This window comes from Megascapheus bottae, chromosome 2 (assembly GCF_031878675.1).
Source record: "Megascapheus bottae isolate mThoBot1 chromosome 2, mThoBot2.hap1, whole genome shotgun sequence".
Taxonomy (NCBI): Eukaryota; Metazoa; Chordata; class Mammalia; order Rodentia; family Geomyidae; genus Megascapheus; species Megascapheus bottae.
Genome location: NC_143510.1, coordinates 93,619,050 through 93,687,603, shown reverse-complemented (window position 1 = coordinate 93,687,603; position 68,554 = coordinate 93,619,050). Strand labels below are relative to the sequence as shown.

Here is a 68,554-nt window from a genome sequence, read left to right as displayed (position 1 = left end):
AGGCTCTTTAGCAAGTGGTATTAGAGCTGGGAGGCCTCACAGGGCCTCTGTGAGGTACAAAGAGCCGAGCACAGAGCTGAGGGACTCAATGTTTCAGAGGCAGAACATGAGATGCGCTTACTTCACAGAAGTCCAGACGGCCAGGGTCAGGAGAAGCTTTCCAGACACCTCAAAGGCACCCATCCACCAACGAGGAAACTGATGAGCTGGGCTTCATTAAGACTAAAATTGTCTGTTGGGGGACAGACATCATCCAGAGAGGGAGAAGCCAGACCACAGAATGAGAGACAAATGTTTGCACACAAGCTCAGATAGCAACTCGGCTGTGATTGAAAACATGCTGAAGTCCTTCACATGACACGAGAGGAAAGCAATAACCTGCTTAAAAACTGGACCAAACGCTATCCAGACACCTCAGCCGAGGCTCCACAAAGATGAAAAACACCAAACATGCCCAGCGACCCAGGCCCCACAGCAGCAGCAGCAGCCAGCACACACCCAGGAGACCCAGCCAAGCCCAGGCTGAGCTTCAGTGACAACGCGCAGGGTTTGCCGGCTTGTCACGGGGACACACACTGGTACACCCCTTTGGAAGAAAGTTCCTTACAAAACCAAACCCACATGTGTCATCGTAATCCAACAGTCCTTCTCCGTGCTGTTTACCTCATGGCCTGACATCTTAGGTCCACATTTAAAACAAAAGAAAAAATCCCGAACAGGACGCTTATAAGAACTCCATTCACAATTGTCAGCATCTGGCCTCAGAGAGGCCAATACTAAAGAATTACATCTAAGCTGGGCACGGTGGCTCACACCTGTAATCCCAGCTACTCAAGAGGCTGAGATCTGAGGATCAAGGTGTAAAGCCAACCCAGACAGGAAAATCTGAGAGACTCTTAGCTCCAGTAAATCACTCAGAAAACATTAGAAGTGACCCTGTGGCTCAAGTGGTACAGTGCTAGCCTTGAGTTCAGAGAAGCCCTGAGTTCAAGCCAGGATGGAAAAAAAAAAGATTAAATCCAAAACACTGGGAAACATGAGCCAGAGTGTAGTTTCCACAAGCTCATAATACCAATTCTCAAATCTCATACTAGAAAGAAATAGAAAATTGAACATTTCTATCACAAATAAATTTTGAATCTAGAACCAACTCTTTCCCACTACAAAAATCCCTGTCTTGCCAATTCAATCAAACAATTAAGGAAAATAATAACATCCATCTTCTGCCAGCTGTTCTGGAGACTAGGAGAAGAACAGAAAATTAATATAAAAGAGTATAAATTGGTCTCAGCTCACTTATGAGGGCAGAATACCCTGGGGCCAAAACAAGACCGACTCCACACACACATGTGCCCGTCAAAGCAGTGGGGGGGGCTGTGTGGCTCTAAGCGGGGTCACTCCCAGCCCGTCCAGCGACCCACGGCAGAAACAAAGCTGGTCAGTTCACAGGGAAAGCATCTTCACCAGAGAAATGAATGACCATTTCCACAGAGGCAGGAAAAATGAAATTCAATGCCATTCCAGTTAAAAATGCTCGGCCCTCCGGAAGCCTTTAAAAGACACAACAGATCCACACACGGGCGCGCACACACAGAAATTACATGTCTCAGGGCTGGAAACCTCGAAAGCTTTCCTCTGCTCCCAGAAGCCAGCCTGGCATGGCCAGCAGCCATGGTTTCTGCCATCGAGCACTGAGTACCGGAATCAACGGGACTGAATGAAAGGGAGGAAACTGGAGCATCACCTTCCTCTTAGGCCATGATTGACACGTGCAAAGGAGGCCTGTAATAAGCATGAGAAAACAAATGCATCTCAGCGCTGTGAAGCCCAAGGCATGCAGGTGAGCATCCTCGTCCATGCGGCCCCCCGGGGGGGGGCACATCTGCCCTCCCCACTGGCACCCCAAGGTCCCCACAGCAGGGAATGCTGGGGGGCAGGGAATGAGGCCACCCTCCAACACCTGGACCAGGAAGTGAGCTGAAGCTTCTACATGCATTTCATTGGCTGGCTGAGTCACGTGGCCACCTAACTACCAATGAAAGGAAGTGTCATCCCCCAGGGACCACGGGGGGGGGGGAGGGGGGGTCCTCTTTCCCCATGGCGCCTTCCTGCCTTCCTGCTGAGGTCAGGGCCTCTCTCGGGCCTTACGCCTGGGATGCTGCAATTATCAGGAGCCTGTTGCCTGCCTTCCACCAGACACTCCTCTTCCCTCCCCTTTTTCCTCCCTTCCCTCCCTCCTTTCTTCCTCCCTTCCCTCCCCCCTTCCCTCCCTCCTTTCCTTCTCTTTTTCCTCCCTCCCTTCTTTGCTTCCTTTTTTCCTTCCTTCCTTCCTTCCTTCCTTCCTTCCTTCCTTCCTTCCTTCCTTCCCTCCTTCCTTTCTCTTTCCTTCTCCCGTCCTTGAATGTTGCCGTGGTGTTAGGACAGCTCCAGAAGCTGCTTCCATTTGGAAGCAGGAAGCACGAAGGCTGGAGAGGGGCTGGGGATGGTTCTGGAAGCCGGCAGGTGGAGCGGGGCCCCAGATGGATCTCTTCTGGGAGAAGCCCCGCGCTGTCTTTGGCTCTGGATCCTGTCGTGTGTCCTCCCTTTGGCTGAGCCTTGAGGAACGCAGACCCAGCCCGTCCTCCCAGGCGCTGCCCTCACTGCTGGTGGCCCGTGGGAAATTGGGGGCCCCGGCCTGTTTGAAGTCATAAATGGTCTTATTTTAGTCCAAACGCTGGATCCTTTCGCAATAAGCTTCCTTCAGGATGTGCGACTTTTTCATTTCTTTCCCCCCACACAGTCCCAGCCAGTCCCTTGAGCAGCCAGCACACGCCGTGCTGTGTCCCCTTGTTCAAAGGCCCTCCCAGCCCCGTGTCGAGCTAGCGGTGGCAGCCAGCCACATCCGGACGCCTCTGTCCCTTTGTGTCTACTCACAGTCTAGCCACTGCCTTCCCAAGTTCCAGAGCCTCCTGCGATGACTCAGCAGCCAGGACACGTGTGACTGCCTGCGTCTGTGTTTACGCTTGCGGACTCAGCCGCCGTGTGTGTGTGTGTGTGTGTGTGTGTGTGTGTGTGTGTGTGTGTGTGTGTGTGTGCGTGTGTGTGTGTGTGTGTGTCACCGTGGATGCATGTAAATATGGACACACATGCATATCTACGCATCTACATTTACTTTAAAATTCGTGACCCTATGGATCTGTCACACCAATCTCACACCTCGAGACCTGCACAACACTTCAAGGTTTGCACACTGATCCTGCCAGAACACTTGAACGACTTTGCCAAGTCTTCCCTAGCTGCCCTGTGGCTGAGCCCTGGGGGCCACGTAGGCACGGCGCCAGCCCCACGCCCGTGGCTGTTCACGTGCAGTGGACAGCTAAGATGAAAAGGAAAGGAAGTCAGGGTGAGAACTGGAGCTCAATCGCCCTCTGAGTGGAACAGGAGTTTTTACCTCGGGGGAGACCATTATTTTTTTATGTGCTGATTTTCTCACGCTCCTCACAATATCATGGCGCCAGACGAGACATGTGCTTGGAAGTCACCTTTGTGTCATTGCCATTTTCTCCCTGACGAGCGGACGTCTAGACGAGGAAGGAGACAATGAACGCAACCCCAGCGCTCCACGTCGTGCTCCACGTCGTGCTCCACGTCGGCCGGCATCCGTGTCTACGAGAGCCCCTGGGAATCACCACGCGTGGGTGCTGAGCTTGGCCTCGGGAGCTGCGGAGTGGGTGCACACTCGGGACTGCCTCTCATAGTCTGTGAACCCCCAGTGTGCCAGTGCTAGTGAGCCAAGCTAAGGGATTCTGAGGGCTTATTATCTTTATTTTTAATACACCGCACTTCATTAGAAGCTCATACGATTACTTTCTACGGGCTGTGCTTCACAGACTTCCCGGAGAATCCACAATAGACTCTGCAAGCACGAGTTCCAGCCGCACTGCACCCCGGAGACGCCAGGCCCTCATCGAACAGCGCTGCTGCAAACGTGCGTGCAGTTATCTTACAAAGCCAACAGTGGACCTCTAGGAGACTCCAAAGGATTTTTCACGTGGGGCTGTCAAGTAAGAAAAGCAGAATATAAATCCCAGCTTGTCAGGAGGCAGAGCTACGAGGATCATAGTCTAATGCCAGCAAAAACATAAGAGTTTATCTGGAAAATGAAGCAAAATGGGCTAGGGGCATGGTTCAAGGGGTAGAGCATTTGCCTAGTACATTTGATGCCTGGAGTTCAAACTTGAGTACCACATAGGAAAAAACAATGTATGGGCCAAAGAGCATACTATTGATGGCGTTTGTGCAACACTATGACCCCAGTACCAAAATACAGGAGTCTGTACCCTTAGCACACGATGGGGTGGGAATCTGCAGGAACAAACTGACTTGATTTGGGGGCCAAGGGTGGGATGTGTGGGAGGAGTAAAAGAGAACCAAGCAAAATAAGAAAACAGAACCAAAACGACAGCCAAGAAAACCAATTGTGCATATGGTGACACATTTGAGCATTTATGTGCTGTCTACCCAAGATGCTGTTCATGTCATTAAATACTGCTTCAAACCGAGTCTGTGGTTGGACGGGTGCTTAGGGTATGAACCCCCCAAATCTCTGCATTGGTCTGAGTCCATCCCAGAATTCATTCCCCACAGAGGAATCCGGAAACGGCATGCTGGGATCAAGGGATTTCTGCCTTTGTGCATGGTTGCAGGCAATTAGAAAAAGGGAACTGGAGGCCTGGCTTAGTGGTACAGAGTCAAGCAAGCAAGCAAGCGAACCAAGCATGAAGCCCCGAGTTCAAGCCCTTGCACTGGCAGTAATAATTTAAACAATTAGCATTCAAATCCTAACTGGGCACTAGTAGCTCAAGCCTGTAATCCTAGCTACTCAGAAAGTTGAGGATCACAGCCCAGACAAAAGAGCCCACAAGATTCCATCTCAAAATTAGCCAGGAAAACGCTGGACTGGAGGTGAGGTTCAAGCAGTAGAGCACCATCTATGAGCACTCCCCACACACATCCATCCAATTACCCATCTGTCATCTATCCATCCATCTTTCTACCTGTCCATCAATCATTCACCCATCTGTCCTTCCTCCACACATCCACCCACATGCCAGAACATTTGGCAAACATTTCTGAGGCTCTCTGTCAGGTGAGATCCAGAGAGCCTGGGAAGGAGCAGGCAGGGAGGAGATCTGGGCCACCACGCCAGAGCTGTGTGGGGTAGGTAGGGCAGCCAAGCAGCAGCCACTGAGCCCGGGGCTCTGGGTGGGGTCCTCAGGTTCGTGGTCTCTTCAGGGTCTGGTGGGGGGCATTCGGACGCCTGGGGGGGGGGGGCGGGCAGGGGATCTGCAGGGGAGGAAGCCAGGTGTGTGGCGGTTCAGATCTGTGAATTCAGAAGGCTGGCTGGGCACACAGAATGCAGATGTTCACAGCAGACGTGGAAGGAAGCGAGCCAGCCCCACCCCAGCCGAGCAGGCACCGCGAGCCCATCGCAGGGAAGGAGGGCCCCGCGGCCACCGCCCCAAACGTGGCTTTGCCAGGGTCATCCCAGCTGCTGGCACTGCCCTTGCCTCTTCCCCAGCCCCACTCCCACTCAGCCCTGGAGCACACTCACACCGGCCCACACTCCAGCTGCACGTGCGCTTTCAAAAGCACGCTCATCACCTCAGAGAAGACCCAGGCGCTGGCAGATATTCAGCCGATGCACTGGGGGGGGGGGTGAGAGAAGCGGCAGGGACAGGAGGGACAAGTGTCCAGGCCTTGCCTGGGACAATGCCACAAGGCGGGCCCTCCCTTCTGCAGCAGCCTGCTGGGTCTGTTCCTACACAGGGACGCAGGGATGCCGCTTCCCTAGGCCTGTGGCAAGATGGGGGGCGGGGGTGGCAGCAGGGGAGCAGGGCAAGCCCTTCCATGGGCCAGGCTTCTTTTGGAAATCCCACCACTGCCCAGTGCCAGTCCCCCGTGGCACACTGGAAGACAGTCTTCCAGCCCACAGCGTCATCGCAGCCGTGGGGCACAGGGGTGGGGGGGGGGGAGACAGCCCAGCCTCGGTGGGACCCTGGGAAGGAGAAGGGGGGATCCGAGGGGCGTCAGGAAGGGAAGACTGGGCCTGACTGCCCCGGGCTGGGGGAAGCAATAGCGAGGAGCTTGGTTCTTCAGCCCTGGCTCTCAAGGAAGGTGGTGGACTGAAGTGTTGGACTTTCATGCCCAGGCTGGCTTTGAACTGTGGTCCTCAGATCTCGGCCTCCTGAGTAGCTAGGATTGCCGTGGTGAGCCCAGCGCCCCGCGACCGGTCAGCACTCTAGCAGTCGTCCCGTGGCTATGTAAAGAAGTGAACGCTCCCCTCCAGCTGCGAAGCTGACATCCTGTGGCAGCCTCTGCTGCAGGAAACGCATGAAAGGAGTCATTTAAAATCAACGTGCTTTTTTTAATGTAACATGCTGATTAAGATGGAGCACTTGGAAGAAGCGAAGCGTGCATTCGGGAAAGGCGTGTGTGCCGATGTGGGAAAGGCAAATGGCTGACCTGTGAGGAGAACCGGGTTCTTATGGTAGACCCGCCGACCAGCCGCCACCGGTCGAGGCTGGGGCTCTGTCCTGGGCAGCCCGGCGAGGTGGAGGGAGGACTGGAGGGAGGCTCCACCCGCTTACTACCCTCGTGACGTCAAGTCCCCGTGCTCCCTCGTGTGGGACGACAGCCTCCAGGATCACTCCGTGTGGAAAGCAGCATGGCTGGCCCCTGACCCAGCATTGTCAGGTTCATCTCTAAGACAGCAACATGAGAGAGCTAGAAAGAGAGAGAGGGAGAGGGAGAAAGATGAAGATGATGGTGGTGCTGGTGGTGGTGATGATGATGATGGTGATGATGATGATGATGGTGATGATGATGATGATGATGATGATGGTGATGGTGATGATGATGATGATGGTGATGATGATGATGGTGATGGTGATGATGATGATGATGATGATGATGGTGATGATGATGATGATGGTGATGATGATGATGATGATGATGATGGTGATGATGATGATGATGATGATGGTGATGATGATGGTGATGATGATGGTGATGATGATGATGATGATGATGATGATGATGATGGTGATGATGATGATGATGATGATGGTGATGGTGATGATGATGGTGATGATGATGATGGTGATGGTGATGATGATGATGATGGTGATGGTGGTGATGATGGTGATGATGATGATGATGATGATGGTGATGGTGATGATGATGATGATGGTGATGATGGTGATGGTGGTGATGATGATGATGGTGATGATGATGATGATGGTGATGATGATGATGGTGATGATGATGATGATGATGATGATGATGATGGTGATGGTGGTGATGATGATGATGGTGATGGTGATGGTGAGGATGAGGATGATGATGATGATGATGATGATGGTGATGATGATGGTGATGGTGATGATGATGATGATGATGGTGAGGATGATGATGGTGGTGGTGATGAAGATGATGGTGGTGGTGGTGATGGTGATGATGATGGTGACGATGGTGATGATGAGATGGTGACGATGGTGATGGTGAGGTGGAGATGGTGAGGATGGTGAGGTGGAGATGGGGGGAAGGGTGGAGATGAGAGTGCTAATGGTGGCATCACAACATCATAGGGAGTGTGTAATGTCCGACAACGCTCCGAGCACTCTGGATGGCTTCTTCTTGAGGCTCCATGACCTCATGAAGACACTGAGATCCCAGAGTGAGTGGCCAGCCCAGGGTCACGGGACCAGGAGAGAACACAGGAGGCCAGAACCGCCCTCGGCCAGGGCGCCACTGCCAGCTGTGCGTGATCTGAACCCCAGCTCCGAGCCCTGCCTGGGCACACACCCGCCTGTGCACAGGGCTGCCTCTGTTCTCAGGGGAGACCCCATCGGGCCGGGCTGTGTCTGAAGGTGTAAGCACGTGGGGTTCATCCCCAGGCCCATCAGCACGGCACACTCGTGGGTGAATGAGACTCTGGAAATGCAAGCTGCCAATCATGGAGGAGACATGTCTGCAACTTTCTCATCGTCTGCTTTTAGCAGGCCGGGATCTGCCCCCCCAACACACACGCCCCCTTTATAGAAGCCTGGGATGCTCCACTAGGGTGAGGACCCAGGCTTGGGGTGAGAGGGGGCCTGGCGCCCCGCCTGCCCTGCCAGCCTCCCGAGAAGGCGGAGGAGGCGGGCACTGTGATCCCCGCCAGAGGGAAGGGGAAGAATCCGCTCTGCTCCAGACAAGCTGTCCGCTTACCAGCTGACTTGGGTGGAAGCGAGAGAGCGATTGCTGGCACCATCTGCTCCCAGGCAGGCGGCTGCTGTGGGCCCCGGGCTTCCCGCCGCCCAGGCGGCCAGGCCCAGTTTCCCATCTGAGACAGCTGCCCCGAATATTTTGGGACGCAGCTCAACTCCAAGGTACCAGGGCCTTCGAGGCATTTCCCGTCCGCCACTCAGAAGGCGTTTGCACACCCAGCCGTGGCTGCCAGCTCCTTCCCAGGCCCTGGACCAGGTCCAGTGCGGCCCACTGCAGCCGGCTTCCAGCCCCACACCACCTCAGCCAGAGGCGCGATTGTGGGGATGGAGGTGGAGGGCTGTGCTGAGCTCTGGGAATGGCCCCTCCTTCCCTCTCCCCAGCCTCACCGGCCGGGACCCCCACACAACCCTCCCACACTCTTTGTGAATGAGGTGGCACAGGGCACAGGGCATCAGGAAGCCAGAAGCCATACGACCAGGCTTCCAGGACGAGAGCTCTCAGGTGGCTAGGGCAGCTACAGACTCAAAAGGAACCAGGCAGGAGGGGACAGCAAGGAGGGAGGGGGCAGGGGAGGCGGAAAGGGGTGAGGAGCAGGGGGAGGCAGGGAAGGCCATGAGCACTGAGTTAGATGGCGACATTCAGGAATGAGCATGCCAATAGAAGCGAGCCGCGGGCCTGGTCAGAGGTCAGGGCGGGCCGGGCACGGTGGCTCACACCTGTTATCCTCGCTACCCAGGAAGCTGGGACCTGAGGGTTATAGCTTGAAGCCAGCCCACGAAGGAAGTCCTTGAGACTCTTACCTCCCGTGACCCAGCAGAAAACCACGAGTAGAGCTGTGGTAGAGCGCTGACCTTGAGCAAAAGAGCTCAGAAACGGCACCCAGACCCTGACTGCAAGCCCCGGGATCAAATAAAAGCATCAGAACGGTGGCCTGCAGCTGGGGACGGCAGCATCGGATGGGGACAGAGTTGGTTTTGCAAGATGAGACGAGCCCTGGGGACTCACGTGCCCTGTTGCACAAGGGGGACTTGCTAAACCCTGCTAGTGGCCTCATGTCACGTTTTGTGCTGTGTACACGCGTGTGTGCTCGTGCACGTCTGCGCTGTGGATACTCGTTCTTTATCACATTCAACTAACGCCGTAGCTCGGGGCCAGCCGCTCACCTCGGTCACCCTAGCTACCCAAAAGGCCGAGAGCTGAGGATGGCAGTTCAAAGTCAGCCTGGGCATGGTTCTCAGCCTTGGCTCTCCGATCGTGGTTCCTGTGTGCCTGGAAGAAGAGGAGGAAAATGGAACTAGCCCGCAGAGGCCCGTTGCTCACTGCCTGCCAGCCGTCCCCAGGGGGCAGGGAGGAGACTTCTTCAGTGCAGCAGGAGAGGAACGATGCCTAGCCAGGCTGCAGCCTGTGGTCCCAGCAGCTGGGGTGACAGGAGAAGAGTCCTCGGGAACCCGTGCCTGCACAACGGGTCCACGGAAGGCCCAGGCGAGCTTGAGCACTTCCTATCCCAGCCCTTGCCCGACACCTTGAATGCTGGGCACTGCAGCCCATCCCCCTCGCCAAACACAGCCCAGAACCACAACAGACGAACCCCTGTTCTTTACAGACTGGCCGGTGTCGGGAATATTGTTACAGCAACAGAAAGAAAACCAAGGGGGAGGTCTCCAGGCAGGAAGCCTTGACACCAAGTGGAGGAACCACAGGGCATTAGATGGTATTTATTGGTAAACAGAAAACTCTGCTTCATTTTAAAAAGTCTCCTTTACTCATTGGCCACCTAAGGCAGAAACAACACATGATGAAATATGCAATATATCCACATAACAGGGCTGCTGTTAGCGTTTTAAAACAAAAATGGCTCACTGACTCAAGACTGGTAGCATGAGGAGGTAGGAAGTGACAGGGCACGAGCGTGGTACTGGACAGCAGGGCACCACTTCCCGGGCGGTCTGGTGAGAGCGGGCTCAGAGGGGTGTGTGGGAAGGGGGTGACACAATGTTCTGTGTTCTGATCCTTCCGTGTGCTTGCACAACTGTCTGCGATTGTCCAAACTCATCACACTGGGCACTTACACTCAGAAGTTTTACTGCTTGCCAGTTATTTCCCAGCAAAGCCACAAAGCAAGCAAGAGAGTCAGTAAGCAAAAGAAGAAAGAAGGAAGGAAGGAAGGAAGGAAGGAAGGAAGGAAGGGAGGGAGGGAGGGAGGGAGGGAGGGAGGGAGGGAGGGAGGGAGGGAGAAGAAAAGAAGAAAGCCATCTCAGTGCGCAGTCAGATAAGACGAGGTGAGTTGGTGGGCCAGCCTGCAGGGGAGAGATGGGTAGGGTTTGCTGGAGGGAGGAAGCGAAAACAACACCCACCCATGCACCTGTCCCTGCAGGAAGTGGGACTCCGATTCCTTGCCTGATGGGAACAGAGAAAGAGATGACAGAAGCTTGGGCCTGAATGTCCCAGTATGCCTGTGGTGTGAGGAGGGGCCCGTGTCCCAGCGTGCCCCTGGTGTGAGGGGGGCCCGTGTCCCAGCGTGCCCCTGGTGTGAGGAGGACATCTGCATGGAGAGGACACCTGTGCAGAGGATGGAGCAGGTACAGCAGGGCCACACCTGGACTGAGAGAGGCCTGCGCCCCAGAGGCAGCAGGGAAGGGAGCGGAGGTGGGGCCGTCCACGCACACGGCGGAGGCCAGGTGGGGAGAAGGCTCCTTGAAGCACACCGATGCCCAGGGCTGGCCTGGTGTGGCATCCTTCACCCTCCCATGCCAACCCCAGCAGCCAGCCTGGCAGAGGTGGCCTGGCTCACAGCCCCTGGCCCAAGCCCCTCCCTGACCACCAGAGGCTTGGAGATGGGTGGAGAGGGCAGCTTGGAGCCCAGGGCCCCGTCCCCCTCCCAGTCACACCCCTTTCCACCTCTCCACACCCCTGTGCTTTCTCCAGGATGGCTTTCCCTTGATGGCCGCTCAGGGCAGTCCAGGAAGCCAGGCTTGGAAGGACCGAGCTTCCCTTTCTTATGAGTTCCTTTTTCTCTGCCAAAGACTCTGAGTCTCACCACGGCAGAGCGATGTGATCCCTCCCTGGGGACAGACTGGAGACAGACCTGAGCACACGCGTCAACCACAGATTTCTTTGGCGTGACTTGGGGTCGGCCAGGGCCATGGTTCCTTGGTTCCTTCACAGGAAACAGTAGGTGGGGGATGAGGGGTGGAGTCGTGCTGAGTGCTAATGGTGGCCCTGGGCCCATCACCCTGAGAAGGAGGTGGGGGGGCTGCGGGCAGCAGGAATGCAGAGGCCATGGCCTGAGAACCAGGGGGTGGGGTGGACTGCAGGGAGTGGGGAGTGGGCATTGTGTCCACCTGCAGACCACAGATGGAGGCTGCGGGGGACCAGGGCAGCCCGGGGGCTGAGTCTGGCCTCGTCACATGCAGCGTCTCTCCCAAGACCCCAACGGGCTCCAGAATCCCCCCAGAGGCAGGCTTGTTCAAATACGCCGAGCACGGCCAAGGGGGCTCAAAACAGACGCAGGCATCGTGGGTTCTGAGGCGTTCATTGAGCAGGACAGAGGGAGCGCATGAGAGAGTCCAGACACAACAGAACAGGCTGGGCTGGGGAGGAGCGGGGCACTGGGCCCAGAGAGCAGTCCTGAGACCTGGCATGAGTTAATTTGGGGTTCCACGGGGCGCCCCCGCCGCATCTGTTTTCAGCTTGTGCTTGGAGAACAGGCTGTGGAGAACCCGCAGAACGCTCTTGGTGTCCTTGTTCACGATGTCTGCAGGTCGGGAACAGCACAGCGCCGTCAGCCGGGAGGACCCAGGGCTCGGTCCGCCCGGATGCGGTGCCTGGGCCTCTCCTACGCCTCTCAGTGGTCTGGCTTCTCTGGACCCCTGTCCCCAGGACCCCACGCCTCCCCGCTGTGGATGTGGAGGCCGCAGCGCCCCCCGGAGGAGGCTTGAGGACCTGCAGGAAGGCTCTGGCGCCTCCGCCCTGCTCCTGCCCGGGGCCTGCCCACCCAGACACCAGCCCCCACCTTCAGGGCTGACGGGGGAGTGAAGCAGGCCTTCGTCCCTCAGCAGCTCCAACGCCAGGGTGACATTGTGTAACTGCAAGAACAAGGTTTCTCCGCGGTGAGCAAAGGAGGCGGCCCAGCCCCCCGGCCCAGCCCCCAGGCCGCCTGTTGCCCTCACACCCACCCACCTCCGCCCGTGCTTGGCTTCTTTGAATGGCAGCGGTCATCAAGGGCTACCAGCCTCTCCTTACAGCACCTGTGGAGGCCCCTACCAGAGGCCCTCGGCCCTGCCCTGAGCACACAGAACACAGGACGGAGGAGGGCCTCCGCTGCCAACGGCCCGCTCCAAGGAGGCGCACGGGGGTCAAGGAAGGCTTCCTGGTGGAGGCTGTCAGGTGCAGGGAGTTCACCCAGGAAAGAAGCAAGGGAAGCTGAGACTGAAAATGGCCTAGGGGCTCAGGCAGTGCTGCAATGCCAGGCACTGGTCACTCACTCCTGTAATCCTGGCTACAATCTAAGGATCGCAGTTCACATCCAGCCTGGGCGGGGAAGTCTGTGAGACTTGATTCTCCAATTTTACCACCAAAAAGCCAGGAGTAGAGCTGTGGCTCAAGCACCAGAGTGCTCGACTGAGTGACAGCTCAGGGACAGCACGCAGGACCTCTCCATTCAAAGCAAGAAGGTACCAGAATCAGACTCATGTCATGTGTGCCCCGGCCAAGCAGGCTGGAGGATGGAGGAGCCATCCCTGCCTGGAGGCTGGCATGGACTGAGCCTCAGACCTGGCTCTTCCCAGAGCAGGGATTGCTAGGGCCCGTGCCAGCCCACACCAAGGATTCTGGGAACCCTGTGCCTGGATCTGCTCCAGTCACCCCAGCTGCGCTGCGGTGACAGCCAGTTCCCACGGCAACCCAGGGCGCAGTGCTTGCCTACCACGTGAGCAAAGCAAGCAGAGCAGAGCCTGTGCAGTGGGGTGCAGGCCGCCTCTGGTCACTTCTGGGGCTGAGTGGAAGGAGTATCCGGTGGGATGGCCGAGACCCTCCCACTCCAAGCACGTAAGCTCACACAGGCCACAGATCCTGGCCGGGGCCAGCACATGTGGTTCCCCGGGGCAGCCATGCAGGTCCAGCATGGCAGGCACAGAACCACAGAGTCACATGCTAACATGAGTGTGGGGAGGAGCTGCCAGGAGGCCATGAGCAGAGCTTGAAGGACAGCATGGAGGGGACAGAGCCTTGCAGAGGCAGGACAGTCCCAACACGGTAAAGAGAGAGCAGAGAGTGGGCCCCAGGCTGGTGGGCCTGGTGAGGACCAGAGCTGGTCAGCAGATGGCTTGCAGTACCACCACCGCCCGGGGGGGCGCCCTTCTCAACTATCCGGATCAAGCAGAAGTCCTGAGAGCCATCAGCCTTGTCCCAGCCCCCCTTGTCCCCTCCCTGGAAAGTTCTAGGAGGCAAGGACTTGCGCTATGGTCACGGTCTCAGCATAGACATTATTTGCATTTGGAAAGAAATAAATGTCAACATGAGAAGGAATGATAGTGACTCGGCCCCAAGATGCCCAGGGAAGCCGGGGCCAGACGGGAATGGCTGGATTGAGCAAAATATCATGGAAGCCCTTGGCTGCAGGGATTTTCTGAGCCTGAGGAGTATTGGTGCCAAACCAGAATATTCCAGAGTGTTTCCCTTAGTCATTTGACTACAGAAGGTCTCAGAGCCCCTGGGGACCAACATTTTGAAAACAACTTGTTAAAAAAAAAATTTCTCACTGAGCTAGGGGGCCAGTAAGAGACCAACTCCTCCTCTGGGAATTGCTAGTGGTGACACTAAAAATGCTCCTGCTGGCTTCACTGCCACATGCTTCCCCAGCAAAGCTCATGGGGACCAAAGATCACCTCCCAGAAGAGCCCTCCCCACGCCAGAGCTGTCTTCCACCCTCTCCACTCAGCCTCTTTCTCAGGGTACAGCCTGGGATGCTGAAGAGGAGCCATGACCTCCCACCGCTGAGGGAGGGAGGGAGGGAGGGAGGGCCGGGACCCCTCGCGCCCTCCCGGGAGAAGTAATTGAATGTGGGAGGAAGCTGGCAGCTCTGGCTCGGGCACACTTTGATTTCTGCAGAGCAGATGACTCTGTCCCCCCCCACCAGCCCGTCCTTAACTCCTGTTCTGGAAATGAATGACAATCTCCCGTGACCAGTGTGGGCAAGCCTGGGCTGCACATGAAAAATCCAATTTCCAGAGGCCACTGTGGCAGGATCTCCCTGGTGCAGGCGCGCCTCTCCTCCCCTGAGGGCCTTCCAGTTCTCCAGAGGGTTCGTGCCATGAGACTGCGCGGCCCCCACCCTCGTCACCCCGCTCACCTTTGGGGGCCAGTTCTGAAATTCAGTGAGTGTGCTCAGCAAGCTGGCTGAGCACAGGGAGGCTCTGAGTCGGCCTACCTGTGCCTGGCATGGCATGGGCCTGAGGTGTGCAGCATGCAGTCATGATACCCAACACCCAGGGAACAAGGATGGGCTGGGGCTTCCAGAGCCTGGGTTTTGAAAGCCCTTCCTGAGGGGCTCCTCAGCCTGAGCTTGCCTTGATCTGCAGCCCCCCGTTCTCAGCCTCCCAAGTAGCTAGGATTACAGGTGGGAGCCGAGGGGTCCAGCTTCGTCTCCCCTCTTAATCCCTCTCAGCTCCTGGTTCACCCTCTTTCCAAGGGACACACGGATGGTCAGACAGAAGCATGAATGGACAAATGGGAAGGAGTGGGTGGAAGTAAGTAATTGGGTGGAAGCCTGGCTGGATGCATGGATACGTGGACAGAAGCATGGATAGCTATGTGGATGATGCATGAATAGCTGCATGGATGGATGGATTGTGGATGGGTTGGGTGAATGGATGGAGTGATGCATGGATGAATGGGTGGATGCGTGGGTGTGTGGATGCATGGAAGGATAGACGCATGAGTGGGTGGGTGGATGCCTGTGTGCATGCATGGATGCTTTGGTGGGTGGATGGATGGATGGATGGATGGGTGGATGGGTGGATGGGTGGATGGATGGATGAGTGGATGGGTGGATGGATGGATGGGTGGGTGGATGGGTGGGTGGGTGGATGGATGGATGGATGGGTGGATGGGTGGATGGATGGGTGGGTAGATGGGTGGGTGGATGGGTGGGTGGATGGATGGATGGATGGATGGATGGATGGATGGATGGGTAGGTGGATGGATGGATGGATGGATGAATGGATGAATGGATGGATGGATGGATGGATTTATGGATGGATGGTTGGATGGGTGGGTGGATGGGTGGGTAGATGGGTGGGTGGATGGGTGGATGGATGGGTGGATAGGTGGATGGATGGATGGGTGGGAGGATGGTTGGGTAGGTGGTTGGGTGGGTGGATGAAAGGGTGGTTAGGGTGGATAGATGGGCAGTTGGGTAGATAGTTGATTAGGTGGGCGGATGGAACTGTCACTCCACAGGCTACTTCACAGTAGATGAACCAACACTGGTGCACTGGTGCCCAGATCTGTCCACTCTAAGGCCCACCATGCAGGAAAGCCCCTGGAAAACTCACCATTTCTTCATGAGAACTGGGAGTGAGGTAGAATTCCTTCAGGTGGAGGAAAAAGCCTTCCAGTTGTCCAATTAGCAGGAGCAAGAAGACACCATCTGCAAACTACAGAGAAAGGCACTGGAGGCTCAGGGGTGGCAGGGACCAAAGTCGACGGTTCTAGCAGCCTTTTACAGACTGTGTGGCCCTCAGGACATTGCACGGCCTCTCTCAGCCGCGGGTTCCGTTATAGAAATGGGGATGCCTCCCGGCCTTATAGGCTTGTAAACAGGAACACAGCAATTACGGTGGCCCAGTGTACAGTACGTGCTCAATAAAAAGAGTTTGTTGGCAGCTTCTCTGTACACTCGCCTCCCATCATTTTAAATGACATATTGCTCCAGAACTCTAGGAGCGCCGGTGAAAACAACTAAGTGTGAGATTATCCTGTCAGGAGAAGCAGAGACGGCAGCCGCTCCTCTTGCAGCCAGACATTAGTATTTCTGTCTGTTCTCTGGGTGTTCAGAGATAAGCTGTCATCTCCGCCACCAGCTCATCAGACATTAATGCACCTAGTGGATCTCTTCAAAGATTAGATCTCCCAGGAAGAACACGGCCCCGAGTCCTTCATGGGTTTCCTCGTGAGAAGCCCGTTCCAGCGTTGTTGGTGGGGAGCTGAAATCTCTCCCGCTGGCGTCCCGGATGCCAGTGCACTTACATTTTCATCAGTATACCAAATACCGTCCTGGCACTGCCACCCTCCTCCACATGAATATATTTTTTTAACCAAGGGAGAAGTAAAGATGAGACCGGAATAAAAAGCTAGGAAATCATCCTGTTTATACACAGGATCTACAATAAAACCAGATGCGTGGTGCCTTGCAGCCCCACAGCGTCGCACACTGGGTGCTCATGTCCAACCCCTCAGCTCGGTGGGCACGGGAGATCCAACCCCAGCAATCAAGAACAGGACCTGAGAGGTCAAAGAAGTCCACCCCGGGCCACACGGCTGAGGTGGGGACCCGCAGGCCTGGAGGCAGGCAGGCCTGGAGACGTGTGTCCAGCTGGCTGTAAGGCCGGTGTTTCACACCACGCACACCTCCCGTGGCTCGCTGAGGAAGTGGCTTCCCAGGACCTCCACCCACGGTGTGTGGTCGTGATAAGTGAACTCACTCCTCGGGCCTTACTGTCCTCATCTGTGAAGTGGGGCCTGCTGGGACCCGTCCTGGCCTAACATGGGGAAGGCGTGTGTGCCAGGCTTGGTACCTGGTGGGGGCTTGGTGTTTGGGATCCGGGCTGGGTGTGGGGCCCTACCTGGGTGTCCAGATCCTGCACAGACAGACCCAGGCGCTCCAGCTTCTGGTTGACGACGCTCAGCATGGTCTGCGTGCAGTCGAGTGAGGAAGTCAGGTGCAGGAGGCTCAGGTGTGGGACTCCCTGCCCCCGGGTCCCGGAGCACAGCCAGCTCAGAGCCAGGCCCGGCCTCCCCTCCCGCCCCTCCTCCCTGCCCTTCACCCCCACCCCAGCAGGGCAGGCTGGGCAGGGAGAACCTTCGGCTTTGACCCCTCTTACCTCTTTCACAGCGCTCACTTTCTCTGGAGCTGCCTTAAATAATTCATCAAAGATGTCCTCTGCAGGCCAAGCCGACAAACAACGTTACCACGCTATTATCTTCCCACCAAAAGGAAACATTATTTTGCACCAGTTTCTCAGGTCAAGCAGCCCAATGGGAGCAGAGATTCTAGTTCAGGATTCCTGAACAAAACAGGCCGTGTGTGGGTTGCTTGCTGTCCCTGGCTGTGGGCCTGAGGAATGGTGTCCTGCTCTGAGCTCAGGTCCCTCATCTCCACTGCCTGGTGGACGGCCCCCAGACTCGGCATCCTCAGTCTGCACACAGGCCGGCCTCCTCCAGCCCCAGATCACTGAGTACCCACACTAGCGGGCACCTCCTGCCTCCACCCACAGCCCAGGCTCGCAGTAAGCTGCTCCTGTCGGTGCCTCAGGCCCCTGTGCACACCGGGAGAGCCTGCCAGCGGCACCACCCCGATTAAGTGCTCCATAAAGCAAGCGCCAGACTTCCCACTCGGGGCCGGGGCAAATGTGTCCTCAAGGAAGCCAAACACAGGGACAGATGCATCCTTCACAGCAGCCGCTCTGTCCCTCCTCAAGCTGCTTGCTGCCCCCTCATCTCCACACTCACAGACCACAGCGCTAGGTCCCTTTCTGTGGGTGAAATGCCCCCTCTAGCACTCTGTGCCTACAAGTGAAGCAGGGAAAATGCAGCGAGGAAAATCAGTCCTGGGATAGACAGATGGATGAGTGAGTAGATAATGAATCAGTGGATGGATAAGTCAATGGATGAATAGAGAAATGGAGGATGGATGAATGGAGAAGTGCAGAGATGCATGGCTAGATGGATAATGGATGGATGAGGGGATGATGGCTAGGGAGATGGATAAATGGATGAATGGACGGATGAGTGGATGGATGGATGGATGGATGGATGAATGGATGGATGGGTGGGTGGGTGGGTGAATGGATGGATGGATGGATGGGTGGGTGGGTGGGTGGATGGATGGATGGATGGATGGATGGATGGATGGATGGATGGGTGGGTGGATGGATAGATGGATAGGTTGATGGGTGGATGGGTAGGAGATATAAACAGCAGAGGACAGGGAAATGAGGGGGGAAGCAGCAACCAGCCCTCCCTCCCACGGGCCCTCCTCCCCCACAGGCCCACTAGCGCATGCCTGCATCAGGCAGGGCAAGCTCTTCTTCGGTCAAGACGTTACTCACTTGCAGGCTGGTCCTTGTCTGAGCTGAAGGGAAAGTTGTGGAGAAAGAAAAGAGGCAAAGAAGTGATTTTAAGTGTCTGTAGCCCTGACCCCTCCTCATGTCAGGGTGGCGCTTGTCAAAGTCTCAGGGCTGTGGGTATCCTCCCCTCATCCCTCCCCGCCCAGCAGCGTGCAGACAGCACAGGCATAGGTCTTTATGGAAACAGTGACAGCAGTTCATATCATAATCCTAGTTCCACAGGACACTAAGATCAGAGCATGGGGGTTCAAAGCCAGCCTAGGAGGGTAAGTCTGTGACACTCTAATCTTCAATTAACCAGCAAAAGCTGGAAGTAGAGGTGTCTAATAAAAGTGCACAAAGTATGTTTTCATGCACACACATTCCTGTGAGGTTGCCACCCCCAGAATGGGACTTTCCAGCACCCTGCAACCCCAACCAAAAGAGCACCACTGCCTGGCCTCTCTCACCCTGACCTGCCTCGCCTGACCTGAGAGCTCATCCCATGGACCTGTACGGGAAGGCTCCTCTGTGTCGAGTCCTTCCTGTTCTTATTGGTTTACAGTGGTTTTTTCAACCATGTTCATCTTCCATAGAAGTTGGGATGGACGGGTGGGTGGGCAGACAGATGGATGGACGGGTGGATGAAGATAGAAGTGAGGGTCTTAGGGGGGGGAGGGTAATGGGTACCAAGACATGTGGAAGGGTATCAATGTATGTGAATTAATGCACCTTCTATCTGGCAAATACATGTAACCCTTTTATTAATTACAATAAAAAATATTAAAAAAAAAAAAAAAGAAGTGAGGGTCTCTGGGAGCAAGGGTCAGCCAAGGCCCTGTGGCCACATGGCTGGAAAGGGAGCCGGGCCACAAAGGAGAGCAGAAGAGCAGCTGTGACAGTGACCTGGGCTACACTGTGGGGATGGACAGACGCTGTGTGCTGCCCACCCAGCTCCGGCCTCGGGGCCTTGGCCAGGAGTGGACGTAGTCCTTGAAGGCTGTGAGCCCACCCTTCTCAGCTGCCCCCACTTCCTGCCCTAAGCAACTGTGGGAGCAGGGGCAATGCTGGGCAAGTCTGCCACAGCGCAGTCCTGAGCTGCTGCAAGAACTCAAAAGACCTCACCTGACCATCGCCAGTGTGGTACCCCCTGATCGAAGCCAGCTGTGCTCTGAGCCCGTGAGGGGTGGCCTGTCCCCCCCACCCCGCAGCCCCTAACCCTGGTTCCCGCTCACCCTCCAGTGAGCTGCTCCACTGACTTCTCCGACTTTAGGCCAGCCCTAGTGCTCTAAGAACAGAAAGAAGATGGAGTGGGCCAGGGAAGCCCTGGGACCCTTTCCCACCAGGGTGAAGGCAGCCCCTGGGGACCCCTGTGTCCTCCGCCCTGCCTGGTGTCCTCCTCAGGGTGGCCTCTGAGGTCTGGTGTAGTCACAACAGAGGCTGGTGGGTGCGAGGTGGCCACAGACAGCCACAGGTGGTCCATGAGATGTGAGTGCCCCCAGCCAGGTCTTCCTATGGCCTCTAGCCCCACCTCTGCCCAGCAGGTGCCACCAACCCCCCCCAGATCCCCACCAGGTCTCAGCCAGCCCAGGGACCCAAGTCATGGTGGAACACGCTATTTCCCACGGCACCCTCAGTGCGGGATGCAAGCCAGGGCCCCCGTCTCCACTCACGTGCAGCCCCCCGGGCCCAGCGTTACCTCCATGGTGAGAACCTCCACCTGGACGTGGCTGGGGAGACGCAGGTCGGGCTGGAAGCGCTGGGCCAGGGCCACCAGGAGGTGCAGCGTGGCCAGCAGATCCTTGTTGAAGATGGCTGGGGGGGGGAGGGTGCAGTGAGGCATAGGGCCCCGGGGCCCCGCAGCCCTGCAGCCTGGCTTTCCACAGCCCTCTGCAGACCCTGCAGGCGCTTGTCCAGTTTCTGGCCAGTGGGGCCTGAGGAAGGACATCTCCCTCAGCCCGGGCTATGTGTGTGCATGTGTACGTGTGTGCGTGTGTCTATGTGCATGCATGTGCACGTATGTGCATGCTGGTCCTGGGGCCTGAACTCCTGGCCTGGGTGCTGTTCCTTGGCTTTTTCACTCAACTGGCGCTCTACCACCTGAGCCACAGCTCCCCTTCTGGCTCTTTGGTGGTTCACTGGGGATGAGCCTCCAGGACATTCTGCCTGGGCTGGCTTTGAACCACTGTCCTCAGATCTCAGCTCCTGAGTAGTGAGGAGAATGGGGTGAGTTGGGCAGAGCCCACTCCATTTTCATTCTGACAATTTTCACACTTCAGGTGGCCAGGGAAGCGAGCACAAAGCACAAAGGCCCCTGGTGGAAGAGCAGACAGCCTGGCCCCCCTCCCTCTTGGTCCCTTGATGAGGAAGGTGCAGGGACTGGGGTAAGGAAATCCGTACCCAGCGGTGGCTGGGCTGGCTGGGAGGTCGGCAGTGAGCAAGGGGCGCCTGGGTCTGTTACCCTTGGGCTGTGCCAGCCACACTGATGCCCTCGGGGTCCGGACGGTGGCCCCGTGCGCTGCCCGGACCAGGCCGAAGCTGCACCCCACATACCCTCCACGGCCCACTTGGCCTCGGGCTCCTCCACCTGCAGGCTCTGGTTCACGGCCTCCAGCACGACGCCCAGCTTACGCCTCTGGCTGGCAGCGGTCAGCGCGATCTCCTCCACCTCCAACTTGAGCCCGGACAGCTTCTCTGCAGGCCGGCGGGGCGGTGAGCACTCTGGGGCCACAGCAGGGCACCACACTGGCTGGAGGGCTGAGCTGGCCCCCGCTGGGGCACGGGACTGGGGGTGCGCGCTCTGGGTTCCAGCTTTGGGCATTCCTCCCCCCACAGGTGCAAGTGCCACCAGCCTCCAGGGAGACCTCTGTCCACTCGTGAGCTGGAGCCAGTGGCTGAGCCAGCCCCTTCCTGGGCCACCTCTCCCAGGCCACTTTGGGCTGGCACCACAGCCTCTCCCGTTTGTCTCCTGTCCTCTCAGCCCAGGAAGAGTGGCCTGGATTGAACCCCCACACCCTGCCCTGGCTGCCATCTCGTGCCTGAGTCGCTGGGCACGCTGCCCCGTGCTCACGAGCTCGTCTCCCATCTGATCGAGGACAGGGAGAGCAGAGGGCTTCAGGGAGCTGACCGCCTGCCTGCGACCTCAAGCCTGCACATGCCTGCTGGGCTTCTCAGAAGCCTGTCTACCAAGAGTCGAGCTGCCCGGCCCCAGGCTGGCACCCAGCATGCCCAGTCAGACCCTTCCGAGGACATCAGTGCTCGGGCATCAGAGCTCCACCTGGAACCTTAGCTACCCGGCGGCTGAGACCTGAGAGCTGCCGTTCAAAGCCAGCCTGGGCAGGAATGTCCGTGAGACTTCCAGCTCCCAAAAAGCCACAGGTGGAGGTGCAGTTCAAGTGACAGAGTGCCACCCCTTGGTGACACAGCTGCCGGAGAGAGTGGGGCGTGAGAAGGAGTGCCCCCAGGCCTCGGGCAGGGCTGGAGCTGCAGTCAGCCCCTCCTGCCCGGGGCCTGGGGGGGTCTCCACATCCCCCTCCCGCTTGCTAGCCCTGAAAGGGACTGAGTCCCGTCCCTGGGGTGGCGGTGGGGGGGCCTGGGGGAGCCCCGGCGAGGCCGGGCAGGGCCAAGAACCCCGCGCGGAGAGCAGGACTCACGGAACAAGTGGTGCAGGACCAGCCCGTCGAACATGTCCTCCTCCAGGCTGCGGACCACGATGTGCTCGGGGAGCAGTGCCGCGTTGACCCACTCCATCAGCACCTGCGGCCACCAGGGAACGACGGACCCACCAGCTGGGGGCCACCAGGCCCTGCTGCCCCCTCAGCCTGGAGTGACGCCGCCACCCAACTCCTACCCACCCTTCACTGCCCGGTCAAATGCCACCTCCTGCAGGAAGCCCTCCCTGACCTCCAGGCTCCCACAGAGCCCCTGGGTCTGGGCACCACACCTGGCAAGGTGGGCCCGGTGGTGTGTGGCGTAAGGGTTTGGGGCTCAGCAATCAGCATAGCTGTCATAAACACCCCAAACGGGGAAAGCAGCATGGGGCAGGGCGGTGAGTGCCCCAAAGAGAGGGCTGATGCAGCAAGGAACCATAGAGTCTTGGGTCTGGAAGATGGTGCAGGCCAGGAGGCCTCCATGGAGGAGGAGGCAGGCTTCAGATTGGAGATAGAAGACATAGAGCAGCAGAGGCCCAAACCCACCATGCCAGGAACAGAGATAAGGGTGCCCAGGCCATGCTGGCCTGCTGGGACAGCTGTCCGCTGCCTCAGGCAGCCAAGCAGGCAAGCAGCACAGGCTTAGCACCTGATGGCCTGGCTCCAACCAGCTCTGGGGGCCCATGCCGGTCAGGCCGCCTCTCCAGCATGGCAGCACGTTGCTTGCCACCACCAGGAGGCTTGTGGAGTTGGCACAAGAAGGCAGCAATCAACACCCCACCCGCGTTCATTCCCACAGCCACTCGTCATGTCTCCCGCAGTCTCAGGGCCACCGCCTGCCAGGCTGAGGCCAAGGAGGGGATGGAGGCCAGCTGTCCTGACTCTGCACAAGGGAGGCTCACCCCCCTTGAGAGAAGCGGGGAGCACGGGGCCCCGTGCTGAAGGCTGGCGTACCTTCTGCAGCTCTTCAAATCTTCGGTCCTTCCGGGAATTAGGTGGCAGGTATTTCTTCTTTTCTCCTGGTGGCAGAGGTGGACATGACATAGGAACTGGACAGCCATCTCCCTGCAGGTCACCCAGGGACCGGGTCACAAGGACAGATAGATGGATAGTGGATGGATGGATGGATGGATGGAAAGTCATGAAGGGATTGAGAATGGGTGTGAGGATAAAAAGATAATGGATGGATGACGGGAAGATGGATGGATGGGTAGATGGATGGATGCTAAATAGATGGAAAGATAATGATGATGGATGGATGCATAGATGGACGATGGTGAATGAATGATGGATGCAGGAATGGAAAGATGGACAGAGGCTGTGCATGGATGGGTGGATGGACAGGTGGGTGGGCAGAGGGTGGATGAACGCATGGAGGCTCTCCAGTTTCCCAGGGCAGATTTCTTGTCACTCTTAATCGTCTCAGTTCTAGTCTGGCTTTTCAGAATTTGGGAAATGAACTATAAACATGTTTTCCCGATGAGCAAGGCCCCACCCTAAGCAGCCTCCTCCTCCTCCTTCCCGGCCATGTAAGGCGGAACGGTGCAACGGTGCAGCTGGTGCAGCTGGCCGGCGCTGCCCCGGACCCTGCTGGCTGCTTCTGGCTCACTTCTGGTGGGAGCTGGCAGTGTCAGGCACCGGGCTGTGCCCTTGCTCGGAGCCAGCGACCCGGGCCCCGCCCCCCACCCCGCCCCCCAGCGGGCCGGGCCGTACCCTGCGGGAGCTCCTCCTCACATGGCCCGGCCGCTTCCTTAGGGAGCTGGAGCAGGTTGTAGAGAGGCTCCGGCTCCATCTTCTCTGTCGGTCCTGGAGGGTACAGGGACAGGCGTCATCTGGGAAGCTGGGGCTCACTGTTCCCATGATCCGCCAGGCTAGGAGGCGCTGGGGCTGGGCCAGGACCCCCAGAAGACAAACCCAGGGCTAAGGCCCTGAGGAGGAGGAACTGGGGCTAGCCTGGCGGAGCTGGGGTGCACAAGAGCCCTGGGCTGAGGCGTGGCCCCAACACAGACTGGGCAGAGCAGTGGCCCAGCCCTCACCCCAGCTCTAGGACAGAGTTGAAAGCTCCAGGCCCCCCAGGACAGCTTGGCCAGGGGAAGGGCACTCCACGTGTGGAGGAGATCCTCTGGGAACAGACGCTGGCATCTTTGGGGACCAGCAGGTCAGAGAGGCTGGTGTGCCCCGCGCCTGGAGGCAGAGGCAGCCGGCGGCGAGCGTCCTCTTGTCCTGTGCCAGGTTCCGTGTATGCCCCCACTCTCGTCCCACCCCTGCACCTTCTCAACTCGTACATCCAGGTGTGGGGAGCAAACCCTCACAGGCAAGCACGCCCCGGGGGAGCTGGAAACCCCATCCTGCAGGAAGCCAGGAGCGGGGAGGACACCGAGACAGGCACTGGCCCTGGGCCCTGCTTCCCGGCTGGCAGAAGAGAGGAGCCCAGGAAGGGCTCACGGAGGCTGTGTGACGCTCGGCAGACCTCCGTCCTCGCTGGCCCTGGCACTCCTGTACAGGGCGTGCTGGACGCGGGGCCACACGCAGCCCTGCGGGCGCAGACCAGCGCTGCCGCCCCCTTCCCTGCCCAGCCTGCTCTAGAGAAGAGCGCTGGGGGCGGGAGGAGACATGACCACCCTGGGGGACATGGGACAGGACGGTCCCCTGGCTGCACAGAGGGGCAGGGAGGGGACTTCCGGGTCAGGGGGCGCCTGGCGATGTGGGGACACCTGGGGATCCCCTCTAACTGCTCCCCCTATCAGGGGACCCCACGTGGGACCCCACACCACACCTGTGGACAGGAAGAAGGTTCCAGCAGCTCAGGACCAGCGTGCTCGCGGGCTCCCCTGCAGCTCCCTCCACGCCAGGAAGGCAGGGCCCAGGCGGCAGGCAGGGTCCCCAGCTTCCCCTAGAGGCCGGTTCCGGTCCCCCAGCCTGGGCAGCGGGGCCCTCACTTCCTCTTGAGGCACCCACTTCCTCTAGAGGCCCCTCCTCTTCTCTGCTCTGGGTGAGCAGCGGTGTCCCTGGCTCCTGAAGGGAAGAGGCTGTGGGAGGCCTGGTCCTGGCGGGGAAGGGCCCTGACCACACCCAGGACTTTTCCCTACATTTCTCCCCCCCCCCCGTCCCTTCCCCACAGGAGGCCAGGCCCTCCCTGCCCTCCCCTGCTATTTAGCCTAGAAATGGGGGGGCAGTATTCTGCACCGGCCATCTGCAGGTCATTTTCCACTTTGGCCACCACATGGCCCTCTGCTTCCATGCGGTGGCTCTGCCCGCCCCCACGGGGACGCCCAGGCCTTGACACTCCACCTGCCGCCAGAGGAGTCCTCCACGTCCCCAGGGAAGGTGGGTGGTTCGTCATCACTGTGTAACAAACCAGTCCAGACGCGAGGGGCCTGAGTCAACGGTTCTCAACAGATGGCTTGGGTGGGCTGGGCAAGGCATCTAGGACAGATGGGCAATTTTGGCTGGCCCGCTGGCATCTGGTTATCTACAGTGGCTTGCTCCCAAGCCAGGGAACTGGCGGGCTCCTGAGCCAGGCTGGCTGTGGACGGCACGGCCCCTGGTCCCTGGCAGGCTGGCCCTGGCTCTGCCACAGCAGTCCTGGCACACACAGCACTCTCCAAATCACTACTGGCGTCCCCCTTCCTATTGTCCCCTTGGCCAGCACAAGCCAGGATCCAAGAGCACCCAGGCCAGGTGGACAGGCTGGGCCGGGCGCTGGCGGGAAGTACACAGAAAGGTCAAGTACACAGGTCACACCGGGGCCATCAGGCTGCGGACCGTGGAGCCCGGAGTCCCGGGATTCAAATGGAGGGGCTCAGTAAACACCACAGAGATGGAGGCCAGACTCACAGAGGCCTGCGTGGAGACACAGCAGTCACGGCGCAGACCCAGCCGGGCCTCCGACCCACCTGGCCTCTGACCCGGGCTCCGGCCCACCAGAGTATGACAGAACAGGCATCACATATGTTCCCAAGAGGACCAGCTGGGTGAGGACAGCTGGTCTCTAGGAAGCTGGGGAGAAGACTCAGCCCCTGGAGTCCTGAGCTGGGAGGCTGGGTGAGCTAACTGCAGCCCCCACACGGGGAGACAGCTGGATCCAGACAAGTGTTTTGTCTAAAGCCGGCTTCTTTCTTCCCAGCCAGCCTAGAATATTAATTTGCCTTTGTAAATAGCATTTGTTGAGTCACCGCCCAGGCCGACCGTCCCTGGCCAGCCAGTTTTAGAATCATTTTGTAGAGGGAAATGTTGTGCTGGATGCGGCCCACGACCTTTGCCCAGGCGGGAGAACAAATGCAAGACCACCCCTGCTGCTGGGCTCAGAGCAGCCTGCGTCTTCCATGAGGGGGGGCCCACTCCCCAAAGCAGGTTCTCATCCAGTCCGGCCCACTACCACCACCCGCTCCGGATGGGCGTGCTCACGCAGGCTGGTGTGTGCCTGCAGCCTGGTGCAAACACCACCACCAAACACATGAAGCCCGGTGGCCATAAAAGACAGAGGCCACAGCGTAACCCTGGCTACTCAGGAGGCTGAGAGCTGAGGACTGCAGTTCAAAGCCGGCCCAGAAAGGAAAGTCTGTGAGACTCTTAACTCCAATTACCAGCAAAAACTGGAAGTGGAGCTGTAACTCAAGTGCTTAGTAAAGCACTAGGCTTGAGTAAAAGCACTGATTTCAAGCATCAGATCAGATAGACATGGGGACACACACATGTGCGCACACGCACACACACGAACATGGTGGGGGTGAAGACACTGGAGTCACATTGACACTTCTGGACTTGAGCAGAAGCTGTTTAATCTGTAAAGCCCTTTTGCTGAGAAGACCCCACCTCCTAGGAGAGGCCAGCCTGGAAAATTCCGGAGAACAGGAACAGCCGAGTCCCAGGAAGTGGCCACTCCAGGCCAGCTGCAGCTGTGTGGCACAGGTGGCTGTCCCGTGGCACCGCACTGTGGCTGCGGGGCGGCTGGCCCCAGCTGGCAGTCCACTCAGTGTCTTCTGGAAGGACCAAATGAAGCCAGGCCTCGGGTGAGAGGAGCTGGTCAGAACAGCGCATTGTCAAAGGCCTCGCCGTGTGCCATCCACCACAGAGAGGCTGAGGACGGACCCTCCCGGGGCAGGCAGGGGCGAGGCATCTCCTTCACGGCTCTGGTGTGGCTCACAGGCGGCTTGGGGAGGGCCAGCAGCCGTGGATGGATCTGGATCCCGCGCTCTGCTGCGGTCACTCCATGTCCTTGTACTTGGTGAACAGGTTGTAAAGAACCCTCAGAGTGGACTTGAGGTCCAGGTTCACCACATCTGCAGAGGACACAAAACCAGACAGCTGAAGCAAGGGCCTCCTGCCAGCCCCTGGGGTCAGCCTCTCCTGCCAGCCCCTGGGGTCAGCCTCTCCTGCCAGGCTCTGGGGTCAGCCTCTCCTGCCAGCCCCTGGGGTCAGCCTCTCCTGCCAGCCTCTCCTGCCAGCCCCTGGGGTCAGCCTCTCCTGCCAGCCCCTGGGGTCAGCCTCTCCTGCCCCCAGAGACGCCCACGCTCGGCCTCCATGTTCAGGACTGGGTGGCAGGACACACGGCGTCTTCCATACCAACTGTCTCCTTCGGCCTCTCCAGACCAGTGATCATCAAAACACCCACAGGGCTGGGACCCGCCTGCACACTCATCCCTCCCACACGCACCAGGGGTGTGCATGCTCATCCCCCCCACACTCACACCAGGGGCATGCACACTCGTCACCCCCACACACTGGCTCCCCTGGAGCCCGGCCTGACCTTCGGGCCGAGCCTTGGGTCTCTTGAGCCCTCCGTCCAGCATCAGCTCAAAGGCGAAGGCCACGTTGTGGACCTGAAAGTGGGGGGGGGTGAGGTCCAGGGCACCCCAGGCCCGCCCGCCCCGCCCTCCCTCCTGACCAGGCCCAGACGGGTGCAGGGCACAGGCGGGATCTCCGCAGTGACCTGCCCTGGTCCCTGTCCCTGGCGACTGCAGGGCAGAAGGTGAGGCACCACGCCCTGCAAGGCCCCGGCCCCCAAGCGCCAGCCGTGCCAGAACTGACAAGATGTGATGGGTCCCCCAGCAGACAGCGAAGCCACACTCGGGGAGGGCATGTCCTTGTGAACACACAGAAAGGCCGCCACTCCCCCCCCGCCCCCCGCCCGGGCAAGTCTCTGCAGGACACAGCAAGCTCTGGGAGCCAACGGCATCCCGCCAGCACAGGACATCAGGGGACAGAGTGATGGCTGTGAATCCCAGCCTGCAGGCCTTGTCCACATCCTGGCTGGAGAGTGGCCACAAAACATCCTGACCAGCCTGTCTGTCTCACCTGTAGAAAATATGGGTCCACGGGGCACAGTGGCTCGGCCTGTAATCGTAGCTACTAAGGAGGCTGAGATCTGAGGATCAAGGTTCAAAGCCAGCCTGGGCACAAAAGGACCCGAGACTCTTATCTCTAATTAACCTCTAGAAAACAGGAAGTGGGGCTTGGCTCAAGGGTAGGGTGGTAGCCTTGAGCTGGAGAGCTCAAGGACAGCGCCCAGACTGAGTTCAAGTCACATAACCCACAAAAAAAAAAGAAAAAGAAAAAGAAAATATGGGTCCATAGAAAAGCCCTCAAAAGAACTGGGAAAGGCAAAATGTGGTGTTCAGATTGCTTATGACCTTCCTTCCTTCCCTCCTTCCCTCCTTCCTTCTTTCCTTCCTTCCTTCCTTCCTTCCTTCCTTCCTTCCTTCCATCCTTCCTTCCTTCCCCCCCCCCCCCAACCACTGGTACTGAGGCTCATACTTGGGGTCCGGGCACTGTCTCTCAGCTTTTTCACTCAAGGCTGGTGCTCGACCACTTGAGCCAAAGCTCCATGTCTGGCGTTTCCCTGGTTAACTGGAGAGAATCTCACGGACTGTCTTGCCTGGACAAGGCGCTCAGAGCTCAGCCTCCTGAGTCCCGGGGATCGCAGGAGCGCAGCGCCAGGCCGCTGCTGGGTGATGGGTAGTTTGTGCTTTCTGAAGGCCACACGCCGGTGCATGCAGCAGACCTGGGCGCCCTGTCACATGCCCCAGGCAGAGCCTGGGGACAGAGAACCACACGCACCTTCTGGTCAAAGCTGTCTGGCGTCAGGTGGAAGAGGTGGAGCGGGACGAAGTAACCTTCCAGCAGCCCCATGAGCAGGACCAGGTAGACGCCATCGGCAAACTGCAGAGCACATGGCAGCACGGTGACACGGCGCCGCCCCGACCGGACTCCTCTGGAGCGCGTGTGCCCACGGCGCCCACACCCCTCCTGGGCTGCTACATTTTCTTTGTTTTTTGCCAGTCCTGGGCTTGAGCTCAGGGCCTGAGCGCTGTCCTTGGACTTTCTCAAGGCTAGAGCTCCACCCCTTGAGCCTCAGCACCACTTCCGGCTTTTTTCTATGTGTGTGGTACTGAGGAATCGAACCCGGGTCTTCGTGCACGTGAGGCAAGCATCTACCACTAGGTCAAATGCCCAGCCATGCTAACCTTTTCTTTGAAACTTATTCAGCTGTGTGGAAACACACACGGCCCACTCCATGTGTGTGCACAGCCTGTCCCCGCCTGGTGACCCCCTGGACTCAACGCCTTGATTTAATTTTGTGCCACTACTGGGACTTGAGCCACTTTGTGCCACTGCTGGGGGCCACGAGCTCTCCTCGGCCTTTTCACTCAAGGCTGGCACTCTGGGATTACCCCCTGCTTTTTGCTGGTGCATTAAACCTAAGAGCCTCTTGGATCTGGTTGCCTGGGCTAGCTTTGGGCCTGGATCCTCGGATCTCCTGCACAGGGCAGAGCGCAGACGTGAGCCATCGGTGCCTGGCTGGGAATCTGAGTTTGTAAATGGTGCAGTGCAGAGTTCAGCTCCTTGGGTACAAGGCCAGAGAATGGCCCCATCCCTGGAGGAGATGACTAGCCAGCAGCAGTCCAGAAGATTCTCCAAGATACCTGGAGAGGGAGGAGGGGCTGGGACACCCAGGAGGCGCCTGGCCTCCCAGGCCAGCAGCTTGAACTGGGTGAATAAGAACTTGAAGAAGGAAAGGTGCTTCCCAGAGGCACTGTGTGCAGGAGAGAAGGCACACACAGCCCAGTACCTAGGAGAAGCGGCCTGCGTGCACACCCGCAATCCTCACGCAGGGAGGCCGAGAAGGGGAGGGTCACAGGGTGAGGCGACCTGGGTGGAAAAGGCCCAGAGCACGGAGACTCATCCTACCCGCTGTGGCGTGCCTGTCACCCCACAACCCAAGTGGGCAGGTCACAGCTCAGACCCCAGCCGGAAGTGAGATTCCGTCTTAGGAATAAGCAGGAAGCAGGGTGGATGCAGATGGCTCCCGCTGCAATCCTAGCTACTCAGAGACTGAGACCTGAAGATCTCAGTTCAGAGCCAGCCTGGGCAGGAAAGTCCACGAGACTCTCATCTCCACTTGACTTCCAAAAACGGCAGGAAGTAGCATTGCGGCTCAAGTGGTAGACCACTAGCCTCGAGCACCAAAGCGCAGAGACATCACCGGGCCCCAGAGTTCAATCCCCTGGGCCGGCAAAAAAGACAAAACAAAACAGTGAGTGGCCTGGTGGTGGGTGGCCTGGCGGTCGGTGGCCTGGCGGTGGGTGGCTCAGGGGTATAGCACCAGCCTAGCAAGAGTGAGGTTCTGAGTTTAAATCCTAACACTGCACAATAAAACCAGGCTCTGGGACCCCTAAATGTCACGTGATGGCGGTGGCTTCATGATCAGTCTTTGCTTGCCCTACATAATATTACAGGGCAAAGGAGATAAAAGTGAGCAGACTGGAGTTTGGAGTCCTAACCGAGGCGCTGTGGCTGTGCCCGCTGGTGTGTGGGCACACACGGGCCGTGGTGGTGCTGCTGGAGAGGGGTGAGCCCCCCACACAGCCAGGAGCACACGAATGGCCAGGCAGGCCTGGGCCTCCACCCTGAGGACAGGCGGGGGCACAGAGGAGCCGCTGCACCCTGCATCAGCGAGGGAAGACCACCCTGAGGGGCTGGCTCCAGGCAGAACCTGCAGCCTTACACAGAGGGAGGAGGGGCTGCTGACAGAACAAGCACAAATCGAGGCAGGCCAAGCCAAATTAAAAAGGGTCATCAGGAGGCCAAGACCTGGCAGACCCTTTTTCAAAGCCAGATGAGGCAGAAAAGTCTGGGAGACGCATCTCCAATTAACCAGTAAAGTCTGGGAGACTGCATCTCCAATTAACCAGTAAAGTGCCAAACTGGAAGCATGGCTCAAGCAGTACAGTGCCAAGTGGTAAAAGAGAAAGCTGAGCAAGCATGAGGCTCTGAGTTAAAAGTCCAGAAATTATGGGACAACAGGGAGTGGGGGGGGGTACAACATAGTCAGGGAAAGACATTTACAAATCAGCTATGCAGCACAGCCCACCATCATTTAAGGAACTAAATAAATGCACATTGAACATCCTGGAAGAGACCCACCCAACCGAATTAGCATCTGGAGCACTGTGCAAGGGACCTTGGGTGAGCAAAGCAGAAAGCTCACTGTTACTTAGTCGGCCCTGGCCAGCGACCAGCAAATAGCAATACCACAAACAATAGCAAAGGCCAAGAATAATAGCTGTGCTTGCAAATGTTGCTCAAATAATGACATATCTTGGGGCCGGGAGTTTGGCCTAGTGGTAGAGTGCCTGCCTAGCATGCATGAAGACCCGGGTTCGATTCCTTGGTACCACATACATAGAAAAAAGCCGGAAGTGGTGCTGAGGCTCAAGTGGTAGAGCTCTAGCCTTGAGAAAGTCCAAGGACAGTGCTCAGGCCCTGAGCTCAAGCCCAGGACTGGCAAAAAAATAATAATAATAATAATGACACACCTTAAAAACAAAAACAAAAAGACATGCTGTTCACCAGGCACGATGGCTCACGCCTATAATCCCAGCTACTCGGGAGGCTGAGATCTGAGGATTACGGTGCAAGACCAAGCTGGGCAGAAAAGTGACAAGTGGAGCTGTGGTTCAGGTGGCAGAGGACCAGACTTGAGTGTGAGGCCCTGAGGTCAAGCTCCAGTACTCAAGCATGCACGAGTGCACACGTACACATGCATACACGCGTGTACACACGCACGCACACACACACACGTACACATACATAAGTACAGTGCCCCAGGTCTCCTGCCACACAGATCAGAGGAGACGTGCCCTGGGCTCTGGGCGAGGACTTCAGAGGGTTTTTATTTGTTTTGCTTATCTGCATTTTCAGACATTTCTACAATGAACCTGAATTACTTTTTTAATTAGAAAAGCAAATGAGAGAAGTTAAGGGGAAGGGGTGAAAGAAAGCAGCCAGGGCTGTGAGATGATCAGCCGGGCATTTCGAGAGCTGGCACACGTCCCCGTGGTGTACCAACGCAGTCACCCAGAGAATCCTGGGGAAATTATAGTTTGTCTTTAATGCTGCTCACCGAGTCCTTGAAAACATTTTCACATGCTACTGCAGGGTGCATTTTATACACTGATGGAGAAGAAATGTTTTGTGCTCATTCACTGGAAGACGTTTACTCAACGATTGCTAAGTGCTAGCCAGAAGGAAGAAACAGAGGGGACAGAACCTTTTAGACTGTGCAACCTTCACAAGCAAAGGCCCTGTGGTGGGCAGAGCAGAGGCTGAGAGGATATGCTTGGGTGGACTTGTGTATCCCAGACAGATGCTGGCACCAATGTCACTGGCTCACGCCTGTCATCCTAGCTACCCGGGAGACTGAGACCTGAGGATCATGGTTCAAACCAGGTGAGGCAGGAAAGTCCAAGGCACTCTTCTACCCAGTTAACCACCAGAAGTGAAGCTGTGGCTCAAGTGGCAGAGCGCTAGCAAAAAACGTTAAGGAACAGCGCCCTGAGCGCGAGGACCCAGGCCCACACGTGCACGCAGAAAAGACGGGGGTCCAGTCCCCACGAGACCCATAGCCAGGGGTGTGATGAGGTGGGCCCTGCTCCAGCCTGATCCTCGCCCTCGGGAAGGGAGCGCGGGACCCGGAAACACACACGCAGGGAACCAGAGCCCGAGACGGAGGCCCCGAGTGGGGCACCGCCCCGGGCTGGCAGGACCGCCACGCCAACATCCTCATCCGGGACTTGGGGCTCCGGGATGGGGCACCCATCCCTGGGGTCACTTGGAGGAGGACCCAAGGGACTGGATGGAGGGGCCGCCAGGCCCTGGGCGAGCTGCACGCCTACCTGCGTCTCCAGCTCGGCCACCTCCAGGTTCAGCTTGTTCAGGTGCTTGTTCACGAAGGTGATGAGAGACTGGCAGGGAAGGAGGAGGAGCCGTCAGCGGAGCCACCCCTGGCCGGCCAAGCGTCCTGCCCCCCTCCCCGCCCCAGCCCTGAGGTCTCTGGTGGCCCCCCACCTCCTGGCGCCCCGGTGGGGGTGAGGCCAGGGGTCAAAGCCCTGCCTGGCACATCACCCAGGAACCCCTCCTATTAAATTCTAAAGTGCTCTTGGGCAGGGCGCCAGCGGCTCCCACGGTGCTCCAGCTACTTGAGAGGCGGAGCTGTGGGGACCGCGGTCCCCGATCACTTTGGGGGAGGTAGGAAAGCCTATCACTCCATCACCAGTGGAACCAGGGCTCAAGAGGTAGAGTGTGACCTTGAGCAAAAGAAGCCCAGGCACAGTGCCCAGCACTGGCACACACGCACAAAGTGCATTTGGGACTGGAGGTGTTGCTTGAGCGGTAGAGAGCCAGTGAAGAGTGAGCCACCCCGCAAGCCAGGCGAGCACCGGGCCCGAGCTGCGCCCGGTCCTGACAAGCAGCCAGTCAATGGACAAAGGCCCCTCGCTGGGCACGGAGGGCTCACGCTGTAATCCCAGCCACTCGGGAGGCCAAGACCTGGAAGATCAGATGGAGGCCAGTGTAGGAGGGAAAGTCCAAAAACCGTCATCTCCAGAAAACCAGCAAAAAGCCGGACGGGAGGCATGAGCAAGAAAGCCAGGTGAAAGAGAGACATCCTGAGGTCAGACCCCAGAAAAGAGAGAAAGGAGGGTAGGGGGGAGGGAGGGAAGGGGGAAAGGAGGAAGGGGGGAGAAGGAGAGGAAGAAGGGAGGAAAGAGGTTTTCAAGCAGTCCCCAGACGTAAAATGGAGTTGCAGACAGTGCTCACAGCATGGCGGGAGGCAGGAGTGGCCACAGTCCAGGGGACCAGTCCCCCCAGACCTTGTCCTCGACTGCCCGGAGCCTCCCAGCCGGGCACCCCTGCAGCCTGGGAGGGGCCACTGGAGCTGCCCCAATGGCGCCCAGGCCACACAGGAAGCAGGCCCCACGGCACTGCAAGCTTCAGGCTGTGGTGGGAGGGGAGGGTGAGGCGGGAGGCCGGGAGGACCCCGGCTCCTCTTGAGGCCCCATGCAGGGAGGGGATCTGCCACCACACCGCTGGTGGCCTGGCATCCAACCACAGCCCTTCCCACACCAATTTACCCTCGCAGGCGAGGCGGGGCGGGGGCCCTGCCACAGCCAGGGGGTAAAGAGGGCCGGGCCTGCAGGGTCACCCAAGGGTGTGGCTGGGCTGCAGGCACGGCTCCGAGGCCCAGGCACACGAGAAGGCTCCCTTTCGGGAGGGCGGAGGCCGGGTGCCAGGGCATTCCGGGGCTGCCCAGACCAGAGCTTCCCATGGCACTTCCACAGACACAGCATGTGTCCTGCCTCGCTCCAGTGGAAAACCTTATCTCCCCAGCAACACACAAGGTTTGGGCACAGCCTCTGACCAGCCCTGGCAGAACACTGCACACTGCACTGAGAAACCGCACAAGAGCCACCCCACCCCGGCAGCCCCGAGGGGGGACAGCGAGGTGGCCTGGGCCCTTCAGAGAAGCGAGCGCTCCTGGCAGGTGCCCAGGGCTGGTGGCTTGGGCCCTGGCCCCAGCTCCTCTGGCTGGCTGGGCTTCCTCCTTGCAGAGAGCCTGGGCAGGCGGCCTGGCCCCCTCCTGCCTGGAGACGGCGCCCAGACTCCGCAGAGAACAGCACGGTGCCGAGGCGGGTGGCAAGCGGCGGGCTGACAGGCGTACACACATTTGTGCTGGGAGCAATGAACTGCCGTGAACTGCCACACAGGTGCAGACAGGAAATCACTTAGCAGAAGTGGGGCGGCGGGCGGGGGCCCCGTTAACAGGCGCGTGTGTTATGCACTGGAGTTATATTTTGGGCTGTAATTGCATTTCAATCCACATTGCAAACAGTTCACAGATTCCAAACACATCCACACCTTCCTCCTGCAGGCACCGAGCCACAGAAAAGCCACAAGACTCGCGTGGGGTGTCTTACCTTCTTCACCAGGTTCAGTTTGTCCGGAGCATGGTCAAAGAGTGTGTCAAAGGCATCCCGCTCTGCAGGCCGGGCAGAAGGATGAGATGGGGGAGGGGAGGGGAAAGGGAGGGGAAGAGCAGGGGGAGGAGGGGAGGGAGAAAAGGATAGAGAAAGAGGAGAACGGGGGAGGGGAGGTAGGTTAGGGGCTGCTGCTTGCTCCCATCCCCAAATGCAGGGATGCGCCCCGATTCCTGCCACAGCTAAAGGGCGAGGCCGGCACCAAGACCAGACACCAGCAGGGGACACAGCTCCTTGTGGAACGGCAGTGAAAGGTTGGACCGAGTGTAAGAAGGGAATGCACACATGCACACACACGTGAGTGTATGCACACACACACACACACACACACACACACACACACACACACACACACACACACACACACACACACACACACACACACACACACACACACACACACCCCCCCCCCCCCAGTCCTGGCTGGCACTCTACCTCTTGAGCCACAGCTCCGCCTCAGGTTCTTTTGGTTAACTGGAGATAAGAGTTTTAGACTTTCCTGCCCAGGCTGACTTTGAACCGCAGTCTTGAGCTCTGCAGCAGCTGGCAGCACAGGCATGAGCCACCAGCGCTGGACTAGAAGGTAACTTTTAACCTGGCTCCAAGCTCGTCCCCTGAGCCCCACCCACACCCCTGCCTGCGGTGGCTGCTCAGGGAGCTGAGATGTGAGCCGGCCTGGGCATGCTCAGAGGAGCCATCCTCACTCCTGTGGACCCTCAGGGCTGGAAAGGACACTCCATTTCTTCTTTGCTACCTGCTGGGCCATTCACCCAAAGGAAGGAGGCGGCTGCCCTGGGAGTGGAGCTGCTGGGTGATCTGATGTCCACCCTCGGGGCTCCTGGACCTGGGCTGACAGGGACCTCAGCCACCAGAGCCAGTGTGGGAGACCCCGCAGGCGGGGTGTGGATGGGCGCGGCCTGGCTGTCCACCTGCATAAAACGGAGCCAGGAAGGCAGGAGGGGACACAGAGGAGCGGTGCTGCCAGGCTCCCTTCTCCCCAGACACCCAGGCCAGATGCAGCTCGCCCTCCCCCAGCCCAGGAGCGAGAAAAGGCGCCTGTGTCTGCACAGATGTGCACAGTGCACACGTATGTGGCCCGGTGCGTGCACGTGTGTGCTCGTGCGCGTGGAGTGTCCACACAGGGCCCCAGGGGACCCAAGGCTGGCGCCCCTCCCCCAGCAGCAGATGTAAATTATTTTCAAGCCCATTTAAATCAGATTATCCTCCCTAAGACCAGCTGTTCAGGGGCGAAAAAAACAGCTAAGTCCTGACAAGCAATCGCAAACTTTCAAAGCAGCTTAAGCAAAGCCCAGAAGCGGGGAGCATGACGTCAGCCGTAAATTTAGCTGGCGGAGCGGCCTGCCAGGAGGCCCCACTCCCCTGCTCCCCGAGGGATGCAGGCAGCCAGGAGGGCAGCCAGGAGGGCAGGGGCTCCGAACGGGTGGTGGAGACCTGGCCGGAGCCTGGGTCAGCACCCAGGAAAAGCCAGACAGGGGACAGGAGGGGCAAGCTGGAGGTGCAGAGCTCTGCGTGTAGCAGTGAGCTGGGGTCCCCGCCACCGGGAGTGGGGCAGGCCCAGTGTGGTGAGCTGGGTTCCCAGATAAGGTGGACGCTTTTCATGGGGCCCAAGCAAAACTCTTCATTTTAATTCACTGGAAGTCTGCCCCAGGGTTCCAGGTCCCTGGCTTTTCTTGTGGAGTGGGAAGCTGGGCTGGGGGTGGGTGGGGACCGGCCTCCGCTCCCTAGACCCCAGCACTAAGTGAAGGGCCCCGGCTGTCACAGCAGCATGACAGCTGGGCCACATCTCCACCTAGGCTGTCAACTGGTTCCCAGAGGCACAAAGCTGGGGGTCTCGGCCTTGGCCTCGGAGCCCCTCCTGCTGGCATGAGAACAGGGAGGGCATCACCTGCAGAGGGACTGGATGTGCAGAGTCCTCAAAAGCCCAGCGCTGCTCGAGGGAGGGCTAAGCAGTTAGGGAAGCAGGCGGGGGCTGTCCTGCAGCAGGGGACAGCTGCTAGGGGCTGTGACATCAGGCCAGAGTTTTATTTTTATTTTTTATTTTTTTTTGCCAGTCCTGGGCTTGAGCTCAGGGCCTGAGCACTGTCCTTGGTCCTTGAGCTTTCCAAGGCTAGAGCTCTACCACTTGAGCCTCAGCACCACTTCCAGCTTTTTTTTTCTATATATGTGGTACCAAGGAATTGAACCCAGGTCTTCGTGCATGCTAGGCAAGCGCTCTACCACTAGGCCACACTCCCGGCCCTTCATTTTAATTTTTGTGCCAGTGCTATGGCTTGAACTCAGGGTCTGGGCACCGTTTCTCAGCTTTTCCTCTTAGATGGCACTCTACCATGTGAATCACAGCTCTATTTCCAGCATTTTGCTGGTTAATTGGGGATAAAGAGTCTCATGGACTTTCTTGCCTGGGCTGGCTTTGAACTTGGTTCCTCAGATCTCAGCTTTCTAAGTAGCTGGGATTAAGGTTGTGAGCCAGGATTTGGAGCAGTCCGCCGCCGTGGGGAGGTGGGAAGGGAGAGGCCAGCCTGTGACCAGCGCCCCTTGTCCTGACAGCTCAGGGCTCCAGGGAGAGGGAAGAGTCGCTTCCACTCCAGAGCAGCCAGTAAGCCGTTGCCATGGAGACCAGGCTACAACCTGGGCTCCCAAGAGGGAGAGAAAAGCCTGCCCCCTCCTGAGCCAGGACGGGATACACCTGCCACAGCCCCCAGGGACCGGGACCCAGAGCCGCAGCAGAGAGTGCGGAGTGGCACAGGAGAAAACAGGCTCCCAGCAGCGCCTGCAGCTCCCACTTCTCCCAGGAGGGTCTGCCTGGAATTCCACGGGCTCTGACAGACTGCCTTCAGAATCACTCCAGCTTGAGGACACTTCAGAGCTGGGGTACGGGATGGGGGGGAGCATGCCACAAATCTCGCCACCCCAGTCTGCCAGGCACACGCACGGAGGCTGGTGTGTGCAGTCACGGTGATGAGAACACACCCCAGCGCGGACAGAGGCCGCAGCTCTGGGTGGATGGCCACAGAGGCAGCGTGGCCAGGTGGGGTAGGAGAGCCGCGGGTGTCAGTGCAGGGTGGCGGGGGGGGGGGTAGATGTCAAGTGACAGCCTAGGCGGGGGGAGAGGGGCATGAGTCACAGAAGGATCTGGAAGGAAGGCATGCATCTCGGCAGGGGGCGTGCCAGGGAGAGGATCCCATGTGCGTTCAGAACAGCTGGGGAGCCCCAGGCTGGGCTTGCGTGCTTGGGGGGGAGGGGGGATCAGGGAGGCAGAGAGGATGAAGGCTATCCAGGGGCCACGACAGGCCAGTGGGAGCAGCAGATGTGGCTAGGGGCACTCCAGGACACTAACAATGGGATCTGCCCCCCACACGGAAGGAGCAGGCCAGAGACCAGGGAGGAGGCTGTGCCCCAAGGAGGAGGAAGGGCTGCCCATCGGGACCGGGAGGCGTAGGGCAGGCGAGCGCTGTGAGCAGGTGACCAGCCCTTGCCAGCAGCGCTGGGCTGCCCTGGGTGGCGGGAGCCCTGCTGTGCCGGTCAGGTCGCTAGGAGATGGCGCCTGCGTCAGAGAGCGGGGCGGGGGCGGAACTAATTGCCTGTCACCAGCTAATAGCCTGCTTTATCTCCTGGCGGGCGGGCGGGCGGGTGGGCGAGGGGGCAGGGTGCACAGCCCGAGAGGTAACGGGAACAAGGAGAGCCACTCGTGGCCTCAAATGTCCTCGTGTTCCAAACACCTGGCAGCCACCTCTGCTTCCACCGCACCCCTGGCCGGCGCTGGCTCACCCTCCCAGCCCTGCCACCCCTGCTCACCTGCTCACCGCACCCCTGGCCGTGGCCCCGGGGCCACCCCACACACCCGTGCCGGCGCTGGCTGTCACCCAGCCCTGTGACGCCAGGCTCCCGTGAGCTGTCCCTTCTCACAGTGAGTTAGAGAAGTCTGGGGGCTCATACACAGGTCAGCAGCCAGGCCAGCCGTCTGACCCGTCCTGTGGAGCTCATGATACTGACTGGCCCGCCCCCCTCCCTCTGGACGCCCCACAGTGACAGAGAGGCCTCACCCCCACCCTGCTCCAAGAAGGGACCAGAGGACACCTCTACCCGCCCCCCCAACTCCCCACAGGAGCACATGGACTGCCTGGGACAGTACTGGCGTCCAAGACCCTCAGACTCCCTCGCCCCAGGCTACTTACCAAATCTGCCCATCATCATCCTGCAGAGAGAGAGAGAATCGTCAAGCAGTGACTGCTCTCGGTGCAAGTCCGTTGGTTCCATCTTATTTAATAGGTGTTTACTTGAGCACCTACTATGTATGTGCCATGGAGACAAACACCCCACGGGGCTCTGAGGACAAGAGTGGCTTCAAAGGTCACTGTCTCTCTCAGGGCTGGACATATAGCAGGATACCTCTGGGGCCTTAGGGAAGCAGAAAGGAAGCCGTGGGCTCCTGCTTGGCCCACTAGAGAGCTTCCTGGAGGAGGTGACAGCACAGCTGCCACATGGCCACTGAAGGGGCAGGACTAGATGGGAGGTGGCCACGGTGATGATGACATTATTAAACCAGCCCAATCTCTGTGATGAGGGGGAAAGGGGTCTGAGGACGGCGCCACACACACACTCCCTGGGGGTCTGGGACAAGCCTGGTGGTGACAGGAAAGGTACTGTGTGCCCTGCCCCAGAGGAGCCCTAAGACAACCCAAGAGCAAAGAGCCCCCGCTGAGCCCAGCCACAGAGGCCACAGCGCCCACAGCTGGTGTCCTGATGGCTCCCAGAAGCCACCATGGCATCCTCGAGGCCTTGATAATTTCAAGAGGGTTGAAGTTTTTTAGATGTCTTAAAAAATAAATGTGTCCCGGCTTGTCCTACCAGATCAGGGACGCTGGCTTCGGAATGTGTGCCAAAGAAAAGTTCTAGTTAGAAAGTTCTAGAAAGTTTGAGGTAACCGGCCAAGAGGAGGGATGACGGCACCAGATCCCAGGATGGACCCCCTCTCCTGCCCATCTGCCCCCCACAGCCCCGTGTTTGCTGTGTTCTAATATGGAAAGTGGAGTAGAGGGAGAAGGCGGGGGGGGGGGGTGCAGCCCCTGTGAGAGCACCTCTAAGATGTGGCTCCCAAGGGCCAGGCAGCCCGACCACCTGCCAAGCCCCTACTGGAGCCTGGGGAGGCGGCACTTACTCTGTGGTGGTCGTCAGCTCCTCTGAGACGTGGCTGGAATGCAGGAGGCCTTCCTGCTTCTGAAAAACCCCAAAACACACAGATCAGCACCCAGATACCCTGGCAGGGCAGCCGTGAGGACACAGGGGCTGAGGTGGGCCGGGAGCCATGCCCAGAGGGCCCGCTCTAGATGGGGGTGGGAGAAGGAAGGGGGTGCTGGCTCCTGCCCTGAGCCAAGACTGGTGACCCACACACGGGGAGACCTGCTCAGGGTCCTGGCACCAGTCCCCAACCCATTCCCCTCCCCCACCGCCTGGAAGCAGCTTCCACAGGGGACCAAGAGGCCACACTCCCCAGGGAATGCTGGAACAGCGTCACCAAAACTCTAGGGAGACACAGGAGACAATGCATGGCCACTGGAGTGGACAGGGGTACCCCGAAACCCAGACCCTCAGAAGGTGGGCCAGCCACAGCCAGGCCACTGTAGCCCTGACTCCAGTCAAGCCAGCATCTTGTCACAAGAGATGTGGAAACAGACAGGGGTCATGGGCCTAGGACAGTGCGTGTCCCATGGAAGCTCAGCTAATGCCACCGCCACTGCTGGCCTCCACAGAACTCCCTGGGGACAGGAGCTCGCTTCCTGGAGAGAGCACCCACAAGACAGCCCAGGATGGGACAGGCGCTGAGAACACTCAGGGCTGACTCCTGTTCGTGAGCGCTGGCCTGCCCAGGCCCTCAACCTGATCTAGGACCTCGAATCACTGATCAAATGCACTTCTGCGCCCACAGCAGCTGGGCCCTGGTGAAGGCCCAGGGCTAGAGGTTCATTCCACAGGGCAATCACTGTTGTGCTGTGAAATCGTGACCCACCCACAGCCCAGCTGGGACAAGTCCTGGCCTTCAACCATAATCCACCATGCCTGCTTCCCTAGCTGGGGCCAGGTACTCAGTACCCGCCTGGGAGGGGGTGGGTGTGCAGGGCTCTGGGGAGGCCTCCCCTAGGGTATGGGCTAGCCAGCCCTTGGGCCTCTCTCCTGGCTGCCTTCTCCTATGGGTAAGGCCTAAAGAATCCAGTAACCTTGGTCAAGAGAGGCGGAGAGAGCGGGGAAGAGCTTGTGGGGCAGGCAGAATTTCCACAAAACCCCATAGATTATCTTGGCCCAAACTTCAAGCCTGAAAGGAAATCCCCCATCCCCTGGGCCTGTACAGGGCTCGGGGGGGGGGGGGGCAGCGCGACATAGGGGGTTTGGGATCCAGAGTTCCCACGTGCTCCTTCCCAGCTGGCCGCCTGAGAGCCCCTGCCCAGCAGCCTGGAGGAACACGTCCCCGTGAGGATGGGAGAAATGGCTGGCAACACAGCAGCCTGGTACAGGGAAGGGCCTTTCCCATCCGGTCACAGAGGAGTCAGCCTGGGTCTTCCCAAACCACGGCAGCCACAGCCTGGAGAAGTTTAAACCCCACAGGAAAGGCTGCCGCCAGATGCTTCCAGTAAAACAAATGTCCAGGTTCCCGGTGGAAGCCAGCCATCAGGCAGCACAGCTGCCCCTTCAGACCTGGGTGGGGAGGCAGAGCCTTCACTGCACCCCCAGGTGATGGCTGGTACCCAGAAGGCACTGACTGTGTGCCCACCAGTGAAACTGCACAGGAACCCGGGCCCAGAGCCCCTCGGTGCTCCAGGGTTAGGAGAAAGGCTGATGGAAGCAGATTCACTTTTGCCTGCGTCAACCGGACGCCAAGCTCTGGCTTGCATTTCTCCCCATGAATCAAGAGGGACGAGCCTCAAAGAAGAGCGCACGGCGACCGAGGTTCTAACAAAGAGCCTCTAATTTGAGGTGCATCTCGTCCTGCGGCTCGTGGGCCCCTCCGGTGAGGAATAAGAAATTCAAGAGGAATGAATTCCAGGGAGCTGGGTTTGGAAAGAGACACATGTTCTTTTCAAAACCCTGGGAAATTCAACCTCAACTCTCTCCAGTGTCTCAGAAAATCAGTGCTCCTGTCCCCGCGCCATCGTTTGTCTGGAAGCCAGGGTGAGATACAAATCTCAAGGAGAAATGAAGGTAGCTTGTTGGAGAGGAAAGAAAAAAAAAAAAAAGGCAGGCACTAACTGGAGGAAAAGGTCGTGTGTCCTGGGAGGGACGGCCGGGCGGGGACGGCCTGGCAGGGCAGCTGCCAGGGGACACTTACCCGCACCACCACCACCTGCACGGCCACGCGTTCCGGGAGGCGGATTGGGGCCCGGAAGTGCATGGCCAGGGCCACAAGCAGGTGCAGGATGGACACCAAGTTCTTCCCGTGGATGGCTTGGCGCAGGGAGGAAAGGAGGAAGGAGCGTCGGTGAGGCCTCCCTGGACGCAGGGTGTCCCGAGGCCGGGGGGGGGGGGGGGGGGAAGGTCACTGGAAACCAGAGCTGCTCCATGCCTGCCCCTCCCCCTGCCCTCCCCCACCTCCCCATCCCAAACCTCTTCCCAGCTTCCGCTACGTTGCTCTGTGGCGAAGGTGACTTGTGCAATCACTTTTAAAAGCATCATGATTTTTAAAAGCAGGAAAATGGGGGCCATGGGGAGAAGGACGGGTCGTGGCCGGGGCCTGTCACGGAGATGGGGCATGATGTGCGCTGCTGAGCTCTCCCTAAGCAATTAGCCCCTCCCAGGGGGCTGGTGGACGAGAGTGACCGCTGCTGAGACACCGGCGTTCACCCTGCACTGCCCAGGCCAGGCCCCGCTGCTCGCCGCAAGCACTCGGTCCTGGGCCCTGTCATCACCCCACACAGGGCTCCGGTGGCTCACGCCTGGATCCCAGCTCCTCCGGAGGCTGAGCCCCGAGGACTGTGATTCAAAGCCAGCCAAGGCGGGGAAGCCTGGAAGACTCTCATCTCCAACCAAACAGCAAAGAGCCAACGTGGAGCTGTGGCTCATGTGGCAGAGCGCCAGCCTTGAGTGAGAATGCTCAGGGACAGTGCCCAGACCCTGAGTTCAAGCCCCCAGCACCCTGGGCAGAGCGTTACCGTTTACAAGGCCCTCACTACCCCACCCACGGCCCCATAATCCAGGAAGGGAAGCCAGGCTGCCCAAAGTCTCAGGCCAACAGATCAACGACAGAGCCAGGTCCCCACCCCACAGCCCAGAGCCCTGGCCCCGGGATGAGCCCCCTCTGTCCTCCCCGTGACGGCGTGATGGTGACTGACACGCCCCCCCCCCCCCCTGCCCGCCAGCTCACAGTCCACGCTCCACCGCAGGGCCCGGCCGTGGGGGCGCAGCAGGTCCTGCACGGCTTCCAGCACCGTCTGTAGCTTCTGCTTCTGCCCTGTCTCCGACTGGGTCACCTCGGCCACGTTCAGCTTGCACCCTGCCAGCTTTTCTGCAAGGAGAGGGACGGGGCTGTGAGGTGCAGCCCAGAGGCAGCTGAGGAGCTCGGGCATGCCCCGCCACGGGGCTGGAACAGGGTCCCCAGGCGGAGCAGGCTGAGCCCAGGGGAAGGGGCAGCGCTAGGATGAAGCCTGTGTCTGGGTGGGTACGCAGTCATTTGAGGTGTGGCGCGGAGTGGGTGCTGCACGCCCAGGGCTTGACAGGAAAGGAAGAAGCTGCAATTTGGAGGTCAGCTTGAGCTGCACAGCAAGACCCTGTCACACACAGACAAGACACAAGCCAAGGGCCCCAGCCAAGGGCCAGAGCGTGGCCTGGTGGTAGAGTGCTCGCCTCCTATGCACAAAGCCCTGGGTTCGATTCCTCAGTACCACATACACGGAAAAAGCCAGAAGTGGTGCGTGGCTCGAGTGGCAGAGTGCTAGCCTTGAGCAAAAAGTGTCCTAGGACAGTGATCGGGTCCTGAGTTCAAGTCCCGGGACTGGCTAATAATAATAATAAAGCAAAAGGAGGCCACAGGGGAAGATGAGGACGTCACCTAGCACACAGGGAAAGGACTGGGGAGTGAGGACGCCCCACAGGCTCCCCAGAGGAAGAGAGCAGTCCCGTGTCTGCCTGGCTGCACGGCAGCTCCCGCGCTCCCGCTCTCTGCTCTCCACTCTGGAAGGATTGACAGGGCAAGGGCAGATCTGGTCAGAGATTCCCTGATTCTCCTGTTGCCGTTTCCAGAGAGCCTCGATAAGCGCTGCCACGCTCACTCAGCAGCCCCACGGGTGACCACGCCGCAGCCCAGCTCCTGACTCAACTTCCTCCAGGGAGGGCAGTGATAGGACTGGGGACAGCTGCGACTCCAGCGTTCCCCTCAGGACACTGTGTGGCACAGCAGGCCCGCGGGGCCTGGGACCTCCTCACACTTCCAGCCACTGGGTCCCTCACAAGGGTGGTGGGTGGGCTGCCGGAGTCAGGCAGGCAGCGGGGGGCGGGGGGCGCCCCAGGCCACCAGGACAGGGCCTGCAGGGATGAGCCTGCTTCCACAGTGCACCCCACCCGGGCTGAGGGACGGGAGGACTGGTGCAGCCACCAGCCTCTCTCTGCAGCAGAGGGCGGGGGCTCTGGGGGGACCCATCCTCGGTGATACTCCAGTTCCAGTGCTCCCTCTTCCTTCCGCACCCCGCCACCTCCTCCAGGCTCCCCTCCCAGGCCTCCCTGGCCCAGCAGCCCGCCCTCTGCCCCTCATGGTGGTGCTCTCCCCAGCCAGGCCAGGCCCCACCCTCTCGTCGCCGGGTCCCCAGGCCCACACCGGGGTCCTCCACGGGTCCTCCACGGCACCCTGGGCTCCAAGCCACAGATGGCAGCAGAACTGACTCAGAAGGCCCCTGACCCACACATACCACAACTCATGTAACACGCTCGGAGCAGAGCCCGTGCCCAGGGCACCCCTGCGGGCTGCCAGAGCTCCGTCCGCCCTCCCAGCCCACCCTCTGTGCATCCCCCTCAGCCCTCCCCGTCCACTCCCTCCCGCTGAGCGCTGCCTTCTTTCACCCCTCACTTGGGCCCAGGCCTCCGTCCTTGGCAAGGCCACGGCCCCACCATCCTGGCGTGGCTCTTGGAGCCCACTCACTGCCTGCTAGGGCAGGACCATCACCATGGTCAGCCCACTCCCCTCTCACCAGAAGACAGCTGCGGGGCTGGGAACCCTGGCCCTGCCCCGGGCCGCCCGAGGTGAAGGCCGTCCCCTGGGGCCAGGGGCACTCACCCAGAAGCTTCTGGAGCACCTGGCCGTCATACAGGTCTTCCTCCAGCTGCTTCACGATGATCCGCTCCTCCACCAGCACGTCGTTGACCCAGTCCAGCAGCGTCTGGGGAGAGGCGGGCGTGGGGACGGGAGGACAGGTGTGGGGACGGGAGGACAGGTGTGGGGACGGGAGGACAGGTGCAGGGACAGGCCATGAGCAGCACCCCTGCCAACACTGTGTCAGTCACAATAGCCTAGTGGCCACGGGGTGAGACAGGTGTCCCTCAGTCTACACTAGACCCGGGAGACCCCAAGGAGCCCTGCTGAGAACAGCCGGGCCCTGCTCTTCCTCCTGGGATGGCGGGAAGCCTGGGCAGGGCTTCATGGACCCCTGGACATGGGGTGGACACGAGTGCCGCTGCCCAGAAGACGCTGGACGCCCTATCCCCCATCGGCACCAAGACACAGTCACCCAGTGACCCCTCCTGGACCCATGGTGGTGGGTTTCCAGCAGCCGTCCTGCTGGTGGCTGCGTGTGGTGGGGGTGAGGATGACAGCACACCCGCCCGGAGCCGGGGTCACCCAGCCTCTGCTGGTCAGTCCCTGTCCTGTGCGGATTCAGCTCATGTGAAGCCCAGGGTCCCCCCCAGCCCCCTCCTGCTCCGGCCTGGCCCCTTTCATGGTCTCGGAAAGGCGGTTTTGATCCTGGCTGGTTACGTGACCTGCCAGCCTCAGCTCCACCCTGCTTTGCTTTTCCGAGAGAGAGAGAGAGAGAGAGAGAGGAGAGAGAGAGAGAGAGAGAGAGAGAGAGAGAGAGAGAGAGAGAGGGAGGGAGAGAGAGACAGAGAGAGAGAGACAGAGAGAGAGACAGAGAGAGGGAGGGAGGGAGGGAGGGAGGGAGGGAGAGAGAGAGAGAGAGGGGGAGGGAGAGAGAGAGAGAGAGAGAGCGAGCACCTGGCTCAGCAGGTCTGTCTCCAGGCCTTTTGTTCCTGTGCTGACCTGGGGTCTGAACTCGGGGCCTGACTGCGGTCCCTGATCTTTTGTGCTCTACCACTGGAGCCACAGCTCCACCTTGGTCATTTCTGGTGGACATCTGGAGATGAAGTCTCACCGGTCTTCTTGTCTAGGCTGGCTCTGAACTCTGGGACGACAGGTGAGAGCCATGGGCACCTGGCTTCAGGCTCTCCATGTTGTGCCACCCCCCGCCCCCCTGAGAACCTGGTTCTGCTCCCCAAGCCCCTTCTCCCCCTTACCCCTCCATTCATTCCCGGCACACTGCAGCCCCACGTGGCTCCTTCCTGCGTGGCTCGATGGCTGTCCCACAGCCCGGGCCACTGCTCCCTCCCTCCCACCACACAGTGCCGGGGCCACGTGTGCCTGGGGCTCCTCTCAAACCTAAAACAGCCCCGCCCCCAGCCCTGCCCACGATGCCTGATCCCCAAAACAGTCCCTGACCCCCAGCCCTGCCCATGACACCTGATCCCCCAAACAGCCCCCACTCCCCAACCCTGCCCGTGACACCTGAATGCCACCAAAGAACACAACCTCGAGCACACACTGGGCCCGTGGCTGGCAGGCCGTCCCCTGAGGACAGCTGCCTCCTGTCCTCTCCATCGGCCTGCCCGGCCTCCTGGCTTCTCCCTGCTCCCCAAGCCCCGTGGCCTCCAGCGCCATCTCCACCCAGAACCCTGTGGCTTACACAGACACCTCCCTGGGGGCTTCCTGAGCACCGACCCCCCCAAGCCCTCCTCTTCGGGGGGAGCCGGGCATCTCAGGAGCTGCCCCCTCGCCCCCATCACTCCAGACTGGATCCAGCCCCACCTCCCTCCAGCTGCAGCTCAGCGCGCTGGCCCACACTCAGCCCCAGGGGCTCAGGACCTGCACACAGGCAGTGCCAGCCACCCGATGCCCCTCCTCTGGGCCTGGACAGCTCCTGTGGGCACACGGCGTCTCCCAGCTCTTCATTCATCGACCTCTGACCCCTCCACACTGACCATACCCCACACCCCACACTTAGGCTCTCACAGCTCCCTGGCCTCCCTTAACACAGGCCAGGACCCTTGGGGTGCCAGCGCCCCCTGCTGGGCTCTGGGAAGGAGGGAGGCAGGTGAGTGGTCCCAGGCACAAGGCAGAGGGAGCAGGGATGCAGGGAGGCCCCAGGGAGCCCGGGGAAGAGCTGGCTGGTCCACACTGGGTGCCAAACCAAGGGTCACCACCTCTGGCTATGGCTCCCGTCAGTCTCCTCTTGGCGCACTTGGCCCCAGACATACTGACGAGGTCCATGCAAACCACAGGACCTTTGCCCCTGGTATTGGTCTATTGGCCATGCTCTTTGCTCAAGTGCAAAGGGAGAGAGGAAAGAAGCAGGAGGATGGAAGCTGGAGGCAGGATGTAGATAAAGACCAGGGGCAGGAGAGGCAGGAGGCCGGAGGCAGAAGACAAACGGAATCAAGGGAGGCTGGCAGTGGAAGGCAGAAGACTGGTAGAGGCCTGGGGCAGTAGAGGCAAGAGGCTGGAGGCAGGTGGAGGCAGGTAGAGGCTGGGTTCGCAGGCAGGGTATTCCCAGCCCCTCCACAGCCTTAGCTTCAGCCAGAAACCATATTGTTGCAGCCCGCTTTCTTCCAGGCAGCAAGAGAAGAGACAACCAGCGCTTAAAGTCTGGAATTTGCTCCTGGGAACACCTGTGCCGGGAGAGGTGGCGTGGCTGCCCCGATGGCTGTGCCCTGAGCCTGCCCACATCGCCTCAGATGCTCTGCCACCCATCCCATCCGTCACGCGGCCTCCCACGGGGACGTGCGGTCCCCACGCCAACGCCGGGGCTCGCACTGGCATCCTAGCCACTCAGGAGGCTGAGGTCACGGACCACTGTTCAAAGCCAGCCCTTGAGGGAAAGTCTTGAGACTCTTATCTCCAATTCACCACCAAAAAAGCCCGAGGTGGAGCTGTGGCTCAACGGGTGGAGCGCCAGCCTTGAGCAAAAGAGCTCAGGGACAGAACCCAGGCCCTGAATTCAAGTCCCGGGAAAACACACACACATACACGTACACACACCCCAAAGCAGCTAGAAGCAAATGTGAGGCCTAAATTCAAATCCCAGTCTGGTCACAAAGCAGAAAAGCAGGTCCCGCTGGCCAGCGGCCTGGCCCAGCCGCACGGCTCCAGGCGGGCTGGGGATTCCATCACCGCTCACCCTGCACACAGGGCCCCAGAATAGAACCCTGGGCACCAGACCCCCTCACCTTGACCAGCTCTTTGAATTTGGGGTCCTCCCGAGATGTGGGGTCGATCATCGTGCGTTCCTCATTCTCCTCTGCGGGGACCAAAGGCCACCGTTGGCATTTCCTCCTGCCCCAGCAACATGGTGACCAGCACAGCCCGCGGGGACCGGAGGCCGGGGGCTCCTCCCTCCCATTAACCAGCAACCAGAATGAGGTTGAACCATGGCTCAAGTGGTAGAGCGCAGCCTTGAGGGGACAGCGCCCAGGCCTCGAGTTCAAGCCCCGGGACCAGCACACAGACGACAGAAACCTGCCAGGGGGGACAGGCTTCTCCTCGAGCCTCTGACCATGGCCTCCACTAAGGCCGGGACCCCCAACACCCACGGTGGGGTCCCACCCCAGGCCAGGAGCCCCGAGGAAGAGGGCAGGGGCAGGGGCAGGGGCAGTACCAAGCTGGGTGTCTTCTGGGTGGACGTCCGCCGCAGCCGGGGCCATCGGGGAGTTGATAGCGCTCTTGCCTTCCTCCTGTAGGTCACTCACTACCCAGCAGAAAAGAGAAACGGGGTGAGTGTGGAAGACGCGGGGCGGGGGAGGCCTCAGGCAGTGATCCGTGAAATGGGGTAAACAACGACTGTTTAAATTTGTTCCAATATTTAGTATTGCAACATTATCTGTAATGCCCATATTATTCTACTGATGGACACTCAAAGTTTTCCAGCTAGCCCCTCCCAAAAAGCTCTGTAGCCACACTTGTTAAACTCGGTTTGAATTGGTGCTGGTTCTCAGTCTGTTTTGCTGTGTATGACCACACTTGTCAGATGCTGGCTGTATATGACTAGGTATTTTTCTTTTTTTTTTTTTTGCCAGTCCTGGGCTTGAGCTCAGGGCCTGAGCACTGTCCTTGGATTTTCTCAAGGCTAGAGCTCTACCACTTGAGCCTCAGCACCACTTCTGGCTTTTTTCTACGTATGTGGTACCGAGGAATCGAACCCAGGTCTTTGCGCATGCTAGGCAAGCACTTTAACCACTAGGCCAAACTCCCGGCCCCATGACCAGGTATTTTTCCTTTACCAGGAAAAGTCTGTATTGTTCTTCTGTTCTGGGACTTCCTGCAGCCGGGCCTGTAGTGATTGTAGTGCCGACTTGTCCCACTCTCTCCCCTGAACCCCCAGGAGGCCACTCCTACTGTGCTACCAAATGCTGTCTGACCTGCTTCCTGCCTTGTTTTCCAGAAATAAGCAAAAACACTCACTCTAATTAGACAAGAGGGGGAACGCCTGTGGTTTTCAGGGTTAAAAGGAGCCTCAGGGTGGTCTCACGCCTGTCAGGAGGCTGACGTCTGAGGCTCGAGGTTCAAAGCCAGCCCGGACACAAAAGGACCTGAGACTCTTATCTCCAGTGAACCTCTAGAAAACAGGAAGTGGGGCCTGGCTCAAGGGGTAGGGCGGTAGCCTTGAGCTGTAGAGCTCTGGGACAGCACCCAGACTCGGGGTTCAAGCCCTATAACCCACAAAAAATAGAGGAGCCCACAGAGGCAGCGTGCGTGGCATTCTGATATCCCTGCCTCGGTGTCCCGTTCTGCATCAGCCACTTCTAGCTCAATAATAACACATCTTTCCATTCCCAGTCGTGGTCTCATTATTCGTCCCCAGAACAGTATCTACAAGCAGAGCTAGGAGGGGCCCCAGGCCACCCAGCAGTGGGTGAGCCCCACGCCCACTGAGCGTGCTCACTGCACTCCGCTCGGCTTCCCATGAGAAACGGAGTTCTTCTCTGTGTGTGACCAGTACTGGGGTCTGAACGCAGAGCCTGGGCTCTGTCCCTGGGCTTTGCACACAAGGCTGACATTCTCCCACTTGGGCCCCGGAGCCCCTTCCAGCTTTTTGGTGAATTAGAGACGAGTCGCACGGACTTTTCCACCCGTGCCGGCTTCGCACTGCGATCTTCACAGCTCAGCCTCCGGAGTTGCTGGCTTTACAGGAAGGAGCCAACATGCCTGAAGCTCTTCCAACCAACATTACATTCCAGGGTCCCCCGCCAGCTGCCTCCTGATCCCCCCATCTGCCCATCTGCTTCTGCTGGAACACACAGACTAAGACACAAACGCTTCTAAAGGCTTCTGGAAGTTTCCAACCCCACCTGAGGTGCTCCCAGGACACAGCTCTGAACCAGCTTGGGGACAACCTGCTCTCTGTCCCTGACAAGGACAATGACAGTGGGGGGACCAGGACACTGATTACTGTGGCCGCAGCAAAGACCCTCAGCCCAAAGGAGGAAATACCCCAGGGCCTGTTGACAAAGACGTAGGGGCCACGCGAGCATAAGCCAGCAGAGGAAAGCCCCGAAGACGGGGAAGGCCGAGAGACGCTGCACGGTGGAGGCGCCCCGAGGAGACCGGGCCTGGCGAATGGATCCAGGCACACAAGACAACACTGGCACTGCCCATCCTCCTCTTCACAGAGCTGTGAGCAGAAGCAGAGGAGCGGGCCAGGGGCTGGGGCAGCGCGGGGCCGGCCTGGCTGGTCGTGCTGGACTGGTTTAGAAGGTGAGGCCTGCAGGTGGGTGGTGATGGAGAACGGCACCCTGACTGGCTCACTCTCCTCCCGCCCCTCTCCCGGCCCTCTCCGGTCAGGCAGCAGGCACCGAACTCAAGTGTGTCCCCAGCCTGGACCCTGAGCGGACACCCCGGCTCAGCTCCCTCCCGGCCGCCACCCCCTGTCACTCTCACCCTCCCCTCCCCTCCTCCTCCTCCTCCTCGACCACCACCACCTCTCTCCCAGGCCCAGCCCGCTGCGAGTCCTGAAACCTCCACACCTGGGACTTGTGAGCCAGGAATGTCAGCTTCCTGGAGCCGCCACCCCAGAGTCTCCCAGTGAGCCTGAGCTACTGCTGAGGTCTCCTCTCTCAACTCCTTTTCTCTTTCTGAGCCTAACAGATGGCAGGGTTGGCTGTGAACACAAGCAGGCTTATTCCGCTGTTATTCCTCTGGCGGCATGCTTTAAAATGGCACACACTAAAGTCTACATATAGTTTACCAGAATATGTTTTTAAGTGGGGGCTGCCCTCTCCCAGAGCGCAGCCTTCTAGACACATGCCAGCCCTGCGCCACCACCGGGCCAGGGCCCGGGGCTCCAGGCTGGCCTGGGGGGAGGCGGGGCTGGGATCCAGGTGTGCGCCTCAGTTATCTTTCTTCTTTTCTTTGTTTTGGTCAGTCACGGGGCTTGAACTGGGCCTGGGTGCTGTCCCTGAGCTCTTCTTCAGCTCAAAGCTGGAGCTCTACCCCTTGAGCCACAGCACTACCTCCTGTTTTCTGGTGGTTAATGGAAGAGTCCAACGGACTTTCAAGCTGGGCCTGGCTTTGAACCTTGATCCTCAGATCTCAGCCTCCTGAGTAGCTACGATCGCAGCTGGGAGCCACGGGCGCCCAGCCGTACCTGGTCATCTTATCCCAAAACCTTGACCGAAGCTCTGAGGAATGCATTAAACTCCTTCACAGTGAGCTGGTGGGTGCTCTGAGGCCCCGCTGCCAACCTCTGAGAAGGGGCTCAGAGGTCCCACTGGGGCACCAGGCCAGCCTAGAGACCAGACCAGACCCGGCTCCAGGGAACTCTGATGAGCACCAGACAACAGACCTCAATCCTGCAAGGATCCTGGCTTGCAGAGTGGGCCACACACAAAGCCCCCATGCCAAGAGGAGGGGACACAGCCAGCAGACCCCAGGCTCCCCAAGTGGGGCTGAGGATTGCCCCCCACCCCCCCCAGCCCATGGGGGTGATGAGAGAAACTCTCTAGGGAAGAAGGAGGAAGAAGGGAGGAAAGGAGGAATGGAAGGAGAAAAGGAGGAATGAGAAGAGGGGTGGGAGGGGAGTAGGAAGAGAAAAGTAGAGGGAGGCAGGGAAGGAGGAAGCAGGGAGACCAGGAGGAGGAAGAGGGGAGAAAGCAGCAGTGGCCAGAGGGGAGGCTGGAGAGGATTAGAGGAGGAAGGGGGGAGGTGGGAGAGGAGAGCCCAGATCACAGATTCTAATTCCTTGCCAGGCTGGGAGCCGCCTCCACCAGGAAGCCTCCAGGATGCTCTGCTCCTGCTGGGTCTCCTCGGCCTACCTGCCTCACCCACCCGTGCAATCCTCTCTTCTCTGGACCCCCTGTCCAACGCACAGCAGGTCTAGAGAACCAGCAGAGACCGGAGTAGGGACTGAGATCCTAGCACCCAGCTGCTGGGCTGGGACAAGAGTGAGCTTCACTGCTCTGTGCCTCAGTTTCCACCTGTGAGGGGGACCTGCACCCTGCCCCTTCCCCTACTTCCTCCAGGGACAAGGCAAGATTTAAAGGACCGGAAAAACACAAAGACAGCACCCCCACCCTGAGTGGAGGCACCGAGGCCTAGAAGGGTAGGGAGGACTGGCACCGGGCACTGGCACCACCCACACAGGGCCCACTCCCCAGGCGCTCCCTCATTCTCATTCCTTTACATCTTTCCCTTTGTGCCATCCCGTTTCTTTCTTTATTCCCAGGCTCTTTCAAAAAATAAGAAATAAAAGGCTTTGAGGCAGCTTTGTGTCTGCTTTGACGTTATCAGAGAAACAGCCAGCCAGCGGGCGGCCAGCCCTGCCCTCCGCGGAGACCAGGGACGCGAACGGAGAGGAGGGGCAGAGGGGCCCTACCCCAGCTCCTACAAAGATGGGGTGCAGGAAGCTGGGGGACAGTGAGGAGGTCGCTGTGGGGGCCAACAAGGACACAGGGCCTGCCGCCTGGCCTGGCATCACAGAGAACAAAGATCACAGGAAGATCAAAGAGAAGACTCCAGAAGGACGACAGCGCTCACAGTGCTCACCAGTTCCACATATCAAACAGCAGGGCTTAACTCCAGGGAGGACAGCCACAGGGGCGGGGGGGGAGGGCCCTCGGTTCTCTCTGGGGGAGGGCAGCGAGGCCTTCAGGAGGGAGGCTGCCTCCGTGGAGACTTTGTCAGCCAGACCCACATCCACCGGCCCCAATTCCTCTGAGTCTCTGAGAGACACAGCAACTCTACGTCTCGGCTCCCCAGCCCCGCTGCGAAGGAACCCCAAAACAGCTCTGCCAAAAAGAGGCATTCGACGGGGCCACTGGAGTAATGAGAGCTTTTTTTCTTTCATTTTTGTGCCGGTCCTGGAGCTTGAACTCAGGGCCAGCATGGCAAAACAAGACACCCCCCCCTTTTCGTCAATGGTGGGGTTTGAACTCAGGGCCTGCGTTCTTTTCATTAAGGCTAGTACTCAACCACTTGAGCCACAGCACCATTTCTGTTTTTCTGGTGGTGTTTGGAGAGAAGAGCCTCACAGACACTGCTGCCCAGGATGGGGTGAACCAGGACCCAAAGATCTCGGCCTGCGGAGGAACGAGGTTCAAGCCACGAGCACCCACTGAAACAAGAGCTTTTAATTAATTCTCCAACCCCATCTACACCTAAAGGTCATTTCTTCACAGGAGTTATAACTGAGTGGAATAATTCACCACCAAGAAGGTCTGATAAGTGGGTCTAAAAATCAATCCAATCGTGCTTTGTGCCAGGTGCCAGGATCACGCCTGCGATCCCAGACACCCAGGAGACTGAGATCTGAGGACGGGCGGGGAAGCCAGCCTGGCAGGGAAAACATGAGACACTCGCCTCCAATTAATCACCAAAAACCCAGAGGTGGGGCACTAGCCTTGAACAAAAAGCTCAGGGACAGAGCCAGGCCCTGAGGTCAGGCCCCAAGACTGGCACAAGCACGCACGCGCACACACACTGGCCCAGGAACTCTCCCCTCCATGCCAGCTCCCCGCCATGGCCAGTTCAAATGCACATCCTGTCCATGTGATCTGCCCATTTGACCTAGCTAGCCTTTCCAGAACCTTCTGTCTCCCTCTGACCAAACCAGCTCGCCCACCCTCCACCCCGCACCCCAGCTGGACACCCGGCTCCTTCAGATCTCAGCCCGGCCTGCAGCACGGGGAGCTGGGCAGCAGTGGCCGCCAGCAGACACGGGGCTCCTGGCAGCAGCAGGGTAGCACCGGGCCTGACCGCGTGCTGGCCATGGGTGTGTGCCCGGAGAAGGGGCCCAAAGGGTAGCACGGCCTCATTCCTGCCTCATTCCTGGCTCCATCGGATGCACCTGAACAGAATTCATGGAACCAAATCCCAGACACCGCAGTCTGACTGCCCGGTCAAAGCAGCCTCCCCTCCCAGCTGTGCTGGTGATATGGGCAGCGCCCCAGGGCAGGTGACACGGTCTCCCCTCTCCACAAACACGCCCGATCTGCCCAGAGGGCCTGGAACTCCCCACCCAGTCCCCCGCGTTAGACCAGGCCCGAGAGGCTGCCTGGAGCACAACTGGACCCCAGCAGCCCAAGGCAGAGGGCTTGCACACTGCCTGGCCAGAAGGTGAGGGGCACTCCTGAGAGGCTGGGAGGCGGGAGGGAGGGGGAGGGAGGGCTGCTGTCAATCAATGCTGGCCTTGGCTCTCCATCTCTTATCAACAGCCACCACACAGCCTGCAGCTGCTGTGCCTACTTCCCCAGCCCCCCAGGACGTCTTTCCTGTGTGCCTCCGCTTCTCTCTGACCCCCACACACCCAGTAGTCCCTGCATCACGTCACCCCATCCCTTGGCAAGCCCTGGCGTGAGCTTCTGCTCCCTTGAATTCTGGGCCTGTCAAGCAGCTGTAGGTGAGTGCACTGGAGTCACCACACAGGGAGAGCAGGACACAGAAGGCGGGAGAGGGAGCCCGGAGTCTGGCCTAGTGGTTCAATTCCTCGGTACCACATACATAGAAAAAAGTCAGAAGTGGTAGAGCTCTAGCCTTGAGAAAGCCCAAGGACAGTGCTCAGACCCTGAGCTCAAGCCCAGGACTGGCAAAAAATAAAATAATAATAATAATAATAAATAAGAAGGAGAAGAAGGCAGGACGGGATGGGGACACCAAAGGACAACCCTCAAATAAGCAGATGTCAGCATGGCACCATGGCTGTAATCCCAGCTGCCAGGAGAACAAACACTTCAGTATCTGGGCCCGGAGTTCAAGTCCCAGTACTCACACATACACACTCAAACCCAACAACCATCCAGGCAGGCCCTCTCCCGGTGTGTGCTGGCCTCTGTGAGCCAGGCCGTCTGCTGGCAAGCTGGCAGGAGGGAACCCCTGCCCCCCTCCAGCAGCGGGATGTGGGGAGGGGTGCACCCTGCTGGCGGCTGGGCTCCATGAAGCCGAAACAGAATCCCCCACAGGGAAAGTCAGCTGAAGGCAGCCAGCTCCGGAGCTGTGGAACTAACTTGTGTTAATTAATCTGATCATCCACGTCCCACATGTACCCAGGGAACTCCAAAGCGTGCACTGCTGAGAAAATAAGAAGATTAAATCATTAAACCATTAGGAAAAAAAAAAAATGGACTCCTCTGAGCACCTGGCTGGGCAGGGGTGTGGAGCGTCAGAGCCACAGCGCCCTCGTGTGGCTGGTGGCCGCCTCTACCCACAGCGCAAGCTCGTAGAGAATGAACGGCCAGGAGCAGGCGGCGTGGTGGGTGCTAGAGGCCACTGGCCTGGGTGCCTCTGCTCATACGAGGACTCTCAACAGCCAGCTCCATCCTTCGGGGGCCACGACCTGTGGGTCCTCCCTGGGGGAGGCGGCCTCAGCGTGAAGTCTGAAGGTGGCTGGCTAGCCTGCCCCCCCACCCCATCCCAGGCACCTGCCCTGGCCAGCGTGACCACAGGGCCCAGGAGGGGGATCTCAGGCCCCACACAATGAAGCCCAGGCAGTGGCCTGAGGTGAACAAGAGCTGGGAGGGGGCGTGTCCTCCATCCAGCAGTTTGAGGAGCCAAGAAAGTGCAGGACGGTAACTTGAGCGGGTGCAGGGGCTGCTGGAGACCCCGGGAGGAGAGGGGAGACACCCCTGGCTGCTCCAGGAAGGCCTACACGCAAGGCTGAGTGCTGGCCGGCTCCAGGGGCAGGGAGGAGCCCAAGTCCCTTGGCTTCTCTGTAAGTGGCTGCCTTCCAGACACACGGCCAGCAGGGCTCTGCCTCCAGCCTGAAACTGAACCATGCACCCCACCTACTGGGTGTCTTGGGATTTCCCAAAGTGAGTCCCCAGCCCAGAAGTCCAGGGGCAATGGGTGGGAGAGTCACTCATGTCCACAGGACTGCTGGGGGCCTTGACTACACTGACAGCCTGGCGACTCGCCCAGCGGAGCTCACCTAGCACAGACCACGCTCTCCAGACTCACAGCAGAGGGGATCCTCCCCAGGCAGGCCAGGGTCCCGGGCTCTGGGCCCATGACTAAGAAGGGCAGGACAGCAAGGCTGGGTACGCAGTGTGGCTGCACAGAGTGTGACTCAAGAGGACCAGAGACACCCCACCCCCACCCCCACCCCAGCCCTAGGAGGCTAAGCTTGGGCCCAGGTCAGGTCCGGCCTAGGTGCCGGCATCTACCTGGGCAAGGCCAGCCCATGCCAGCACAGAGGCTGGGGCAGCCAGATGCTGAAACTGGACACAGACGGACAGATGGACGTACAAACAGACAGGTAGACAGGCAGACAACTCACTGGCCAGGAGGTGCGACTGGGGCAGGGACCACGCGCTGCTGCTGCTGCTCTGTGGAACTTCCCGTGGCCTCTGTGGCTGCAGGGCTGAGCACCATGACTCACTGTGGGGAGCCGGGGCCCTGATAAGCCTCCGACCGCAAGCCCGCTATCTCCACTGCCCGCCTGGCTGCCGGATATGGCCAGCCTGCGCTGGACAGTGGTGGGGGGCCATCTCTGCAAGACCCAGCGAGACTCAGCTGCCAGTGGGGTGGGAAGGCCTCTGAGGAAAGGGGGGAGGGTCTGTGGCAGTGCCCCATGTGGTCCAAGCAGGTGATGGGGTCACAGTGCTGGTGGCAGGGCTGCGTCTCCAGTTGTCAGCTCACAGCAGACCCACAACCAGTGCCCAACAAGTGCCACCTCGTCTCCAGGACAACAAGAACCAAATGCAGAAACAGAGACGCCTGCGCACAGCGGGGGGCGGGGTACTGCCTCCGCAGCAGCAAGAAGGTTCCATCTTGGTTTTGGTTGTATCTCATCATCCTCATCCTCATCAACGTGCTTGGGGGGCGCTGAGACATAGGCCAGGCTGGCTTTGATCTCGCCGCCCCCAGCCTCCACTTCTCAAATGCTGCGACTGTTGGCACACTCCACCACACTTGGCTCTCTCTTTTTCTTTGCTGTTCTTTCTCTTCCTTCCTATCTCTTTGGCTTTTCTTTTCTTTTTCTTTCCTTTCTTTTCCTTCCTTCCTTTCTTTTTCTCTTCCTTCCTTCCTTTTTAACATTTTGCAAAGGCCCAAAGTCCATGTCAGGACGGGGGCTCAGTCAGCCATGCACCTAGTCTGGCGCATGCATGGATCAAGCCTAGGAACAAGGAAAGGAAGAGACAAGCCATATCCAAGGACCTAAGTGGAAGCAACATCAAATATATAATAAGACTGGGCACAGAGGGGCACAGAGGTGCCCACAAGTAATCCAGGGGGGTGGCAGTGTGGACCCCGTCTGGGTTATATAGCCAGACCATGTCTCAAAACAGCTCGTGCCAGTCGCTGGTGGCTCCCACCTGTAATCCTAGCTACTCAGGAGGCTGCAATCTGAGGATCACAGTTCAAACCCAGTCCAGGCAGGAAAGTCCCATTAGCCAGCAAAAAGCCAGAGAGCAGGTCTGGCCCAAGTAATAGAGAAATAGCCTTGAACAAAAAAGCCAACGAAGCTGACCAGGCTGGGATCTGAGGACCACAGTTCAAAGCCAGCCCGGGAACTAAAGTCCATGAGGCTCTTATCTCCAATTCACCACCAGAAAACCGGAAGTGGTGCTGTGCCTCAAGTGGTGGAGCGCCAACCTTGAGCTGAAGCGTTCAGGGACAGCACCCAGACCTGGAGTTCAAGCTCCATGACCAACCCCCCCCCCCAAAAAAAACTAAGGGGTAGTGCACTGACCCTGAGTTCAAGGACAGGGACAGCAGCCTGCACACAGCAGGCACTCCATAAATGCCTGCCACCTGATGGATTTCGTTTCTTTCTAGCAGCTTTAAGCAAGATAAGAGTCGTCCTTTTAAGAAAGGAGAGAGCTGGTGAACAACTCAACACTTCTGGTCTGGACAGACTGACCCTTCAGGAAGCACAGCCAGGAACTGCCCTGCCCAGCCACGGGGCGACACGTGGAGAAAGCGCCTACCTCAGCCCCTGCCTCACAGAAGGAGGGCGTCCCCCCCAGTCTGGCCTGGTATCCACACACTGCTCTCCCTGCTCAGGCACACCTTGCCATACCTTGCCCTGGCCCAGGCTGAGGACCCCACGACGCAGACCCAGTCAGGCCTAGGCTGCACCTCACAGTGGGCTCTGAGGAGCAGGAATGCTGGCTCTGGGGGCCCCCCAAGTGCCTGGCCCACCACTGTGCACCCCACCAGCTAACCTCAGCTCAGCCCATTACTCCTGCCTGCCTGTTTGAAGGTCTTCTATGGACAGAGGTTCCAGCGGGCACTGTAGTGCAGTCCCTCAATCCCAGCACTCAGAGGCTGAGGCAGAAGAATCAAAGGTTCAAAGCCAGCCGGGGAACAAAGGGACCAAGATTCTGTCTCAAGACAACATAGAGCCTAGAGCAGCGCTTACGCCTATGATGCCAACTACCCAGGAGGCAGAGATCCGAAAGATTGTATTTCAAGGCCAGAAGGGATGTTCACTAGAGTCCACGTCCATCCATGTCACCTGTAAAAATGGGACTAGAGGCGTGGCTCACCTGGTAGAGTGCTGACCTAGCAAGAGCCTCAGTTCAAATCCCAGTACTACCCAAGGAAAAGAGATGAAAGAAAAGGTTCGTGTCGCCCCGAGTACTGGAACTAAATCTCCTGTGGCAGCATGAACGCTGGTGACAGCCAGGGTCTTGGGCCCGGAGTAGACTCCGTCCCTCCCCACCCCAAGGCACCAACGTCCTTCCACAGACACTGGGCGTGTGCAGCCGGCCCCTCCCGCTACACCAGACCGCCCCAACCTCACAGAACTAACAGGACACCCTCTCTCCTGTTCACTGTGGAAACCCAGAACAACTTGGCGGGACCATGAGTGGGGCCCACCAGCCACAGGTCACAGCCGCTCTGAATCTGCCCGCATGCTTCCTCCGCTCTGAGCACCTTGAGTGCAGCCTGGAGCCCGGGCCCGCCTCCAACCTGGAAATGAACCTTCACTGATGCAGGGTGTGATGGGGTGATAGGGATGAGGGGGGCTGGGCTGGGGTCCCTCTGGGAAGAGGATCACGGGGACCTGGACACATGCAGAGGTCCAGGCCTCCCCTCCTCCAGACTTGGCCCCCAGCCGCCCTCCTGGCCCCCACTGGCTTCCAGAGCCATGTCCCCGCAGCCTTCCCGCACTCCACTGCTCCCAATCCCAGGGCCGGGACCCCTCCCTGGACCCCTCCCTCCCACCAAGGCCCCAGGCCTCTCCTCCTCTGCCTCTGGTATTTTCCCATACTTACTCACAAGTTCTCTTAAGCAGCTCCTCTTGCTTTACAGTCATTTCATTAGTTTTAGAACCAAATAATCCCATTATAGAGGGCTTGATTAGCTCATAAAATTATGTGCATGCTGACAAATATTTACTGAGCAAGCTGTACCCTGCCTGGTACATTACCCTAAGAAGAAATAATTTAGTTAGCTAATGATCTCAAATCCTTTCGTCTCCTTTTGTCTTAAATGTGTTTAATTTTCCCACAAGGGGAACACACACCTCCCAACAAGCCACTTCCACCAGGCAGAGACAAGCAGTAAACCATGAGAACACGGAGCGTGGGGGGTCACACGCCTGTAATCCCAGCACGGCCAGTCTGGGTAGCGCAGTGACACTGCGCTGGCACACAGATATCTCAAGCTCCCTCCACTGCGCACACAGAGTGGTCCAGAGAGCCGCCCAGTGTCATCCAGCGAGCAGGGAACCAGGGTAGACAACAAATGGCTGGCAGACAACCCAGAGCCCCACAGGACAGCACCCCACCCAGTGCTCCAGAGGCCGGAATGGACGGAACACTCGGCCTAGTGGAATTCAACCAGCGGCCACCTCTGTCCTGTGGTGGGCAGGGGCGCAGCCAGGCAGCTCAGTGCTGCCACCTGCTGTTTCTTCTTAGAGACACAACCCCGCTGGTGCCCTGGTTGACTGCGGCGGGTGTCTTAAAGGCTCCCCCCCCACTGTAGTTGGGGGACAGACACAGAGCTCTCCCCACTTGGCTCTGGGCCCCAGGGCCTGCACACGGATGCCCCTGCTTGCTTCAGGAGAGTCCAAAATGGACCTGATAGCCTTTGCAAGGCTTGACACCTGGCAGGTGGGGCTTTGCTTGCTAACCGTGTGTGTGTGCATGTGTGCATGTGTGCGTGTGTGTGTGTGTGCATGTGCGTGTGTGTGTGTGCGTGTGTGTGTGTGTGCATGTGTGTGTGCGTGTGTGTGTGCATGTGTGTGTGTGTGTGCATGTGTGTGTGTGTGCGCGTGTGTGCGCGTGTGTGTGTGTGTGCGTGTGTGTGCGCGCTGGTCCCGGGGCCCTGGGAACTATCCTTTAGCTTATCTGCTCAAGGCCAGCCCTGTGCCATTTAAGCTGCAGCTCCCCTGTCAGCTTTGGACTGATGAACTGGAGATAAGAGTGTCACACTTTCCTGACCTAGGTGCTCAACCTCAGCCTTCTGGGTAGTGAGACTTCAGGTGTGAGCACCACACTGGCTTCTATGCTTTCTTCTTGTTCCATAGAAGTGGTGCTTGGGATCTGGTATAGTGGGGGCCTCACTGCTGTCCCGGCCTCCTGATGCCCCTAGTGACAGTCCCTTGGTGTGACACATACATAAACTCGGTGGAAACTAGACTCTCCTAACCACCATGGGTGAAGGAGGGAGAGGGAGGGGGGAGGGGAGGAGAAGGGAAGGGAGAGGGGAAAGGAGGGGGAGGGAGGGGAGGGAGAAAGAGAGGGAAGAGGGGAGGGATCAAATTAAACTCAGAGCAAGATGTCCTTCAAATTCCATTAATACCTAAATTGTAATTTATGCCAAAAATAAATCACAGACACCATGTGTGCAGCCTGTCTGCCCGGAGGCAGCCTGGCGTTGCTGTTCCCTGCGGTAACTGGAGAGGCAGCCCAGCACAGCACAGGCTTCACCTACAGACAGCTGCTTCCTGAAGTGTCCAGACTGAAGCAGCAAGCCCTGGAATTACCAAATCTCCGTGCCCTCTCTAACTTCTCAATCACTTGATTATTGGGAATTGCAGGTTTTCCAATGAAAGGCCGTACCGGAGTGGGAATCTTTCAAAAGGACAGGCCGCTTACAGAAATAAGAAACCAGTAAGATAATTTGAATGGAGAAGACAAATCAATGACTGGCTGATTTGTTGGCTAACAAATAAGGGTTAAGAAAAAAACAGTGCCCAGGCCAGGCTCACGCCTGTAACCCTAGCTACTCAGGAGGCTGCGATCTAAGGATGGCAGTTCAAAGCCAGACTAGCAACTAAAGTCCATGAGACTCTTATCTCCAATTAACCACCAGAAAACCGGAAGCAGCGCTGTGGCTCAGAGGGTAGGGTGGTAGCCTTGAGCTCAGGGACAGAGCCCAGGCCCAGAGTTCAAGTCCCATGATCGACAAAAAAAAAAATGCCCAGCTCATTTCAAAAGATCTAACCTGGGCCAGGAGCTTAGCCTGGTGGTAGAGTGCTCATGTAGCATGCACAGAGCCGTAGGTTCAATTCCTCCATTCCACAGACACAGAAAAAGCCGGAAGTGGTGCCATGGCTCACATGTCAAAGCACTAGCCTTGAGCTAACCTTTGGAGGAAAAGATAAATGTAATGTTCAAGCAATGTGATAAAATGATTACATTTGGAAACTAGGGGAGAAAAAAAATGGGCTATCCTCGGTTCCAGTGCCTAAGACACGCCAAAGACACGGAAGGAGTCACTCAGCAGCAAGAGCCGTGGAACAGCCCACCAGGGCTGCCCTCTGCTCCCAGCATGCAGCTGGCTGGCCGGGGTCACCGGCCGCTCCACCAGCCCCGTCACTGGGGAAGCCCAGCATGTATTACAACCCTCCTCGCCGGCCTCCGGCTAGTCAGGAAGCGGAGAGGTGAAGGAAAGCATGGGGCTCTTATCTCCCAGGGAGCAGCAAAAAGACAGACGTGGCGCTGTGGCTCCACTGGAAGATGACCAGACTTGAAGGAAAAAGCTCAAGGACAGCAACCCGGCCCTGAGTTCAAGCCCCAGGCCTGACACTACATAAACAAACAAATGGGTGTTTCCCAGGCTCGGGGCAGTGTGATCCACAGGAGCTCCAGTCACTGGGTGAGTATTTTCCTGAAAGATAAAGTGAAGGCGAGTGTGGCAGGGCTCGCTTCAATGTGCCCGAGCTGTGTGCTCACAAGTGCACAGGGGCCAGGGCCTGGTGTCTGCTGCCTGCCGCCTGCCACAGCAGCGGGCACAGCTCGGGACTGAGCCCTTTCAAACCATCTCAACAGGGCGTTCCCCTAACTTCTGACAAACACCCCTCAATTATTCTGACGGCCAGACAGGAGCATCCACACAGGAAGCAACTCGGGCTGCGCACAAATATTTATTCTGACGAAGACACCATTTCCAAGTAGTGTCTAAGGAGGGGGGTCGGAGGGGGACCATTCCCCTGTGTCCCCCCAAAGGTCAGCAGGATTAGGCTAGGTACCACCGCGACCATCGGGACCGTCTCCATGTCTTTCGGCAGACATGATATTTCAGTAAGCAACACCAGGGCCTCACACCTCCTCAGAAAGCTGAGATCTGAGCATCCCAGTTCAAAGCCAGCCCAGGCAGATACATCCAAGAGATACTTCTCTCCAACGAGACGCCAAAAAAGCCAGAAGTGGAGCTATGGCTCAAGTGGTAGAGTCGCCAGCCTTGAGTGAAAATGCTCTGGGCCAGGCTGTGAGTTCAAGCTCTGGTACTGAAAAAAAGAAGCCTCAGTACAGGTCCTCTCCTGAACGGCAAAACGCACTTTCAAACCCACAGCGACAGAGGCCAGATTTGAAGATTATAACCATTACAATAATCAGAGGAAATTTAAGCCAGCCGCACCCAGACCTTCAGAATCGCAGCTCATCAGGGAGACAAAAATCTGCCACAGGGTCCAGACCACCAAACCACACGTTTTCTTGACAGGGCCAGAGTCCCCTTAAGCCCCAGGGGCTTTGCTCAAAAGAGGCCTGGGGAGGAAGGGATCGGCCCACAGTAGGACAGCAGGGCCAGACTTAGCATGAAGTCCCGGGGTTCAATACCAGCACCAGGTAAGAAAAAAAAAGTCAGTTTGGAAGGTGGTTATGGAATTGTCTCATTTGGCTGGCAGTGTCTGTGCAGACCCTCATGGCTAACACTTGCTACAGAAGATTCTAGACCTGGGAGGGTGGCCCAGAGGCCGCCAGCCTGGGGCAGGACAGGGCTCTGGCCTCTGGAAGCTTCAGTGTAGCTGTGGCTGGCCTGCCCTGCCCCAGGTCTCAAGGGACAGGTCAGGGGTCCCCGCACACGCTTCTCCCTCCAGCAAGGCTGACTAAGGATTCTGGTGCCCTGGCCTCTGTGGGCCCCACACATTAGGTGAGGTTCTGGAGGGGGGGCAATTAGGTGTCCCCAACTATATTTCCAAGGGTCACCGTCAGTCAGGTCCTTTCCTGAGCTCTTGCAGTGCTGGGGCAGACAGCTAGGCCACCCTGAGGAGTGATGCTCATTGTGGGGTACCCCTGCGCCCCTAGCATGCCCCACAGCCTACAACAGGAGAGGACCTTGCTTCTAGCATCCCTCGTCCCAGCCCCCTGACCCCAGCAGCTAGGGTGGGCTGACACCCACAGGCCGGGGGCAGGAGGAAGGTGTCTGATGCCCACAGGCCCAGCCCCACCCCCCCGCCCCGCCCTCAGGGTCCCGGCTCAGGAAACGTCCAGCCACGTCCGCTCTCTCCGGTTCTCCCCAGTCCACCCAGGCTGTCCAACACGGAAGGGAATGAATCGGGTTGCTGCTGGGGGAGAGGGCCAGGAAGCCCCCTGGTCATTCCCTGGCAGACAAGTGCCCCAGCCAGAGCCAACAGAGTTGCCATAGCAACAGGCCAGCAGAACTGCGGGCTTTGCTGCTCCCCACTCGGAATTATCCAAGACCTTGGGGTCACCATTCAGTCTCCCCCTCCCCCACGCACACTCCAGCCCGCCCCTCATTTCTGACTTGGGGACCAATTAGTCAATGTGTCCTTCTGGTTGTAATGGGGCACCCCCACCTTGAGAACCAAAACCAGGGACTTGGCTAGCTCACAGTGATGCCATCTGCAGCTGGCTCCAGCGGTGGTGTGCGACACAGGGGGCTTCTGTAAGTGGCCCCACACCCCTCCGCAAGAGTAGTGTGGGAGGGAGCAGGGCTACTCAGGAGGCTGAGAACTGAGGACTGGGGTTAGAAACCAGCCAGGGCAGCAAAGTCCACAAGACAAATACCATGTAGCCAGCAAAAAGCAGGAAGTCAGGCTATGGCACAAGTGGTAGAACACCAGCCTTGAGTAAAAAAAAAAGCTGAAGACAATACAAGGCCCTGAGTTTAGCCCAGGATGGCGATGTGCGCACGCACGCACGCACGCACGCACGCACGCACGCACACACACACACAGCTGTAGCCATGCAGCACATGACGCATTCTGACTGTTCCATGGAAAAGTTCTTTCTCTGGTTTTGCTGTGCTTCGCACCGGCTTCACCCCCTCCAGGCCTCCCTCGGGCACCACCTCTGAACACGTAGGAGCCTTTCGGGAGCACTGGACCATGGGACTAATCGCTCTTCATGACTCCTGTCCTAGCCCAGGAAGCCAGAGCCCCATCTGCACGTCCCAGGTCCCGATCCGCAGGACCAGAACACTGCACCTCGCCTGTGGGTGCACACTTCACTAGCAATACCGGCAGTCTAGTAGGCTGAGGCTAAGTATCACTGAGCCCAAGAGTTCAAGGCCAGCCTGGGTAACAGAATGGCAGGAGTGATTTAAATGAATTACTGTCCAGAAGCATGAAAAGGAACTAAAATGATTCACACCCCACAGGCAGTGGGGGAGGGAAGGTGGCTGGCTGGAGCACAAGACTAGGAGGGGTCCGTTTTCTGGAAAGCACTCCAGGAACCCAAGAGACAGAGATAAGGCCCCACCCGGAGAACACAACAATCTAATTTAGATAATAAGGTGTGGGGTGGAGGGGCTGGGCCTGGTGTCCCAAGTCTACAGCCCAGCTACTTGGGAAGTGGGGACTGTGCTAGAGCCAGGGCCTAGCAGTTTTAGGGACTTGCTCTGCAGTGGCACCAGCCCTTTGCCCTGGGGGACGCACAAGGGCTGAGCCCAGTGGCCCTGCTGGCCATGCCCAGCTGCGTGGAGAAGCGCCCGGAGGAGAACCTCAGGCCCTGACAGCACGCAGCGGGGCTCGGGCTCAGCTCTGGGGGAAACCCTGGCGCTCGGGAGGCTGGCTAGGAGGCAGGAAAGTCCAAGTCTCATCTCCAATGACATGGAGCTGTGGTGCCAGGCGCACAGTGCCGGCCTTGGGAGGAACAGGCTCAGGGGCAGCACCAGGCTGCGTTCAAGGCCCCTGGAAGGCACAAAAGCAGACAAAAGGAAAAGCCTCCCGGCCCGGCCCGGCCCCGGCCCCGGCCCCGGCCCCGCGCGGCCCGGCCCGCCGCCTCGGCCTCCTTTCCCGGCCGGGGCCGCAGTCCTCCCGCACGGCCTCGGAGGGGGAGCGATGCACGATCCACGGGAGACACCCACACCCGGGGTTCCTGGGCGGGACCCCGGCCCCGCGCCCAGGGCAAGGCGGCGCCCGAGGAGGGGAACCCGGGGCCAGGACAATGGAACATTCCAGCCAGCAGCCCCGGAGCCCCGGAGCCCCGGGGGCGGGCGGCGGGGCGGGCAGAGCCGGGAGGGCAGAGCCGGGAGCCCCGGGAAGAGGCAAACGGGAAGGGCTCCGCTGTCCTGCGCACCCCGCGAGCTGGACTCCGGGGACCCCGGGCCGCGTGCCCGGAGAGCCCACGCAGGCGGGAGGTCACGCGAGCCACCGCCAGGCGGGGCGCCGCGGACGGAGGCCGGCGGGGGACAGCGGCGGGGGACAGCCGCGGGGGCCCGCAGCCCCGGCCGGCCCGGCGCCGCACTCACCCTCCCGCGCCTTCTTCCTCCGGGCCAGCGTGCCGCCCAGCTTGCCCAGGAACGACTCGTCCTTCCTCATCCCGGCTTCGGGGCGGGCGACGCGCGCGCCGCGGACCAGGACCGCCGAGCTCCCAGCTCCGCCGGGGCGGCCAGGGCAGGGAGGGGCCGGGAAGGGGCCGAGAGGGCGCGGCTAGCCTGGCCCCGCCGGGCCAACCCCGCGCCCGCCCCGAGCACACCCAGCCCCGCCCTCCGGGGTCCCCGCCCCGCCCCGCCCCAGGCCCCGCCCTCCAGGACCTGGGCCCGCCCTCCAGGCCCGGCCTCGCCCCCAGGCCCCGCCCCCAGGGCCCGGTCCCGCCCTCCAGGCCCGGCCTCGCCCCCAGGCCCCGCCCCCAGAGCCCGCCTCGCCCCCAGGCCCCCGTCCCCAGGCCATGCGGCCGTCGCTCCGAATCCCCGCCCTCTAGGGGGCCCGGCCACGCCCCTCAGGCCCCGCCCCCAGGGCCCTCCTCCCCACCTGGAGCCCCGCCCAGCCCCCCTCTGGATTCCCGTGGGGGGCCGGGACACGCGGCTTGGTCAGAGCGGCTCCAGCAGGAGGCTCTGGAGCCTGAGGGAGACCTGGCAGGCGGTGTGGGCACCTCGAGGAGAGAGGGAGGGGGGAGGACGGGGGCGGGGGGCGAATCCCACCCAAGTGCACGCGAGTGGGGTCGGGAGGGCAGGGTGGGCGCGGTCCAGGCCGGGCTGGAGGGGACCAGGACACGTGGACATGACTCCAGTGACAGCCAAGGTGACAGGGCTCCCTAGGAGCGGAGAGGAGCAGGGCGGCCGCTCTTCCCCCGTGGGGGGGGGGGGGCACCGCTCCACGCGTGTGCGCATGCGTGCGCGTGCAGCCGCACACCGGGGTCTGAACTCGGGCCTCCTGGCCTCTTCTTTGTTCTCTTGGTCAAGTTCCGGAGCTTTTCCTCCGCTCCAGGCTGGCGCTCCACCTCTTGAGTCGCAGCTCCACGCCCAGCTTTTCATTGGACTTTCCTGCCTGCCTGGGCCAGGGCCGGCTAGGAACCGCCCAGGCCAGAGGGGATGGGCGGGGGGGAGGGGGGGAGGGGAAGCACCCACCCCCTCCTTCACTCCCCCCGCCCCCCTCCCCCGCAGCCAGCACCTGCAGGAGGGGGGGGGGGGGAGAGGCAGCCTGGCCCGAGGCCCAGACCTTTGCTCTCCAGTCCGCCTGGTCTTCCTGCCTTCCCCTCACACCCAGGGCCCCCAGGGCGGGGTGGGCGCCCAGGGAGAGGAGCCTCGGGTAACTCAGCAGGGTTTAATTCTGGAATTTTAGATGTTTTTTCCCCAGTCCTGGGCCTGCGCTCAGGACTTTCTCAAGGCCAGAGCTCTACC

General features: G+C 59.2%; 2 protein-coding genes across 6 annotated transcripts; both read right to left on the bottom strand.

Moving 5' to 3' along the window:
- Nucleotides 1-11,765: 11,765 nt before the first annotated feature.
- Parvg (parvin gamma) lies at nt 11,766-24,048 on the bottom strand. Of its 3 annotated transcripts, XM_090358356.1 has the most exons (12): nt 23,939-24,048; nt 23,180-23,244; nt 22,229-22,331; nt 21,129-21,269; nt 20,275-20,390; nt 19,811-19,863; nt 18,579-18,601; nt 17,352-17,410; nt 17,094-17,162; nt 15,804-15,905; nt 12,263-12,335; nt 11,766-12,004 (listed from the first exon to the last, which is right to left on the bottom strand). In XM_090358356.1, the coding sequence occupies exons 1-12, from the start codon at nt 24,015-24,017 to the stop codon at nt 11,895-11,897; spliced, it is 993 nt and encodes a 330-aa protein (XP_090214482.1). In that variant the 5' UTR covers nt 24,018-24,048; the 3' UTR covers nt 11,766-11,894. The 3 variants fall into 3 exon arrangements, with proteins under 3 accessions (XP_090214482.1, XP_090214473.1, XP_090214490.1); XM_090358347.1 differs by lacking the exons at nt 22,229-22,331; nt 23,180-23,244; nt 23,939-24,048 and having other exon boundaries at nt 21,129-22,022; XM_090358364.1 differs by lacking the exons at nt 12,263-12,335; nt 22,229-22,331; nt 23,180-23,244; nt 23,939-24,048 and having other exon boundaries at nt 11,913-12,004; nt 21,129-22,035.
- Nucleotides 24,049-26,981: 2,933 nt separating this feature from the next.
- Parvb (parvin beta) lies at nt 26,982-67,327 on the bottom strand. Of its 3 annotated transcripts, none has more exons than XM_090328867.1 (13): nt 67,184-67,327; nt 49,464-49,553; nt 49,036-49,106; nt 45,818-45,920; nt 43,916-44,056; nt 42,884-42,999; nt 40,721-40,779; nt 39,738-39,757; nt 35,482-35,543; nt 33,403-33,471; nt 29,285-29,386; nt 27,975-28,047; nt 26,982-27,507 (listed from the first exon to the last, which is right to left on the bottom strand). In XM_090328867.1, the coding sequence occupies exons 1-13, from the start codon at nt 67,251-67,253 to the stop codon at nt 27,431-27,433; spliced, it is 1,053 nt and encodes a 350-aa protein (XP_090184993.1). In that variant the 5' UTR covers nt 67,254-67,327; the 3' UTR covers nt 26,982-27,430. The 3 variants fall into 3 exon arrangements, with proteins under 3 accessions (XP_090184993.1, XP_090184995.1, XP_090184996.1); XM_090328869.1 differs by lacking the exon at nt 67,184-67,327 and adding an exon at nt 57,570-57,672; XM_090328870.1 differs by lacking the exon at nt 67,184-67,327 and adding an exon at nt 57,222-57,293.
- Between the last annotated feature and the right edge of the window lie 1,227 nt (nt 67,328-68,554).

Bases quoted from the DNA above. Each gene is read 5' to 3' on its own strand.
- Parvg (XM_090358347.1), bottom strand. From the start codon at position 21,660: ATGGGAGACGAGCTCGTGAGCACGGGGCAGCGTGCCCAGCGACTCAGG. The intron at 20,391-21,128 runs GTATGTGGGGTG...TCCCCCCCCCAG, and splicing joins GGCCAAGTGGGCCGTGGAGG to CCATCTTCAACAAGGATCTG. The intron at 18,602-19,810 runs GTGAGCGGGAAC...CTTTCCCTTCAG, and splicing joins GTGGAGCAGCTCACTGGAGG to CTCAGACAAGGACCAGCCTG.
- Parvb (XM_090328867.1), bottom strand. From the start codon at position 67,253: ATGAGGAAGGACGAGTCGTTCCTGGGCAAGCTGGGCGGCACGCTGGCC. The intron at 49,107-49,463 runs GTACTGCCCCTG...TGGTCCCCGCAG, and splicing joins CCCAGAAGACACCCAGCTTG to AGGAGAATGAGGAACGCACG. The intron at 43,000-43,915 runs GTGAGCTGGCGG...CCCTGCGCCAAG, and splicing joins CCTGCGGTGGAGCGTGGACT to CCATCCACGGGAAGAACTTG.